Source organism: Entelurus aequoreus, linkage group LG19 (genome assembly GCF_033978785.1).
Source record: "Entelurus aequoreus isolate RoL-2023_Sb linkage group LG19, RoL_Eaeq_v1.1, whole genome shotgun sequence".
Lineage (NCBI taxonomy): Eukaryota > Metazoa > Chordata > Actinopteri > Syngnathiformes > Syngnathidae > Entelurus > Entelurus aequoreus.
In genome coordinates this window covers 10,846,465-10,909,618 of record NC_084749.1, presented here as the reverse complement: position 1 = coordinate 10,909,618, position 63,154 = coordinate 10,846,465, and the positions used below count along the sequence as shown (strand labels likewise).

The 63,154-nt window shown below is 38.4% G+C and overlaps 3 protein-coding genes across 3 annotated transcripts in view; 2 read left to right on the top strand and 1 right to left on the bottom strand.

The window, feature by feature from the left end:
- Positions 1-13,487: 13,487 nt before the first annotated feature.
- LOC133635457 (serine/threonine-protein kinase NIM1-like) lies at positions 13,488-28,639 on the bottom strand. The gene is made up of 4 exons (XM_062028674.1): positions 28,606-28,639; positions 24,808-25,122; positions 18,881-19,149; positions 13,488-16,270 (listed from the first exon to the last, which is right to left on the bottom strand). The coding sequence occupies exons 1-4, from the start codon at positions 28,637-28,639 to the stop codon at positions 15,524-15,526; spliced, it is 1,365 nt and encodes a 454-aa protein (XP_061884658.1). The 3' UTR covers positions 13,488-15,523.
- A 1,300-nt stretch (positions 28,640-29,939) lies between these two features.
- On the top strand, positions 29,940-36,589 carry LOC133635113 (DNA polymerase epsilon subunit 4-like). The gene is made up of 4 exons (XM_062027892.1): positions 29,940-30,320; positions 33,900-33,984; positions 34,234-34,275; positions 36,372-36,589. The coding sequence occupies exons 1-4, from the start codon at positions 30,066-30,068 to the stop codon at positions 36,383-36,385; spliced, it is 396 nt and encodes a 131-aa protein (XP_061883876.1). The 5' UTR covers positions 29,940-30,065; the 3' UTR covers positions 36,386-36,589.
- Positions 36,590-49,763: 13,174 nt separating this feature from the next.
- LOC133635114 (C-C motif chemokine 17-like) overlaps positions 49,764-63,154 on the top strand; it is an 18,893-nt gene continuing 5,502 nt past the window's right edge. Inside the window, exons 1-3 of the mRNA XM_062027893.1 lie at positions 49,764-49,916; positions 58,565-58,694; positions 61,187-61,334. Coding sequence (XP_061883877.1) covers positions 49,853-49,916; positions 58,565-58,694; positions 61,187-61,334 — 342 coding nt within the window. The 5' untranslated portion in view covers positions 49,764-49,852. The remainder of the gene's footprint in view (positions 49,917-58,564; positions 58,695-61,186; positions 61,335-63,154) is intronic.

The window sequence follows — 63,154 nt, the reverse complement described above, 5'->3', positions numbered from 1 at the left end:
TGACAGACATTTAGCGGACACAACATTAGGTACATGATCCAATACAAGACTTTGGTCCAGAGAAAAGATCATTCATGCAACTAGAAAAAAGCAATCCAGGTAGAAATTGCCGTGTTAATCTACGGTCCGTAATATCATCAAAAGGTTCAGAGAATCTGGAGAAATCACTGCACGTAACATTGAATGCATGTCACATTGGATCCCCCAGGCGGTACTGCATCAAAAAGCGACATCAGTGTGTAAAGGATATCACCACATGGGCTCAGGGACACTTCAGAAAACCACTGTCAGTACCTACAGTTGGGTCGCTACATCTGTAAGTGCAAGTTAAAACTCTACTAAGCAAAGCCAAAGCCATTTATCAACAACACCCAGAAACACTCATCTAAGATGGACTGATGCAAAGTGGAAAAGTATTATGTGGTCTGATGAGTGCACATTTCAAATTGTTTTTGGAAACTGTGGACGTCGTCGTGTCCTCCGGACCAAAGAGGAAAAGAACCATCTGAATTGTTCTAGGCGCAAAGTGTAAAAGCCAGCATGTGTGATGGTATGGGGGGTGTATTAGTGCCCAAGGCATGAGTAACTTACACATCTGTGAAGGCGCCATTAATGCTGAAAGGTACATACAGGTTTTGGAGCAACATATGTTGCCATTCAAGCTATCTTATCATGGACGCCCCCTGCTTATTTCAGCAAGACAATGCCAAGCCACGTGTTACAACAGCGTGGCTTCATAGTAAAAGAGTGCGGGGTACTAGACTGGCCTGCCTGTAGTCCCGACCTGTCTCCCATTGAAAATGTGTGGCGCAATATGAAGCCTACAATACCACAACAGAGACCCCCGGACCGTTGAACAACTTAAGCTGTACATCAAGCAAGAATGGGAAAGAATTCCACCTGAAAAGCTTCAAAAATGTGTCTCCTCAGTTCCCAAACGTTAAAAGTGTTGTTAAAAGGAAAGGCCATGTAACACAATGTGTTGCTGCCATTAAATTCTAAGTTCATGATTATTTGAAGAAAAAAAACTGAATTTCTCAGTGTAAACATTAAGTATCTTGTCTTTGCAGTCTATTCAATTGAATATAAGTTGAAAAGGATTTGCAAATCATTGTATTCTCTTTTTATTTACGAATTACACAACGTGACAACTTCACTGGTTTTGGCTTTTGTAGAAAAATATCAATAAAAACTTTAAGTAGGATATATGTTCCAAATCTGCTGTTTTTGTTCAGTTTTTTTTTTCTCCACTTTTGATCAACATGATAATTTAGTCATCAATAAATTACTATGTATTGTTATAGTGTATTTGTCAGGTTTACACACTGATGACATCTATTAAACAGACAAAGAAGCAAGGAATTAAACAGAGACACAATTACATTTGGCTCAATTGAGGAGAAACGTCTGGGCTGTACTCTTGTACAGTCTCTCACCACGCTCTGACGAAAGATTGTACGCCTCCTCTTTTCTTTGGACTTTCCCTGATTACATGGCAACAGCTGTTTCTAAAGGAAGGGGGGTCGTAAACAGCCATCGCCTTTGGGCACAAAACAGTTCAAAGAAAAGGTGCCTAGAGGGGAGTCAGGTCCTGCTTCCTCTCCGCTTTGTAGATCTCAGGTCAAGATAAAAATCTTCCTGTGGATTACAATACATCAAAGAAACCGACACCTTTATGTCGCTTCCCATCCTACACAGTGGAGTTTTACAAGCTTTTTGATTGGTAAGATCAAAGACAGCTTTTGTCTGCTTGCCGGGAACTCATTGAAACACAAAGTTTTGTGATAACTTAGATACAATTATTCTGACAGCATTATTGTGATTTGAACCACTTTTATTTTTGCTGTAAAATTCAGGCAACTAACTTGCCAGTTCTTTTTTCTTTTTACAGCAAAATTTCCAGTCACTGTTTTAACAGTGCATTAGTGTGAATAGAAAAACGGCGTTAGAATAATTGTTTCTAAATGATCACAAAAGCTTTGTATTACATTGAGTTCCTGGCAGGGGGACGGGTGCTGTCTTTGGGGCCTACCAGGAGGAAGGCTCGTAAAACTCCACTGAGACTTCAAAGCAGGACAAATGGCAGGATCTGCCCAATTTCCAGACAAACTCTTTTTGAAGTATTTTACAAACCCTTTTTGAACTATTTTATGGAACTCTTTTTGAACTATTTTACGACCTCTCCTTTTGAACTGTTCGGTAACCAAAGGCAACGCTGTTTACGACCCACTTCCCTCTGGAAGCAGCTGTGGTCAGGTGGGGGGAGAAAGTCAAATAAAGAAGGAGGAGTGCAATCTTTTGGCAGAGCGTGCTGAGATACTGAACAAGGGTACAGTGTGTCCAGACGTGTCTCCTCAATTGAGTCCAAATTGAATTCTGTCTCTGTTTAATTTCTTTGCCTCTTGTCTTGTTTAATAGATGTCATCAGTGTTTAAACCTGACAAACGGTACCACTGTTATTTTTACAGTAAAATCCCGGCAAAATAAAGACCAGTTTTGCTACATTTCCTTCTTAATTTAGTGTGATATTGCAGCGTCATCAGTGGAGTTCCGTCTGCGTGTGAAAGTCAAATAACACGGGAAAGAAACCAAAATAGTAAGTAATCAGTGATGACAGTCCTTGATGGTTCAATAACAGTACAAAAGGGTTGGAACATTCACTTCTGAAGTGAAAGTTGCACACATGGATGGTATTTCAAACAAGTTGCATCCTGCTGCAATTTAGCATCCATTGACTTGTGTTCTGTGTCATGTTGCACAAACACAAACACCGCATCCAACATCCTGGCTCGCTTACCATGGAGGAAAACTTTCACTAAGTGAAGACAGGAAATTGTCCATAAAAAGGCAAAACATTCTCCTTCACACAAACATTTTAAATGTTTTTCCCATTTATTGCAGCTGTGGTCGATTTTGAGCCCTAAGAAATGTTCTTAGTGTTCTTGTCAAGGTAACACAAACATGAAACATTCAGCACCGTGAATTGAATTGGGGTTTTTTCGATTGGATCCTGTGGACTTTGAAGAAAAATACAAATTAACTCAAATAAAATCAGAATACAATTTCTGTAAAAAAATTTTTTAAAAAAAATTATTTCATATTTATCAATATTATATGTGTTTGTAAATGGGGCTGTTATTAAATCTATTAATTCATCAATTATTAATTGGAAAAATTACCGTATTTTTCGGACCATAGGGCGCACCGGATTATAAAGCGCACTATTCAGGTCTATTTTCATGCATAAGGCGCACCGGATTATAGGGCGCATTAAAGGGGTCATATTATGATTTTTTTTCTAAATGTAAAACACTTCTTTGTGGTCTACATCAGTGGTCCCCAACCTTTTTGTAGCTGCGGACCGGTCAACGCTTGAAAGTTTGTCCCACGGACCGGGGGGGGGGGGGGGGGGGGGTGTGTGGCAGAGAGGGGTGAAATATTTTTTTTTTTTTAATTTATTTATTTTTTTCATAAAGAAATACAATCATGTGTGCTTACGGACTGTATCCCTGCAGACTGTATTGATATATATTGATGTATAATGTATATATTGTGTTTTTTATGTTGATTTAATTTTTAAAAAAAAATAAAATAAAATAAAAAAAAAATCCATTTCTTGTGCGGCCCAGTACCAATCGGTCGGTTGGGGACCACTGGTCTACATAACATGTAATGGTGGTTCTTTGGTCAAAATGTTTGCATAGATGATGTTTTACAGATTAGAATAATCATGTATATACATTATCACACAACTTTATGCTTAAGGGCCGTTGCTATGGTTATTATTTGTATTTTTGTATCTGTGCAAAGCTGGCAATCCAAAAGATCGCCAGCCGTCTCGTATCAGTGTCGTGTCCAGACTCGGCCTGCTGACTGCCAAGGCCAAACATCGAGTACCGGGACGCAGACAAAGCAGAGACGGGGCGATAGCACCAGCGTCAACACATTTGGAATTTTGTATAATAATATATTGTGTCTAACTTGAGTTGTCGAGATTACCCCCTTCCCTCAGCGACAGCTTCAGTGATGTAACAGGGACCTCCCAAATAAATAGAGGAAGCACGCGGGCTGGACTTTTAGAATGTAGTTTGGATCTGTAACTAGAATACAGCCCAAAACACGTGTCTCCTCATATGAGCCAAATTTAACTCTGTCTCTGCATGATTCCTTGCTTCTCGTCTGTTTAATAGATTTCATCAGTGTTTGAACCTGACAGTAAATAGGGCTGTTATTAAATCCATTAAATCATCAATTATTCATTGGAAAAATTACCGTATTTTCCGGACCATAGGGCGCACCGGATTATAGGGGTCATATTATGATTTTTTTTCTAAATGTAAAATACTTCCTTGTGGTCTACATAACATTTAATGGTGGTTTTTGGTCAAAATGTTGCATAGATGATGTTTTACAGATCATCTTTAAGTCGCTTTCTGACAGTCGCTTCCGGATGCGCCGTTTTGTGGGCGGTCTTATTTACGTGGCTCACCTTCGACAGCGTCTTCTCCCCGTCATCTTTGTTGTAGCGGTGTAGCGTGCAAGGACGGGAGTGGAAGAAGTGTCAAAAGATGGCGCTGACTGTTTTAATGACATTCAGACTTTACTTAGATCAATAACGGAGCAGCATCTCCTCATCCGTGGCTCACTAGGGCAACAACAACGCCGGAAACGTGTCCCGTGAAAAAACGTCCGACCGGAACTCTCTAATAACTAAAGTTCCTTGGGTGAATAATGTAAAAACTCACTACACCGGTATGTTTTAGCACTTTCATGGCGAGTTTACTGACAGATATAAGTAAGAACTTTACACTACTTTATATTAGAAAATGCCCATAACAAGAAGATAGAGAAAAAGAAGAAGCTTATTGTCAGAATAATTGTATCTACGTTATCACAAAACTTTGTGTTTCAATGAGTTCCCGGCGAGAGGACAAAAGCTGTCTTTAATCCTACCAAGCAGAAGGCTTGTAAAATTCCACTGTGTAGGATGTGAAGCAACATGAAAGTGTTGTTTCTTTCATGTATTGTAATCAACAGAAAGATATTGTATTGACCCGAGATCTACAAAGCGAAGAGGAAGCAGGACCTGATATTTAAACATATATTTAAACATTTTCCACACATTAAAAAAAAGATGTATGTGATTTCAAACTGCACTATACTACCTACTGTTTGGCTTGTTTTTTAATTGACAAAACATGATTGTACCAGTAGCATCAAAAACAATCTAATTTCCAATGATTTCATTATTATATATACTTTTAAAAAAATGTTTGAAAGTACATTGCTACACTGATTTGTATAATTTGTAATTAAATAAATGATTATTAACAATTTAACGTATTTATAAATATTACATACAAAAATGTATGTACGGTATATATTTGTGCATTGTGAGATTTGCCGGAATAAGTAAAAGGTAAATTACAAAAATATTTAAACATTTTTCCACACATTAAAAAAACACATGTAAATTCAAACTGCACTATAATATCTATTGGTTGGTTTATCATTGAATGGCAAAAACATAATTGTACCACTAGCATTCAACAAAATCAAAATCACGTTATCAATAAAGTGTTTAACAGGAATGGTTAATTTCTAATGATTTATTACACCGATATGTGATTAAATAAGTTAATCATTTATAATTTACCATTTCATAAAAATTACATACAATTTGTACGATATTATATGTGTGCATTGTGAGATTTGCCAGAATAATTAAGAGCTACATTGTGGGGAGAAAAAAATTGTGTAAACATATATTTACAATTTTTCCACACATTAAAAATGAATAGTAATCATTTTAATTAATTTAACATTAAACACACTATCAGTTTTTATTACAATAACCTTGTTTTTGTTGATTGATACTAAATGAGACAATTACTGCAGTGCCAATCAAAAGTAGATGTGAACTGAACGTGTCCGGATGACTTTTAGTCAACCGCACATGAGGAAATGATAAAAGGGACTTTGGACTCAGGATGAGGATTGAGCAAGATTCTTACATAAACAACAAGCCAGGACTCCTGCCCACACATGGCGCACACATTCCTGTGAGAGCAGGGTTCACTTGGCGGGGAAAAAACTACAAGGAGTGCAAAAAGCTCATTATGATCATCATCAATGCTAATCAGGTACAATCATTGCAAGGTGATGGGAAAGGCGGCCAAAGAGTCTTTCAAAGTGGACCCGCTAAGTCCATAAAGAATTTCACTGAGGTCAAAGTTACATATTTTTACACGCACGCACACACTAGTAAATACATGTAACTGCACACCATCTTCTTGTTTTACTGCATATAGCAGGAGTGTACAAAGTGCGGGCTGGGGGTTATTAGTGGTGCGCAGCTTGTTTTCTTTCAGCCCACATTGGAATGCCCTCCCGGTAACAGTTAGAGATGCTACCTCAGTAGAAGCATTTAAGTCCCATCTTAAAACTCATTTGTATAATCTAGCCTTTAAATAGACCCCCCTTTTTAGACCAGTTGATCTGCCGATTCTTTTCTTCTCTCCTCTTCTCCCCTGTCCCTTGCGAGGGGAGTTGCATAGGTCCGATGGCCATGGATGAAGTGCTGGCTGTCCAGAGTCGGGACCCCGGGTGGACCACTAGCCTGTGCATCGGTTGGGGACATCTCTGCGCTGCTGACCCGTCTCCGCTCGGGATGGTTTCCTGTTGGCCCCACTATGGACTGGACTCTCGCTGATGTGTTGGATCCACTGTGGACTGGACTTTCACAATATTATGTCAGACCCACTCGATATCCATTGCTTTCGGTCTTCCCTAGAGGGGGGGGGGGGGGGGGGGTTACCCACATATGCGGTCCTCTCCAAGGTTTCTCATAGTCATTCACCGACGTCCCACTGGGGTGAGTTTTTCCTTGCCCGTATGTGGGCTCTGTACAGAGGATGTCGTTGTGGCTTGTGCAGCCCTTTGAGACACTTGTGATTTAGGGCTATATAAATAAACATTGATTGATTGTAGGGATGTCCGATAATATCGGCCTGCCGATATTATCGGCCGATAAATGCGTTAAAATGTAATATCGGAAATTATCGGTATCGTTTTTTTTATTATCTGTATCGTTTTTTTTTTTTTTTTTTTTTTTTTAATTAAGTCAACATAAAAAACACAAGATACACTTACAATTAGTGCACCAACCCAAAAAACCTCCCTCCCCCCATTTCTTTCTGTTATCAATATTCTGGTTCCTACATTATATATCAATACAGTCTGCAAGGGATACAGTCTGTAAGCACACATGATTGTGCGTGCTGCTGGTCCAATAATAATACTAACCTTTAACAGTTAATTTTACTCATTTTCATTAATTACTAGTTTCTATGTAACTGTTTTTATATTGTTTTACTTTCTTTTTTATTCAAGAAAATGTTTTTAATTTAGTTATCTTATTTTATTATTATTTGTAAAAAGTACCTTATCTTCACCATACATGGTTGTCCAAATTAGGCATAATAATGTGTTAATTCCACGACTGCATGTATCGGTTGATATCGGTATCGGTAATTAAAGAGTTGGACAATATCGGAATATCGGCAAAAAGCCATTATCGGACATCCCTAATTGATTGATATAAATGTATAACATTTTTTAAAAAACAGCGATGTTTACCCTAATAACAAGAATATTTAGAGATGCTGCAAATAAATGGTAGTATCGTAAATTATCGGTATCGGTTTCAAAAAGTAACATTTATGACTAGGGATGTCCGATAATGGCTTTTTTGCCAATATCCGATATTCCGATATTGTCCAACTCTTAATTACTGATACTGATATCAACCGATACCGATATATACAGTCGTGGAATTAACACATTATTATGCCTAATTTGGACAACCAGGTATGGTGAAGATAAGGTCCTTTTTTTTTAAATTAATAAAATAAAATAAGATAAATAAATTAAAAACATTTTCTTGAATAAAAAAGAAAGTAAAACAATATAAAAACAGTTACATAGAAACTAGTAATGAATGAAAATGAGTAAAATTAACTGTTAAAGGTTAGTACTATTAGTGGACCAGCAGCACGCACAATCATGTGTGCTTACGGACTGTATCCCTTGCAGACTGTATTGATATATATTGATATATAATATAGGAACCAGAATATTAATAACAGAAAGAAACAACCCTTTTGTGTGAATGAGTGTAAATGGGAGAGGCAGGTTCTTTTGGATTGGTGCACTAATTGTAAGTGTATCTTGTGTTTTTTATGTTGATTTAATAAAAATTAAAATTAAAATTTGAAAAATAAAAAGGTATCGATAATAAAAAAAACGATACCGATAATTTCCGATATTACATTTTAAAGCATTTAAAATCGACAGGCCGATATTATCGGACATCTCTATTTATGACTTTTTAAAACGCCGCTGTGTACACGGACGTAGGGAGAAGTACAGAGCGCCAATAAACCTTAAAGGCACTGCCTTTGCGTGCCGGCCCAATCACGTAATAACTACGGCTTATCACACACACGAGTGAATGCAATGCATACTTGGTCAACAGCCATACAGGTCACACTGAGGGTGGCCGTATAAACAACTTTAACACTGTCACAAATATGCGCCACACTGTGAACCTACACCAAACGAGAATGACAAAACACATTTCGGGAGAACATCCGCACCGTAACACAACATAAACACAACACAACAAATACCCAGAACCCCTTGCAGCACTAACTCTTCCGGGACGCTACAATATACACCCCTACCTCCCCCCACCTCAACCCCGCCGCAACCAGCCCTGCCCACCTCAACCTCCTCATGCTCTTTCAGGGAGAGCATGTCCCAAATTCCAAGCTGCTGTTTTGAGGCATGTTAAAAAAAATAATGCACTTTGTGACTTCAATAATAAATATGTCAGTGCCATGTTGGCATTTTTTTCCATAACTTGAGTTGATTTATTTTGGAAAACCTTGTTACATTCTTTAATGCATCCAGCGGGGCATCACAACAAAATTAGGCATAATGTGTTAATTCCACGACTGTATATATCGGTATCGGTTGATATCAGAATCGGTAATTAAGAGTTGGACAATATCGGAATATCGGATATCGGCAAAAAAGCCATTATCGGACATTATTATTGTTTGGTGCCTATGAAAAATAACAAAATGGCCACAAAACATCCTTCGATTGTTCAGTCCGTAAAGTAAATCAAAAATGACAACATATTTATTTTAGAGAACAGATATTCATTCTTACAGTACCTATTAGACGCCACTAGGTGACAGTATCGGTCTGCTAACGCCTTCCTGCTTACACACCATTGTCAGTGAGGGAGTAGCTCTACTTTATTTAGCACCGGTGGTGCAATGTACACGTTGCTGCTTTTCCGGCCGAGTCCCCCGACACCTAGGAGATGTCCCAAGCCCGGATAAATGGAGGGTAGGTCAAAAAGGGCATCCGGCGTATAAAAAACGACGCCCGACAAATCATACCGACTTGACTCGCTGTGGGGACCCCTGACGGGAAAAACCAAAAGATGACCAAAACAGCCTAATACACTGCTTAAATGTTTTTTACGGGGGTGAGAGTTTGACCCTGGAACCGATCAAGTTCATTTTAGATGACTTCCTGTGTTAAGTTAAGTAGCGTCACAGATGAAAGTTTGTTGATATAGTGGACTTTACTGCAGTAAAAAACCTAATGACCATTCCAACAAAAGCCTCAGCACTATCAATAGCAATAAATTAATTTAACTATATCTTTAAAGGGGAACTGCACTTTTTTTTTTTTGAATTTCGCCTCACATTCACAATCCTTGTGCAAAACAGGAACACATATGTTTTTCTTTATTTTCTGCATTCTAAATCACAAAATACAGCAAGTAGGAGGTGGCTAACAATGCAGCTAAGGGGAGTACACGAAAAGATGCTTGTTTGCGGCACCTTTTTTTCAAACCTTTGTGAGAACTATGTCACGACGGGGTTTCCGCAGTATGCGGGGTCGTTCTCCCAGGAAGGCAAACGGACGACTCTGGACAGGACTTGCAGGTAGGAACATGATTACATTTTAAGAAACAATCAACAAGGTACAAAACAAAAAACGACCCAAAGGCAAGCGAGCCTATCGCACGCGGAAGCTAAGGCAAAAACTTAGGACATGAACCTCAAGAAACTGTGCCATGAAACAAACACAAAACTGTGGCATGAAACAACTAGCATTAACTATAGCATAGAACAAACCCGAAACTGTGGCATGAAACCAATAGCATTAACTATGACATAGAAAAAACCCGAAACTGTGGCATGAAACCAATAGCATCAACTATGGCATCGAACAAACCCGAAACTGTGGCATGAAACCAATAGCATCAACTATGGCATAGAACAAACCCGAAACTGTGGCATGAAACCAATAGCATTAACTATGGCATAGAACAAACCCGAAACTGTGGCATGAAACCAATAGCATTAACTATGGCATAGAACAAACCCGAAACTGTGGCATGAAACCAATAGCATTAACTATGGCATAGAACAAACCTGAAACTGTGGCATGAAACCAATAGCATTAACTATGGCATAGAACAAACCCGAAACTGTGGCATGAAACCAATAGCATTAACTATGGCATGGAACAAAACCCGAAACTGTGGCATGAAACCAATAGCATTAACTATGGCATAGAAAAAACCCGAAACTGTGGCATGAAACCAATAGCATTAACTATGGCATAGAACAAACCCGAAACTGTGGCATGAAACCAATAGCATTAACTATGGCATAGAACAAACCTGAAACTGTGGCATGAAACCAATAGCATTAACTATGGCATAGAACAAACCCGAAACTGTGGCATGAAACCAATAGCATTAACTATGGCATGGAACAAAACCCGAAACTGTGGCATGAAACCAATAGCATTAACTATGGCATAGAAAAAACCCGAAACTGTGGCATGAAACCAATAGCATTAACTATGGCATAGAACAAACCCGAAACTGTGGCATGAAACCAATAGCATTAACTATGGCATAGAACAAACCCGAAACTGTGGCATGAAACCAGTAATGACGCCCGGCCGACTGACTGTCAAAGGCAGGCTTAAATAGTCCTCTGATTAGAAGCCGGTACGCGTCCCTAACACCAGGGGCAGGTGAAAATCATAAGTAGCCATGGTAACTAAAACAAACTCAGGTGTCAAACAGGAACTAAAAGAGTCCAAAACTAACAGAACATAACAAAAACATGATCCGGACCACGGATCATGACAAATTCTCGTTAATTCTTCATCTAAACGGGAGCTCAGTGTTTTGCTAAAGAAAGATATGTTTAGCACACAGCTTCTAAAACTTGTAGATCATCCTTCATGAATTTAGGCTCAAAATTATAAAATTCGGAAACATCATTCGTCCCAAAGTAGTCGTCGTCGCTCATGTAGTCTGCCGTGATTAGTAGTGTTGTTGTTGAAAGGAAAAGTGAACGTCTTTGAAATGAATACGCCACCGTATACTTAAAATGAGCAAAATAGGTAAATATTACATGTTATTATGGATGTGACAGTTACCACATTACATATGTACTTACAGCATGTACAGTGCATCAGCAAAGTATTCACAGCGCTTCACTTTTTCCACATTTTCTTACATACAAAGGCGCCAAGTTGTGCGAAGCAAACAGGACCACCGCCGCAGAAAAGAAAAGGCAAGCCCGAAAAGCCCGTGGCATCAACCCCCCTGGAGACGTCCCACTTGTCCCATGTCCCTTTTGTACCCGGACCTTCCATGCCAGGATCGGCCTCGTTAGCCATCTGCGTACGCACAGACAGAGCCAGTCCCAGAAACCCTACGATGACTAGAGTGGTCCTCGTCGACCCGACGGACGAACAAAGATACTTACAGCATGTACAGCGCATCAGCAAAGTATTCACAGCGCTTCACTTTTTCCAATTTTTTTTAATATTACAGCCTTTTTTTCTTAAAATGCAATTAATACATTTTTGTTCTCAAAATTCTACAAACAATTCCCCGTAATGACAATGTAAAAAGTACAAAAATGTATAAATAAATAAAAAAATCCCATGTACATAGGTACTCACAGCCTTTGCTCAATACTTTGTTGATGCACCTTTGGCAGCAATTACAGCCTTAAGTCTTTTTGAAGCTTGGCACACCTATCTTTTGGCAGTTTTTTTTCCCCATTCCTCTTTGCAGCACCTCTCAAGCTCCATCAGATTGGATGGGAAATGTTGGTTTTTCGTCCGGGATGTCTCTGTACTTTGCTGCATTCATCTTTCCCTCTATCCTGACTAGTCTCCCAGTTTCTGCATGCTGAAAACCATCCCCACCACCATGCTTACACACCCTGGCTTCCACCTGTTCGACCTGCTACCATCGGGCAGGCACTACAGGTGCATCAGAGCCAGAACAAACCGGCTCAGAGACAGCTTCTTTCCCAGAGCTGTCACCATCTTGAACTCTAACTTATAATAAATAATTCACCTCTCTGCAATATCCTACCCTAATACCCTACTGTGCAATATTACCCTTCGAGTGCAATACATCCGACACTGATTGTTATCACTCCGGTACTCTTGTATTGTTTTGTATATTGTACAGGATTGCTTATTATTTTTATTGGATAGTAGTCTATTTATTTCAATTCTTAGTTTTATCTTTATTACTTCTTGTGTAATTTATTTTTATCCCATATTTGTTCCAACTACCATACCTTAAATTGGAGTCTTTAATCTCGTTATATGCAAATATAATGACAATAAAGTCAATTCTATTCTATTCTATGCTTCACTGTAGGCATTGGCCTGGTGATGAGCGGTGCCTGCTTTCCTCCAAAGTTTTGCTATTGTTTATTTAAGAGTTAGAATGCATTTAAAAAAAAAGGTGTTCTTGGCTTACATACAGGTTGTGAATATTAGACAAAATTCCCCCAAAAAAGTTTAGGGGATGATACATGGACTGGACTCTCACTATTATGTTAGATCCACTATGGACTGGACTCTCACTATTATGTTGGATCCACTATGGACTGGACTCTCACACTATTATGTTAGATCCACTATGGACTGGACTCTCACTATTATGTTAGATCCACTATGGACTGGACTCTTACACTATTATGTTAGATCCACTATGGACTGGACTCTCACTATTATGTTAGATCCACTATGGCCTGGACTCTCACAATATTATGTTAGATCCACTATGGACTGGACTCTCACACTATTATGTTAGATCCACTATGGACTGGACTCTCACTATTATGTTAGATCCACTATGGACTGGACTCTTATTATATTATGCTAGATCCACTATGGACTGGACTCTCACTATTATGCTAGATCCGCTATGGACTGGACTCTCACTATTATGCTAGATCCACTATGGACTGGACTCTCACTATTATGTTAGATCCACTATGGACTGGACTCTCACTATTATGCTAGATCCACTATGGACTGGACTCTCACTATTATGTTAGATCCACTATGGACTGGACTCTCACTATTATATTAGAGCCACTATGGACTGGACTCTCACTATTATGTTAGATCCACTATGGACTGGACTCTCACACTATTATGTTAGATCCACTATGGACTGGACTCTCACTATTATGTTAGATCCACTATGGCCTGGACTCTCACAATATTATGTTAGATCCACTCTGGACTGGACTCTCACTATTATGTTAGATCCACTTTGGCCTGGACTCTCACAATATTATGTTAGATCCACTATGGACTGGACTCTCACACTATTATGTTAGATCCACTATGGACTGGACTCTCACTATTATGTTAGATCCACTTTGGCCTGGACTCTCACAATATTATGTTAGATCCACTATGGACTGGATTCTCACTATTATGTTAGATCCACTATGGACTGGACTCTCACTATTATGTTAGATCCACTATGGACTGGATTCTCACTATTATGTTAGATCCACAATGGACTGGACTCTCACACTATTATGTTAGATCCATTATGGACTGGACTCTCACTATTATGTTAGATCCACTATGGACTGGACTCTCACACTATTATGTTAGATCCATTATGGACTGGACTCTCACTATTATGTTAGACCCACTATGGATTGGACTCTCACACTATTATGTTAGATTCATTGTGGACTGGACTAACACTATTATGTTAGATCCACTATGGACTGGACTATCACTATTATGCTAGATCCACTATGGACTGGACTCTCACTATTATGTTAGATCCACTATGGACTGGACTCTCACTATTATGTTAGATCCACTATGGTCTGGACTCTCACAATATTATGTTAGATCCTCTATGGACTGGACTCTCCCTATTATGTTAGCTCCACTATGGACTGGACTCTCACAATATTATGCTAGATCCACTATGGACTGGACTCTCACTATTATGTTAGATCCACTATAGACTGGACTCTCACAATATTATGCTAGATCCACTATGGACTGGACTCTCACTATTATGTTAGATCCACTATGGACTGGACTCTCACACTATTATGTTAGATCCACTATAGACTGGACTCTCACTATTATGTTAGATCCACTATGGACTGGACTCTCACACTATTATGCTAGATCCACTATGGACTGGACTCTCACTATTATTTTAGATCCACTATGGACTGGACTCTCACTATTATGTTAGATCCACTATGGACTGGACTCTCACACTATTATGTTAGATCCACTATGGACTGGACTCTCACACTATTATGTTAGATCCACTATGGACTGGACTCTCATACTATTATGTTAGATCCACTATGGACTGGACTCTTTCCCCACATCTGCGGTCCTCTACAAAGGTTTCTCATTGTCGCATTGGGTTGAGTTTTTCCTTGCCCTGATGTGGAATCTGAACCGAGGATGTCGTTGTGGCTTGTGCAGCCCTTTGAGACACTTGTGATTTAGGGCTATATAAGTAAACATTGATTGATTGATACATACAAAATTAATGAACACTTTACTGAGAGTAATTGAGAATGTAAAGGCATGCATATTCTCCTGACTGAGAAGCAGCGTCCTCTGCAGTGGACATTTTGTCAGTGCTGCACTTAAAAAAAAAGAAAAGCGCCCTGCAGGAGACCCTGGCTCTTTAAGACGTTATATTAGATTGTGCGCCTTGTCTAAGTACAGTATCACAGTGCATCGTTGTCTGTACATTTTTTGCGTGGTCCTGCTTGGACTCCGTCGACACTTTTCATGTCATTTCCAAGCCAGACGTGTTTTTCCAGTCTCAGCTTTCATTGCTGTCGGAGCGAGCATGTTCTCAGGACCCCCTGCTGGGATTACCTGTGGCCTCGTCGGCTTAGCCGTGCAGATTTATACGCCGCGTCTGCGAGGGATTTCAGCGCGGTGACTGATGAATCCTGAGCATTGCTGGCACGGAGCGAGTCACGGCTCATTACTTCAGGAGAAACGTCTTTAAAGTGTGAGATGAAGGACGCCCCTCCCCTTCCTGGCCCGTCTTCTCCACCCGAGTGTTGCATAACTTCGACGGTCTTCCACGGTGTCAGAGTATAAGACAGACGGCGGAAGGGTCGTGTTTGTCCACAGACGCTGCGCACCACTTACTCTTACAGTCGTCTGGGCGCAGCGCCTCGTAGCCGACGGCCTCCGCCAACCTCCTCTTCTGCACCCGGTGCAGGAGGATGCGGTAGGTGCCGGTCAGAGGGCTCATGGAGTCCGAACAGGGGTTGTTCTGCAGGTGAAGCGCCGCAATTCCCAGATCGGACAATAGCGTTTTCACCTCCTCCTCTTCCTCGCTTAGAGTCGGCGCGGCCTGAGCAAAGTGGGCCGGCGACAGAGGCAGGGAGCCAAAAGGACGAGGGCCCTCGGTCCCCCTGAGCCAAGCGCTGTCTGCTATTTGGGTAAGCGAGGAGCGGTCCACTGGTACCGGACGCAGCATACCTTTGATGAGCATCTGGCACTGGTCAGGCACGTACGGCGGGATGCTGTAGGCCCCTTGAAGGATGCAACGCTTCAGCCGCCCCAAATTGTCCCCGAAAAAAGGCAAAGTGGCGGTCACGGTGAAGTAGAGAAGAATACCTAGAGCCCAGATGTCCGAGCAGCATCCCATGTAGCCTTTGTCTCGGAAAAGTTCGGGCGCGGCGTACGGCGGGGAGCCGCAGAAATTGCTGAGCAACTCGTGGGGTGCGCTCTCTGTGCTGAAGCCGAAGTCACCCACCTTGATGCAGTAGCTGGTGGTGTAGAAGATGTTCTCCGCTTTCAGGTCTCTGTGGACGATGTTGTTGTCGTGCTGCAACAGAAACAAAAACTAATCAACAGTGTTCACCAAGCATTCATTTGCGGCGGCCCGCCACTAAAACATTTGGACCGACACAAATAGATTTGGCGCTAAGGATGGCTACCGTTCACATTTGAACCCATACGGTACAGAGTAGGGGTGTGGGAAAAAATCGATTCGAATTCGAATCGCGATTCTCACGTTGTGCGATTCAGAATCGATTCTCATTTTGAAAAAATCGATTTTTATTTTTTTTTGTATTTTTTAAAAAATTAATCAATCCAACAAAACAATACACAGCAATACCATAACAATGCAGTCCAGTTCCAAAACCAAAACCTGACCCAGCAACACTCAGAACTGCAATAAACAGAACAATTGAGAGGAGACACAAACACAACACAGAACAAACCAAAAGTAGTGAAACAAAAATGAATATTATCAACAACAGTATCAATATTAGTTACAATTTCAACATAGCAGTGATTAAAAATCCCTCATTGACATTATCATTAGACATTTATTAAAAAAAAAAAAAAGAACAATAGTGTCACAGTGGCTTACACTTGCATCGCATCTCATAAACTTGACAACACACTGTGTCCAATATTTTCACAAAGATAAAATAAGTCATATTTTTGGTTCATTTAATACTTAAAACAAATTTACATTATTGCAATCAGTTGATAAAACATTGTCCTTTACAATTATAAAAGCTTTTTACAAAAATCTACTACTCTGCTTGCATGTCAGCCGACTGGGGTAGATCCTGCTGAAATCTATGTATTGAATGAATAGAGAATCCATTTGAATCGGGAAAAAAATCGTTTTTGAATCGAGAATCTTGTTAAATTGAAAAAAAAAAAAAATCGATTTGGAATCGAATCGTGACCCCAAGAATCGATATTGAATCGAATCGTGGGACACCCAAAGATTCACAGCCCTATTACACACCATAGGAGGATACAAAAATGCATAACTAACTGCTAAGCTTGAGCTCTAGAACGTAAACTGGGAGGCAGATCAATAGAAATGTTGACAGTAACGATACAAAGTAAAGTATCAGTATATGATCGATACTACATCAGATCAGTATTTTATAGTACTGTATAAAAAAAATGTTTTTGTTATTGTTTACAAACTCGGGAAATAAGAGACAACAGTAGTATTTGCTTTTGTTTAGATATTTTGCACTGTGGACTGTATTATAAATGTTGCATGTAGTAATAAAAGGAAGTAAGGAAATAATTTAAACATGAATTGATATTGTCGGATTGTAACAAAAAATTTTATCATTTTATGATGAATTCAAATCTTAAACATGCATTGGCCAATTCTGCCCCAGGAACTGCCTGCTATTACATCAGTACCCTAATTAGTAGTATCGTCCTAAACTAATGTAAAGTCTCCAAACAACAGAATAAAAAATGCTTATTACATTTTAATTGAACTATAAATGGATTTGTGTTACAGCAGAAAGTAACCAGATAATAACAGTAAATCAGCAAGTACATTTTGAGAGAATAATACAACTGGAAATGTAGTAATATGTTAACGGATACATCTGCACATAAATTAGGAGCTATCAATTTTTATTAGAGATGTCCGATAATGGCTTTTTTGCCGATATTCCGATATTGTCCAACTCTTAATTACCGATTCCTATATCAACCGATACCGATATATACAGTCGTGGAATGAACACATTATTATGCCTAATTTTGTTGTGATGCCCCGCTGGATGCATTAAACAATGTAACAAGGTTTTCCAAAATAAATCAACTCAAGTTATGGAAGAAAATGCCAAGATGGCATTGCCATATTTATTATTGAAGTCACAAAGTGCATTATTTTTTTTAACATGCCTCAAAACAGCAGCTTGGAATTTGGGACATGCTCTCCCTGAGAGAGCATGAGGAGGTTGAGGTGGGCGGGGAGGTGGGGGGCGGGTATGGGGGTAGGGGGTAGCGGGGGGTGTATATTGTAGCATCCCGGAAGAGTTAGTGCTGCAAGGGGTTCTGGGTATTTGTTCTGTTGTGTTTATGTTGTGTTACGGTGCGGATGTTCTCCCGAAATGTGTTTGTCATTCTTGTTTGGTGTGGGATCACAGTGTGGCACCTATTTGTAACAGTGTTAAAGTTGTTTATACGGCGACCCTCAGTGTGACCTGTATGGCTGTTGACCAAATATGGCTTGCATTCACTTGTGTGTGTGAAAAGCCGTAGATATTATGTGACTGGGCCGGCACGCAAAGGAAGTGCCTTTAAGGTTTATTGGCGCTCTGTACTTCTCCCTACGTCCGTGTACACAGCGGCGTTTTAAAAAGCCATAAGTTTTACTTTTTGAAACCGATACCGATAATTTCAGATATTACATTTTAAAGCATTTATCGGACGATATTATCGGACATCCCTAATTTTTATTACCATTTATATGCCAAAAATATATTTTTTTATTGCAATATGCTACAACATATATACTGCGGTATAAATTTTAGGCCATATCGCGCATCACTAATATCAATAAAATACGTAGGTTACTATGATACATCTTTGAGGCATGGTATTTTCCAGCACACCACAAGTAAAGAGATGTGTAATAAAAGGTGCAACTGATGCTCACCATGTGTTTCACCGCAGAGACCACTTGACCAAAGATCAGTTTGGCCTCCAAGTCGCCTAGCTTGCCCCTGGTGGTGATACGAGAGAACAGGTCGCCGCCGCTGCCGTACTCCATCGCCAGGTACATCTTCCTGCTGGTCTCCATCACCTCGTACAGACGCACCACGTTGGGGTGGCACAGCTTTTCCATGCAGCGGATCTCGGAGGAGGTGATCGGCTGGCCTCCCTTATCCAGACGCTGCTTGTCCACGACCTTCACTGCCACTCTTTCTGGCGGAAAACACGGGGGAGGAGATTTTGACAAGAGGGTCGAAGCATCTGTCAGGTGCGGTCCGTCAGATAAAGCAGAGGTGTCCAAAGTGCGGCCCAGAGGTCTTTTGCTGTCCGCAGATAATTTTTTAATGGCCCGTGGCACGTTCTAAAATTACTTATACAAAAAAAAAACACTCAAAAGTGGAATTGAATAGCCTTCAGGTGAAATGTAACAAGAATAAATTGCAATGTTGACTTTAATAACACAGAGCTGCCATGCAAGCAGTTTTATTTATTTTTTACTAAAAAAATAATAATGAATCAAAATAACTGTGGTTTTGAATTATTGACCAAATGAAGGCTTCAATTGCTCCACATCAAATATTCCACTTTGAGATATGTTTGGGGTAGAATATTGCATATTTTGTGTATTTGCAATATAAAAAAAACAAAGTTCTCTATGACAAAAAGGGCATTAAACAAAACAAAACATGAGAAAAATTATTATAAAAACATATAATCCCCGAAAGGGATAAGCGGTAGAAAATGGATGGATGGATAATTGACATAGATCTAAAGTTGATTTAGACTTCTAGAGATACGTGGGTTGAAAGTTAAAAAAAATTATAACTTTTTTCCTTTTTTAACACTTTTATGAAAGGGGCTCTTTTTATTCCCAAGAATTATAGTGAGACTTATTTTAACTATCGTTGCTCAAAAAATAATAATGAATCAAAATCCCTGTTGTTAGGAATTATTGACCTATTGAAGGCTTCAATTGCTCCACATCAAATTTTCCACTATAAGATTTTTTTGGGGGGGAAATATCGCATGTTTTGTGTATTTGCCATATAAAAAACAAAGTTTTCAATGACAAAAAGGGCATGAAACAAAAAAAAAAGTGAGAAAATAATAAAAAACAATCTACAGATGGATGTAAAGTTGATTTAGACTTCTAGAGATATGTGGGTTGAAAGTAAAAAAAAAAGGATTACTTTTTCCTTTTTTAAACACTTTTATGAAAGGGGCTCTTTTTATTCCCAAGAATTATAGTGAGTGATGTTTTAACTATCATTGCTCAAAAAATAATAATGAATCAAAATCCCTGTTGTTATGAATTATTGACCTATTGAAGGCTTCAATTGCTCCACATCAAATATTCCACTACGAGATATTTTGGGGGGAAAATATTGCATATTTTGTGTATTTGTCATATAAAAAAACAACGATTTCTATGACAAAAAGGGCATTAAACAAAAAAAAAGTGAGAAAAATAATTTAGAAAAAAACATAATGGACAGATAGATCTAAAGTTGATTTAGACTTCTAGAAATATGTGGGTTGAAAGTAAAAAAAAACTGATTACTTTTTTCTTTTTTTAACACTTTTATGAAAGGGGCTCTTTTTATTCCCAAGAATTATAGTGAGACTTGTTTTAACTATCATTGCTCAAAAAATAATAATGAATCAAAATCAATGTTAGGAATTATTGACCTATTGAAGGCTTCAATTGCTCCACATCAAATATTCTACTATGAGATATTTCGGGGGGAAAATATTGCATATTTTGTGTATTTGTCATGTAAAAAAACCAAAGTTTTTGATGACAAAAAGGGCATTAAACAAAAAAAAGTGAGACAAATAATAAAATAAACAATCGACAGATAGATCTAAAGTTGATTTAGACTTCTAGAGATACGTGCGTTGAAAGTAAAAATGTTTTTTTAACTTTTTTCTTTTTTTTAACACTTTTATGAAAGGGGCTCTTTTTATTCCCAAGAATTATAGTGAGTGATGTTTTAACTATCATTGCTCAAAAAATAATAATGAATCAAAATCCCTGTTGTTATGAATTATTGACCTATTGAAGGCTTCAATTGCTCCACATCAAATATTCCACTACGAGATATTTTGGGGGGAAAATATTGCATATTTTGTGTATTTGCCATATAAAAAAACAACGATTTCTATGACAAAAAGGGCATTAAACAAAAAAAAAAAGTGAGAAAAATAATTTAGAAAAAAACATAATGGACAGACAGATCTAAAGTTGATTTAGACTTCTAGAAATATGTGGGTTGAAAGTATAAAAAAAACTGATTACTTTTTTCTTTTTTTAACACTTTTATGAAAGGGGCTCTTTTTATTCCCAAGAATTATAGTGAGACTTGTTTTAACTATCATTGCTCAAAAAATAATAATTAATCAAAATCACTGTTAGGAATTATTTACCTATTGAAGGCTTCAATTGCTCCACATCAAATATTCTACTTTAAAATATTTATGGGAGGAAAATATTGCATATTTTGTGTATTTGTCATGTAAAAAAAACAAAGTTTTTATGACAAAAAGGGCATTAAACAAAAAAAAATGTAAGAAAAATAATAAAATAAACATAATCGACAGATAGATCTAAAGTTGATTTAGACTTCTACAAATACGTGCGTTGAAAGTAAAAATGTTTTTTTTACTTTTTTCTTTTTTTTAACACTTTTATGAAAGGGGCTCTTTTTATTCCCAAGAATTATAGTGAGTGATGTTTTAACTATCATTGCTCAAAAAATAATAATGAATCAAAATCCCTGTTGTTATGAATTATTTACCTATTGAAGGCTTCAATTGCTCCACATCAAATATTCCACTACGAGATATTTTGGGGGGAAAATATTGCATATTTTGTGTATTTGCCATATAAAAAAACAACGATTTCTATGACAAAAAGGGCATTAAACAAAAAAAAAAGTGAGAAAAATAATTTAGAAAAAAACATAATGGACAGACAGATCTAAAGTTGATTTAGACTTCTAGAAATATGTGGGTTGAAAGTATAAAAAAAACTGATTACTTTTTTCTTTTTTTAACACTTTTATGAAAGGGGCTCTTTTTATTCCCAAGAATTATAGTGAGACTTGTTTTAACTATCATTGCTCAAAAAATAATAATTAATCAAAATCACTGTTAGGAATTATTTACCTATTGAAGGCTTCAATTGCTCCACATCAAATATTCTACTTTAAAATATTTATGGGAGGAAAATATTGCATATTTTGTGTATTTGTCATGTAAAAAAAACAAAGTTTTTATGACAAAAAGGGCATTAAACAAAAAAAAATGTAAGAAAAATAATAAAATAAACATAATCGACAGATAGATCTAAAGTTGATTTAGACTTCTACAAATATGTGGGTTGAAAGTAAAAATGTTTTTTTTTAACTTTTTTCTTTTTTTTAACACTTTTATGAAAGGGGCTCTTATGATCCCCAGGAATTATAGTGAGATTTTTTTAAACTCTCATTGTTCAAAAAATAATAATGAATCAAAATCACTGTCATTATGAATTATTGACCTATTGAAGGCTTCAATTGCTCCACATCAAATTTTCCACTACGAGATATTTTGGGGGGGGGGGGGGGGGGGGGGGGGATATTGCATATTTTGTGTATCTGCCATATAAAAAAAAACAACGTTTTCTATGACAAAAAGGGCATGAGTAAAATAATAAAAACATATAATCGACGGATAGATCTGAAGTTGATCTAGACTTCTATAGATATGTGGGTTGAAAGTTAAAAAAAATGTATTACTTTTTTTTTTTTTTAACACTTTTATGAAAGGGGCTCTTATGATCCCCAGGTTGTTTTTTTTTAACTCACATTGTTCAAAAAATAATAATGAACCAAAGTCAATGTTATTAATTATTGACCTATTTAAGGCTCCAATTACTTCACATAAAATATTTCACTTTGAACATTTTTGAGGGGAAAATATTGCATATTTTCTGTTATTGCTATAGAAATATTTGAAAAAAAAACTTTATATCGACAGATAAATATGAAGTTGATCTTGAGATTTAAGCGTGCAAAAATATACGTATTATATGACATGCTTGTATATTATATGACTGTGAGTCCAAACTTGAGGGGAGCCCTAAAGGTTAAAATAATCTATATATTGTGTTGGTTTTGAAAATGAAAAATATCAAAATGGCCCTCGCATGCTTGGATGCAGGGCCGGCCCGTGGCATAGGCCGTATAGGCAAATGCTAAGGGCGCCGTCCATCAGGGGGCGCCACGCCAGTGCCACAAATGTTGGAGAAAAAAAAATATATATTATTATTTCTAAATACAAAAAATAATCCCACGTTAATTAAAATGCAACGTAAAGCCTATTTAATAGAAATATTATTTGTTACAACATTACCCCCCCCCCACCCCCCCACCCCGCACGGTGCACCCCCTCCCTTCCCGTATCATGACTCTTACCACATCAAAAAATCAACACAAGATGTCAAAACGGCCAAAACTGTCAGGTGCCCAGGGAAGAAAACATAGAAAAGAAGAGGAGGAGAAACGAGAAAAAGACAGAGGTAGCAGGTAGGTAACGTTAGCCTACATGAAATTATTTGTCTGTTACAGAATGTGATAGTAACCTGGCTTTTTAGCGTTAAGCTAATGTTACATGATTCGGCAATTGCTAATCAATAAATAGCTAGTTCTGTTTTAACGTCGGGTTAACATTGTGGAGGGGGCTAAATTGTTATGGAAAATAATAATGTAACGTTAGGTAATTACAGTACTCCCACCTTACATTCCTTAGGGACATTTGTATTAGATCTTTTAAGCAGGTGTTTTTTGTTTACATTGTTATTGCCTTCTGGTTAGCTAATGTTTGCCCTGCAGGTAATAGTCACTTTTCCACCTCTTTATATATTAGGCATACCGTATTTCCTTGAATTGGCGCCGGGAATATAGTATTCGCCTGCCTAGAATTACAGCCGGGTCAAACTCGTTTCGCAAAATAATTAGCGCATGCTTGGCACTTCCGCCGGGTCAAATATGAGTCATTAAATGACTCCCGCCTCCAGGTGGTAGAGGGCGCTAGTGATCCTTCTTGCGACTACCAGTACTGCAGGAGACAGGTACTGCAGAAGAAGACAACAAGCAGCAAGCATGCAGCAATTGTTTGCTTGCACTTTTAACATGGAGGATTACATATCTAAAATAAAACCGTTTTCTAAACTGGACTTTCAATCGAAGCAGGAGGTAATAATTAAAGGAATATCTCCAGAGACTTTTAAAATTGAAGAAAGATGAGAAAGACTGCCTTTGATCAGAAGCAGCTGCACATGGACCCATCTACAAGTAAAGGTAAGATCATAATAACGTTTTTTTTATTAAATGTGTTTTTAATGATAAGGTATGCGCCGGAGTGAGAAGAGGTTTTAAAATAATTAGAGCATGCTTGCTCATTCCGCATGGTTTTGGTAACCGCAGGAGTGAGAAGAGGTTTTAAATTAATTAGCGCCCCTGCGGCTATTCAAGGAAATACGGTAGTTGTAAGCCTAGTTGTTAAAGTGCACATCATCAATGTTCATTAAGCAATATCACATGAGAGGGAATGCTGTTTTTTTATTTGAGCACTGCTGTGATTCGGTTAAAGATAATCATAACATAACATTCTCCTATAATATGTTAATTTGCTTTCTTTAAGTAAAAAAAAAGGTCAAAGACAAAGCTATTCGGTTTCTTGTGAGTATATACACTTCACTGCCGATGTGGGGGAGGGTGCCACCTAAAATCTTGCCTAGGGCGCCAGATTGGTTGCTTGGATTTTTCAGTCTGCAGCCCTCAGTTGAAAAAGTTTGGACACCCCTGGGCTAAAGCGTGAAGGTGATACCTTTGGTCAAAGCATGGATGCCCAGTCTGACTGAGGAGAAGTTCCCCTGCCCGATCTCCCCGCGCAGCTCGTAGAATCCAACCCTGCGCCCGAGAATGAGCTCGTTGACCATCCTCTCGTTGTGTGCCAGGTCGTAGACTACCCTGTCGAAGGGCGTCTGCCGCACCCTCTCGGCCTCGCTCACCTGCGGGATGGCTCTTCTCGCAGCGGCAGCAAAAGCGGACATCGGCGGCTTGGGGGTCTTTTCCGCCTTCTGTGACTCATCTTTGGCTTTGTTATTGACTTTCTGCTTGGGCCACAGCTTTGTCTTGATGGCTTTTGGGAAGAGAAGACACAAAGGGAACACAACTTTGACATAATTGTAGCCTTTTTCAGACAACTGAACTTGGAAGTCAATGAAAAAGCTCTAGATGACAAAATTAAAGAGCAGTGGACTGCGAGTAAGTCGACGTCACTAGGACTGGCTGACGTAACCGAAACTACACATTGCTTGCTTACTTTGTCCAGAGATATGAAGAAAATGGCTGATAAAGCATTTTAGTTAGTTGACATAGTTTACCGGGTCTTATTGTTGGGTCGCGAACGTCGCAAAAAAATATAATTTTCTCAGCAGTGGCCGTATGGGCCTCAGTGGTAATACACTTTTCCACCACTTGTTGCAGTAAACACAATATCAAACATAAGAAGTCTAGAACTAAAGTCATAGAGAAGTTTCTTAAGCGCAATAATTATGACTAAAGTGGTGAAACTATTTTTATTTTCACTTAAATTTTATTGACAGTTTAAGAAATGTATTACTATTTAGTTTATTCATTTTGGCAGTAAAATAATTGCAGGTAAATGCATTTTTTTGGTGATTTATGCAGTTTATTTGGTTAGTACTTAGTTTTTATAAGCAGCCTGACCTAAACCGAAGGTTTATTATGTGTTATATAAATCATCTTTATGATCAACACAAGGTTTCATATCATTTGACAAGGTTGTTAACCTATTAAACTGTACGTAGTTTAGATATAATTAATGAATATGGTTAGAATCAAGATTAGGATCACTAATTCAGTGTTAATATTGCAGATATTGTTATTGTGGAGCAGCCTATTGAGCAACACTGTTCATAAACTAATATTTCCGAATTAAGAAGTTGTCTTCATAGTCTTTATTGTAAGTTAGCACATGCTTAAAAATATCTCAAAAGCTAAATTTAAAAGCAGATGGCTAAATTAGGGCTACTGAATAATGCGATTAGTCGACTAATCGTTTGGATAGTTGATGATTAGTCGAGTAATTGTTAGAATAGTAGATTATTAGTCGACCAATCGTTGAGATAGTTGATAATTAGTCGACCAATTGTTGAGTTAGTTGAGGCATAGTCGACCAATAGCTGAGATAATTGATGATTAGTCGACCAATCGTTTAGATCGCCAATTATTACTCGACCAATCAGTTAGATTGCCAATGATTAGTGGATCAATCGTTGAAATCACCAATGATTAGTTGACCCTTTGTTAAAATAGTAAATGATTAGTCGACCAATCGCTGAGACAGTCGAGGATTAGTCGACTAATCGTTGTGATAGTCGAGGATTAGTCGACCAATCATTGTGATAGTCGAAGATTAGTCGACCAGTCGTTGAGATAGTCGAGGATTAGTCGACCAATCATTGTGATAGTCGAAGATTAGTCCACCAATCGTTGAGATAGTTGAAGATTAGTCCACCAATCATTGAGATAGTCAAGGATTAGTCGACCAATCTTTGTGATAGTCAAGGATTAGTCGTCCAATCGTTGAGATGGTCAATGATTAGTCGACCAATCGTTGAGTTGGTCGATGACTAGTCGACCAACCCCTGAGATGGTCCATGATTAGTCGACCAATCCCTGAGATAACCGATGATTAGTCAACCAATCGCTGAGATAGTCGATGATTAGTCAACCAATCGCTGAGATAGTCGACCAATCGCTGAGATAGTCGATGATTAGTCAACCAAATCGCTGAGATAGTCGATGATTAGTCGACCAATTGCTGAGGTAGTCGATGATTAGTCGACCAATTGCTGAGGTAGTCGATTAGTCGACCAATAGCTGAGATAGTCGATGATTTGTCGACCAATTGCTGAGATAGTCGATGATTAGTCGACCAATTGCTGAGATAGTCGATGATTAGTCGACCAATCGCTGAGATTGCCAAGGATTAGTCGACCAATTGTTAAGATAGTCAATAACAATTCAATGATCAAAATAGTTGTTACTGCAGCCTTAATTGTCAACATAAGCAGAACCAACTTAAGTGGGTTCTATTGTATTAAGATAACCCATCACATTTACACATCATTTTACACTATAATAACATCTCCATAGAAACCTAGTAATTATCATCGTTTTCATGCATTAACAAATGTTTCGGGAAAAAAAGCAGAGACCTTTTATAATCAAAGTATTTTATTTTATTTTTTTAACTTTATCAAAATTAATTACTGTAATTATGTAGTCCTCAACCCCACTACCAGTGTCGTCACATGTTATTGTCTTGTACAAAGGTGCCATCATTTCAACATCTGGGTATATTTATTTTCATCAAAACATTTGAGAAAGAACCCAATCTCTGTAAAGAAGCAAAAATGCATTGTTTTCTTCTTATTACAGTACATTTTTGTTAAAAAAAATATATCCACAAGGACAACAAGCTTTGGTATGACACTAAGCTTGAGCAGCATGTAACAAGGACCTTTCTAATACTCGGTGGTTGTGGGATAGATTTAGTCAGAGGCAGCTTTAGTCCTCAAAATGGAAAGGATTAACCTTTTTTTTTGGTACAGTACGGTATTACTATGTGGCGTCTAATTGGGGAAAGCTATTGATGCTAGCGGTTTAAAGTCAGGTCATAATAGAAGACCGCCATAACAAAGCTAAAGACTAACTTCCACATTTTGTCTACATATTTTTAAGTTGCTACATATTGTATGTTAGTACAAATGTGTGACACATGTACAAAAAATGATGTACTTGGAATAAACACAAAGCCTACGTTTCTAAGAAATGTGTTCCGGAAAGTAAATGTGGGGAAAATCCAAAGTGAAAACAAATATTGACATTTTTCTGCACAGTGTTCATAGCTGCAGTAAATACTATTGATTCAGTTTAAGCAATTACTTTTGCCAATAAAAACAGAAAAAAAACCATTAGGGATGTCCAATGTTACCATTAATGCAAATTACTAGTGCTTTTAAATCAGAATATAAGATCTTTATCGTCACAAATACAACATATATACAGCAAAATATAGAGACAACATTTGTGATGTTATTTAAATGTTATTGCAATGTTGCAGTTATTAGTTGTATTGAAATTAATATATTTACTGTGGATCAGGAAAACTACTGCAGTATACAAAAAAGACAATACATTGCAAAACGTGTAAAAATACAATATATTAAAAAATAAAAAATTACTTCAAAGAGGGAAAATAAACCATATTTTACATAATAAAATGTGCTTTTGAACATATAAGCTTGTTTTTACAAACGTACTTAAGGAGCGCCATCCCGAGGATCTGTCAAGTATTGCACCAAAACAAAATTCAAGGCAGTGGAAATATTTTTGAGGAAAGTCATCAGAAACACTGATTTTTGACTGTAGTTTATTGATAATGTATCTCAAAAATACATCACATTGCTTTATTTTTTGTCTTTAATTAGTTTCACCAATTAAAAAGCTAAAAAACTGTGAAAACCATGACACTATGCTCCCTAAAAAGCAGAGACAAACAGTATTACCACAAAATAAAAAGTAATACATGTACCTGCATGCTGTGAGTCCTTCATACTGCCCCTCATCCTGTAACACCTGGCTGTGACTGAACATGTGAGCAGATCTTCATTAGACAATCCTATTAAAGGCAGAGTATTAGTGGACTTGCTCATTGGCTCCCACACAAGCTCAAAGCATGGAAATGCTGCATACACAATATAATGTGTACAGAGAACACTAATCATGTATTTTACTAAATGTATTGCTTATGGTTAATAACAGATGTGGGAGGAGGTTTTTTTTCAACTGATTATAAAAGGTTTTAAGGCAAAACTGCTATTTTGTAGTTGTAGTTAGTATTTAAGTCTACTAGATGTCAATTGATGCTGCAGTGTTATTCAGTGTGTGAACTTATGTAGCTGAATTGTTTGCTTTAGAACTTGTGAAGTGTTTCTTTTTTTTACATCAAATTATGCTGACAATATTATTAAACGTTCATTTTATTTAATTGTATTAAATTTACCAGAAGTGTATAGAGGTTAATGTGTGTTTTATAACAAACGCCTTTTTGACACCGAATATATTAAACTGATTGTTTGCGTTTAAATTTTGGGGACTGTTTTTTTTTTTTTTTACATCAAATCATCCTGTCAATTTCATTAAATGTTCATTTTTTCCATTTACCGAAAGTGGGTCTTGAGTTTTGAGGCAACAAATATTTCTGCACTGAATTTGTACACAGTATTTTTTTTTACACTAAACTTTAAAACACTGTATTGGAAAAAAATAATTTTAAAACACACAAATTTACTCATTAATTTAATCAAATTATGCTGACAATTTAATTTAATAAAATGTGCTAGCAAAATGCGTGTGTTTAAAAATAAAATTTTAAAATTCAGTTTGTTAAATTACAGCGTTTTAAAATTCAGTTGAACAAAATCCAGCGCAAATATATCCGTTGCTTTAAAACACAAAACCCACTTACGGTAAATAATATTTAAATAAATTGACAATTTTGTGAAATTGTCAGCATAATTTGATGTCAAAAAATAATTTCACGAAATTCAAACGCATTATAATAAAACAGAGAACACAATTAACATCACATTCAGATTTGTATTTTTTTTTCACTTTAAATCAAATTAAAATAATGAAACAAAGATGTATGAAATTTGTATCAAAAAGAAAAAAAAACATATTCAGCAAGTATGAAACTATTTTTATTTTTCAGCACTGGAAGCGACAAAACTTGCTTTGATGGACATGTGATCCCAGCCAATAGTAAAGTCCTGGTTTCCGACTAAGCCAATCAGCGACGACAATTTAGTTGGCGGGAGAGGAAAAGGCGGGGCATTAGTGAGGATTTCTAACCAATCAGCGCACTGTAAGCTCAAAGAAACCGGAAGCACATGCTCCTGTGTTCATCTTCTGTATTCATCCCTGATATGTCACGACACAAGCAGACTTTGGTTTGTTTATTTGTAGACTTTTAGCCACAGAGAGGACAAGATGGCAGCGGTAGTGGCTTCACTTGTAACCCACACGGAGCTGGAGCCTGACCGCGGTGGGAGCGAAGAGGAGAGCCGAGGGGCCGCCGAGGCTCCGGAGGAGGGCGGCCAGCAGCAGGCGACGGTTCCCGCGGCTACCGGGACTCACAACCGGTTGTCCAAACTCCCGCTGGCCCGCATCAAGGCCTTGATGAAGTCGGACCCAGATGTGTCCCTCGCCAGCCAGGAGTCGGTCTTCATTATTGCCAAAGCCACGGTAAACAAAGTCAGTCTTGCTGTGTCCCTTGTGGCGCGTAGGAGTCCGTTTAGTCTCGCGATATTTAGTTGCAGCGTGACTTGCCATGCGGAAGTGACTTCTCAAAACCGTAACAAGACGTACGTTAAAGATTTTATTTGTACAATAATTACACTCATTGTACGATTAATAATTAAAAAATGACTATGATTTGACCTGTTCAATACTTGGCTCTTAGCAAACGTAAACACGATGTCTCTCGTGCCTTTTTACAACCATGTGGGGGCGCTGTTCTACCGGTGGCCTCTTTTTTAAACAGTGTTACTGTATTTAAAGGTAAAATTGTATTATAAGATGTTCTGCTACTAATACACGATCTTTGTTAATGGTTTACCGTGTCAATTAGTCTCGAGCAACGTCATATTGAGCATGTACGATTAATAATGCATATGTTCCTTCTTGACTGCACTTAAATGTAGAATATATTTACATTATTCATATATTATATATATTATATATTATATGTATTATTATTATTGTCTTTTGTGAGCGAACTGTGGTGCTGAATTTCCCCCAGGTATCAATAAAGTACTTTCTATTCTATTCTATTCTAATACCATAAACAAATATAATTCTTCTAAGGCAGTGTTTTTCAACCTTTTTTGAGCCAAGGCACATTTTTTGCGTTGAAAAAATGCGGAGGCACACCACCAGCAGAAATCACTAAACAACGAAACTCAGTTGGCAGTAAAAAGTTGTGGTCGCAATTGTTGGATATGACTTTAAACCATAACCAAGCATGCATCACTATAGCTCTTATCTCAAAGTAGGTGTACTGTCACCACCTGTCACATCACACCCTGACTTATTTGGAGTGTTTTGCTGTTTTCCTGTGTGTAGTGTTTTAGTTCTTTTCTTACGCTCCTTTTTTTGTTGGTATTTTCCTATAGCAGTTTCATGTCTTCCTTTGAGCGATATTTCCCGTATCTACTTTGTTTTAGCAATCAAGAATATATCAGTTGTTTGTATCATTCTTTGTGGGGACATTTGTTGATTGTCATGTACGGATGTACTTTGTGGACGCCGTATTTGCTCCACAGTAAGTCTTTTCTGTCGTCCAGCATTCTGTTTTCGTTTACTCTGTAGCCAGTTGAGTTTTAGTTTCGTTCTGCATAGCCTTCCCTAAGCTTCAATGTCTTTTCTTAGGGGCACTCAACTTTTGTTTATTTTTGGTTTAGGCATTAGACACCTTTTTACCTGCACACTGCCTCCTGCTGTTTCCGACATCTACAAAGCAATTAGCTACCGGCTGCCACCTACTGATATGGAAGAGTATTACACGGTTACTCTGCTGAGCTTTAGACAGCACCGACACTCAACAACAACATATCTTTTGCAGACTATAATTATTGGCTTGCAAAAAATATTTTTAACCCAAATAGGTGAATTTAGATAATCTCCCACAGTACACCAGACTGTATCTCACAGCACACTAGTGTGCTGCGGCACTGTGGTTGAAAAACACTGCTCTAAGCTTCTGGTGTGATTTTTTTTTTTTTTTTGGCAACACTGCTTTTTGTATTATCATGATATGCTAACACATTCAGTTTATCTCCCAGTTTACACTAAAAAAATTTAACTTTAAGTACACTTTCATTGTTTTATGGAGGTAAACATAGTTTGTAACAACTCAAATGAAAATGTGATGTTCAATCACTGTTTTAAAAATAATTATGCTTTCAGTGCACATGGACTTATCCACAGGTACATACAGTTTTAAAAAAAACAACTCAAATTTGCAGGTATATCAAGTGCGTAATACAATAACATACAACACATATATTAAATTCCAGTGGTGGGCCGTGCGTTTCTCACCTAGGCCTTCAATGATGTCCTACTTAGTCCGACTTCACCTCTCAAAATACCGTAATTTATGTCACCACATGGACACATCTGGAGATACTATACAGAAATCCACTTGCACACTACTGCGCATTGAATCCTCTCAACAGTGTACAAAACGGTCTATTTTTTGGCACATTTAACATGCAATAAACCCACTTCAGCAAATAAAACATATCTTATGTGGTACTGTCAAAATTAAAATAATCTAATTGTATGGCAACACTAAATGGTCCCTAGTGTGTGAATGTGAGTGTGAATGTTGTCTGTCTATCTGTGTTGGCCCTGCGATGAGATGGCGACTTGTCCAGGGTGTACCCCGCCTACCGCCCGATTGTAGCTGAGATAGGCTCCAGCACCCCCCGTGACCCCGAAAGGGATAAGCGGTAGAAAATGGATGGATGTATAAAACAACTGAAACATGAAAAAATTAAGAAGTAAAATATTGGAACTCACAATTTGTAGCACCCATTCGACGACTTATAAGCCAGTGGTACCACTCGTAGTCTGTTGATTCGTGTGAATGTCGCGGGCAAACCATTTCACCGCAGAGCTAGCTTGAGGGTAGCCGTATAAACAACTTTAACACTGTCACAAATATGCGCCACACTGTGAACCCACACCAAACGAGAATGACAAACAAATATCAGGAGAACATCCGCACCGTAACACAACATAAACACAACAGAACATATATCCAGAACCCCTTGCAGCACTAAGTCTTCCGGGACAGTACATTATACACTCCCCGCTACCTCCTACCCCCCAACCTCAACCTCCTCATGCTCTCTCAGGGAGAGCATGTCCCAAATTCCAAGCTGCTGTTTTGAGGCATGTTAAAAAAAATAATGCACTTTGTGACTTGAATAATAAATATGGCAGTGCCATGTTGGCATTTTTTTCCATAACTTGAGTTGATTTATTTTGGAAAACCTTGTTACATTGTTTAATGCATCACAACAAAATTAGGCATAATGTGTTAATTCCACGACTGTATATATCGGTATCGGATGATATCTGAATCGGTAATTAAGAGTTGGACAATATCAGATCTCGGCAAAAAAGCCATTATCGGACATCTCTATCTTATATTTTTATGGCTTGTATGGCTCCGGTGCCACTTCCTGTTTTCGCAACTTGTGATTGGATAAGTGAGTATGCAATCACAGCGTAAGGCCAGCTAAAAGGCCTTGCTGACAACAACTCATGATCTGATTGGCTATGGCAATTGTCTATGAACCGTATGTGTCCGTTCACTTGTATCCCAGTTTGTATCCCCGATACAAACAGACCCTTGCATTGTTGATTCTGAAGGCCCCGGGCAGATTTCGTACAGCATGGCAACATAAGCTAGCTGAATTCTGATTGGATAAAAACTCCAACCCTAAAAACAACAGCACTGGAAAGAGTATAACATGAGATGCAGAGAATATGAATATTTTTTTATATTTAGGGAATGTAAATTAAAAATTACTTTTATCTTTAATTATGATCATGATTTCTGGTTAAGTTAGGCCAGCAGAGAAGGCCTTGCTGGCCCTGACGGCACACTACTGTTAAATGCAGTATAGACTGATACCTAAAACAAATGTTTTCTGCATGACTTTTTGGTATACCGTTTTGAGCAAGTGTATATTTGTGTAAAATTAACTCACCACAGATTCAACAGTGGTCTTAACAATCCTGTTTGTCCTGCAGGAGTTGTTTGTGGAGATGATCGCCAAAGATGCTTTGGTGTATGCACAGCAAGGGAAGAGGAAAACGCTGCAAAGAAAAGACTTGGGTAAATTCACAGCAACACAACATGTGCAAGTTTGTAATAATAATCTATTCAGTCAATAAGTTCAGGATCAGTATTGTACATAACACTTAACATACAATAATTCTTCCTCTGGTAAAGTAAACCAACCAAAACATTTCATTATAGTCTTTCTAAAGGCAGAATGATTGCCTAGTAAAGTTTTCAATAAGTGTACATTATAAGTATTGAAAATTATATTTAAAAATCAGTTTTTTTCTTGTGTCTCTGTAGACAACGCAATAGAGGCTGTGGACGAATTTGCATTTCTGGAAGGTGAGCGATTTTCTTTTTAAACATTTCACTATTGACTGGTTGAATTGTTTCAGATAATACATTTGCAGTGAAGCGTATACAGTATTTACTTTCTTTGTTCTTTATTTATACAGGTCACTAGGTATAATAATAGTACAGTGGAACCTCGATTTATGGACTTAATTGTTTCTTGAACAGGGTTTGTATATATAAATGTGCGCACAGTGAAGCAAATTTCTCCATAAGAAACATTGTAAATATGAATAATGGGTTCCATCCTTGACAAAAATTCCTATTTGTTTACACTTTTAACACAATATAAAGTGCTATAAAGCACTGTATATCAAACATAACAAGGTGATGAATTAAGTATATCTTAACAAGCCAAAACAACAATGACAAGCTAAACTGTCCTGTTTGCGATGCTCTGCCAACAAACGCAAACGCACAGAAGTCCCTTTGGTGCCCTCACAAACAATAAGAAATCACAAAAAAGCCTTAACTATATTGCTACAATAATAAACATTTAAGAAAAGTAAAATCCACTTTCTATTGTCATCGGCTAATAAGCAGCTGATGAGGAGAGAATAAAGCAGACAGGAGGAAAAGGGTCTGTGTGTGCCACTGAACGAAAGGAATGTGTCTTCTCCTCTGCAATATAAGTTTGCTTTGGCATTTTTTTACAGAAAAGTCCGTTCTCATCACAATTTCAAACTTGCTTCAATCTCTTTAATACAAGCAAGCACAAAATGAATAAATGAAGTGTTCCTACTGAGACATGGTTCACACACAGAGGCATACTTGGCTCTATCTTATTTGGGAGTTATCCTATCTGGGGATAGCTGGTCTGAGATTTTAAGTATGCAAGCTAAGACATCGTACTTACTATACAAAAGGTTCTACTAGCTAAGATGTATGACGGAATATCTGAATCGTGTGATCGGTCCCAACAGTCTCCACATAACTTTATACATATGTTTTGGCTGTGCCCATTCCTGTGCAGTTATTGGACACCATTTTTAATACTTTGTCTTTGGTAAATGGCAAAAGGGTTAAACCGAATCCTCTAAGTCAGTGGTCCCCGCGGTTCGTGGACCGATTGGTACAGGGCCACACAAGAATTAAATAAAAAATATTGTTTTATTAAATCAACATAAAAAACACAATATATACATTATATATCAATATAGATCAATACAGTCTGCAGGGATACAGTCCGTAAGCACACATGATTGTATTTCTTTATGACAAAAATATATATATAATAATACCATCTCACCCCCCGGTCCGTGGGACAAATTTTCAAGCGTTGACCGGTCCGCAGCTACAAAAAGGTTGGGGACCACTGCTCTAAGTGGACTATTCGGGGTAGCCCCTGTGTCATCTTCTCTTAGAAAATCCCAAAATAATCTGGTGGCATCCACTACTTTGTTAGCTTGAAGACTTATTGTGCTGAACTGGAAGGCTGCAGCGCCTCCATACCCCACCCGCTGGATCAGAAATACTCTTTCTTTAAATTGGAGAAAAGTAGGCTGACAGTCAATGGTTGTTCTGTAAAATCTCAAGAAGTATGTGATTCTTTCTTAAAATGTGTAAAGAAGACTGATCTCCAGTTTGGCCCCGATTGAGACGTGGATTGATGAGCCTTTTGTTTGCTGCAACATGTTAGGGCCATTCGGAAGTGGAGTTATCTGTGGCTTCATATCAATATTTGCATGATATATAGTTCGGAAATCGAAAAGTTCTCAAAAAGAGGGTTCATAAATCAAGGTTCCATAATACATTTATTTTCTGAGCGCCTTTCAAGGCACTTTAAAGCATTTGAAATGTTGTTTTTACAATTAATATTGAAATGATAAGAGTTCTGTAGATTGTGTGGGATTAAATATTAATTCCTTAGTCTTAAAGCAAAATGGAGCGCATTACTGATCCGCAACCAGCAGAGGCACTGTTAATTCGGTTTCAACCAGTTGTTATCTGGAAATGATCGAAACAGTATCTCAGAATATTCAGAGAAATGTTCTTTGAGTCATTTAGTCAAATTTGCTTCAGATAACATTGTTTTTTTTAATTGTAAGTATCTGATCTCTAATTATTTTCCATTGTATTGTCCTTAGGTACGTTAGATTAAACCGAACATCAAGACATGAAAACACCACATGAAAACACCATCTTTTTATTTTATTTCATGGACTATAAAGTGAAAACATCTCTACAACTTTTTTAAAACGTCACCATCAGTTTGGATAGTTTCATTTGGTGCCTAAAAGCTGTGTACATTGAATGTAAATACAGTATTTGTGAAATCTTGCTATTCGTGAAATAAATGTACATTTCAGACCACTTGTTTTTTTTAATGAATTTTGAATAGCATTTATGTTGACGTACACATACACACCATCAGTGTTCCATTCAGACTCAAACAAGAGGTTGAGAAGGCTATCTTGAACTACGTGTCTTGTTAATCAAGGCAGGTGGTCATGTTTGCGCCAAAGTGCTCGCTGTCCAAGGTGCTGATTGTGGGACCGACGGCAGTGCATAAGATCACTACCATGTCAGAGTGTCACATTACGTGACATGTTTACACAATTATATTTTTAGGTTATTTTTACAACCAAATGTGACCCCAAATACTGTAAGCAAATGTCCAATCAGTAAGGATGCACTCCCTCTTTTAAAGCAGTGCTATGACTTCCATTATAAAACACTGTACTACAGTAACTTTACATACTTATCTCAAGTCGATCGTTTTAGTTAAATTGTGCAAAGTGGCAGTTATTAACAACTGGCAGGAGGAATGCTTGTATAATAGGACACACACTGCAATTTTTTTACACACAGACAGCAATACAAGCCTTTGTTGAAATCTTGAATGTTTTTGCACCACAGAGCGTATTTTGTGTGTCACTGGAGAAAACCTTCCCAAGTTTCGAGTTAGCGTTTGGAATGTTATACAATCTCCGTAGAGCCGCTGTGTGTGTTGTTCTTGCTGACCGCATTCGTTAAACAGTGCTTTCGCTCGCATTCGAGACACGGCCAAACCCACCACCCCCCCGTGTGAGTTGTTGGGACTACAAATTTTCCAAATAAATGCTTGAGTGTATTCAAGATGGTTTTTCGGGGTTTAGAGTTTCAGGCGGGAATGAAACACGGCGGTGAGAATCACACGTTTGCTTCCAGGAGCGCACCAGTCGACTCCCTGAAGAGGAATGTCTTACACGCACACAAAGAGATCACATAATCCCGTGTTGAAGGATTGGACATTGTTTTATTGCCACAGTCAATAAAGACATTCTATTAAGGCAGTGTAAGGTAAAAAGAAAACCAAATGTTCTCCTTGAATGAAGAATGTATGACCGGTTGGCCTAATGGTCACTTTTAAATCTTATAATCTTGCAACCTTTCTATGCAAATGAGTATTAAAAGAAATAAACACATTATTCTTGTAATTTTATCTTGTTCTCCAAATGTTAAGTTCGGAATATAATAAAACACTCTGTGAGACAAGAACACCTGTCGTTCCCTTTTTTTATGCATTCTAAATAGAGATGTCCGATAATATCGGACTGCCGATATTATCGGACGATAAATGCTTTAAAATGTATTATCGGTATCGGTTTCAAAAAGTAAAATTTATGACTTTTTAAAACGCCGCTGTACGGAGTGTTACACGGACGTAGGGAGAAGTACAGAGCAGTTGCGTCTCCCAGTCATACTTGCCAACCCTCCCGATTTTCCCGGGAGACTCCCGAATTTCAGTGCCCCTCCCGAAAATCTCCCGGGGCAACCATTCTCCCGAATTTCTCCCGATTTCCACCCAGACAACAATATTGGGGGCGTGCCTTAAAGGCACTGCCTTTCCGTGCCGGCCCAATCACATAATATCTACCGCTTTTCACACACACAAGTGAATGCAAGACATACTTGGTCAACAGCCATACAGGTCACACTGAGGGTGACCGTATAAACAACTTTAACACTGTTACAAATATGCGCCACACTGTGAACACACACCAAACAAGAATGACAAACACATTTCGGGAGAACATCCACACCGTAACACAACATAAACACAACAGAACAAATACCCAGAACCCCTTGCAGCACTAACTCTTCCGGGATGCTACAATATACAACCTTCGCTACCCATGACCCCTCCCCCACCTCAACCCCACCCACCTCATGCTCTCTCAGGGAGAGCATGTCCCAAATTCCAAGCTGCTGTTTTGAGGCATGTTAAAAAAAATAATGCACTTTGTGACTTCAATAATAAATATGGCAGTGCTATGTTGGCATTTTTTTCCATAACTTGAGTTGATTTATTTTGGAAAACCTTGTTACATTGTTTAATGCATCCAGCGGGGCATCACAACAAAATTAGGCATAATAATGTGTTAATTCCACGACTGTATGTATCGGTTGATATCGGAATCGGTAATTAAGAGTTGGACAATATCGGATATCGGCAAAAAACCATTATCGGACATCTCTAATTCTAAATCCTAAATAAATGCTAACACAAGGTGCCTAACAATGCAGGTAATGAGAGTCATCTACTTTGCCTATAAAGACCTCTAAAAATATCCCAAAACCACCAACAATATTCAAATTGAATGCCATGACCTGCCTTTTAACCAAGTATTAGCCACACTGTTATTAAAAGACCTAACACCCAGGAAGTGTTTTTAGTAACAGAGAGTTAACTAGCTAATGCAGCTATTGACCCACTGAGCTGCTGCATCACCTCTGAGTTGGTAAAAGTCTGCGCTTGTTCTAAATTATGCTTTGTATTTGTATAGTAAAAGATTTTGATCGCGACATAAAGTCGCGATCAAAAGTTGACATACACTTGTAAAGAACATAATGTCATGGCTGTCTTGAGTTTCCAATAATTTCTACAACTCTTATTTTTTTTGTGATAGAGTGATTGGAGCACATACTTGTTGGTCACAAAAACATTCATGAAGTTTGCTTCTTTTATGAATTTATTATGGGTCTACTGAAAATGTGACCCAATGTGCTGGGTCAAAAGTATACATACAGCAATGTTAATATTTGCTTACATGTCCCTTGGCAAGTTTCACTGCAATAAGGCGCTTTTGGTAGCCATCCACAAGCTTCTGCTTGAATTTTTGACCACTCCTCTTGACAAAATTGGTGCAGTTCAGCTAAATTTGTTGGTTTTCTGACATGGACTTGTTTCTTCAGCATTGTCCACACATTTAAGTCAGGACTTTGGAAAGGCCATTCTAAAACCTTCATTCTAGCCTGATTTAGCCATTCCTTTACCACTTTTGACGTGTGTTTGGGGTCATTGTCCTGTTGGAACACCCAACTGCGCCTTCAATCCCAGGAACACCATACCTACCGTCAAGCATGGTGGTGGTAGTATTATGCTCTGGGCCTGTTTTTCTGCCAAAGGAACTGGTGCTTTAAATGGGACAATGAAAAAGGAGGATTACCTCCAAGCTAAAATCATCAGCCCGGAGGTTGGGTCTTGGGCGCAGTTGGGTGTTCCAACAGGACAAAGACCCCAAACACACGTCAAAAGTGGTAAAGGAATGGCTAAATCAGGCTAGAATTAAGGTTTTAGAATGGCCTTCCCAAAGTCCTGATTTAAACGTGTGGACAATGCTGAAGAAACAAGTCCATGTCAGAAAACCAACAACTTTAGCTGAACTGCACGAATTGTGTCAAGTGTAGTGGTCAAAAATTCCACCAGAAACTTGTGGATGGCTACCAAAAGCGCCTTATTGCAGTGGAACTTGCCAAGGAACATGTAAGCAAATATTAACATTGCTGTATGTGTACTTTTGACCCAGCAGATTTGCTCACATTTTCAGTAGACTCATAATAAATTCATAAAAGAACCAAACTTCATGAATGTTTTTTGTGACCAACAAGTATGTGCTCCAATCACTCTATCACAAATAAATAAGAGTTGTAGAAAGTATTGGAAACTCAAGACAGCCATGACATTATGTTCTTTACAAGTGTATGTAAACTTTTGATCGCGACTGTATATACTTAAATAATTTATTTCAAAAGAGTTGGAGGTTTTTTTAGAGCGTGTTTTAGGTGTTGTTAGCTGCCTTTTGATATCCTATGTTGCATAATATGATATAACAGGTCAAGTTTGACTTAAGTATTGTATAAGTTTAACAATGAAATGCTTTGGCACATTAAAACCAAGTTTACACACACTGAAATATTTTTCCCCCTAAAAGGACCTGTGCCTGCAACCTGGCATATAAAAACTAATACCATTACTGGAGGGTTGGACGGCATAAGATAACGTTCATCGTGACGTTAACTCGGATATAAAAAGCTTCTTTTGTGTGCTAAGTAAACAGTATTCTTTTATGATAAGCTGAACTAAATGTAGAACGTCTATAAACCCGGAATTGAACCTTGTGGTGTGCCGCTCCCAAAAGGAGCAGCTCGAGTTAGACACTATCCAGGACAAGTAAAACCACTCTGTGTGCTTCAGGCTACAGAAATCAAGGTTTTACTCTGACATTGTTCAACATCTTTGTGTTGAACAATGCAAGTTTAAAAGCATTAATGTGATTAATCCTCATGACAACAATAGACTGGTGTTGACTGTTTGTTGAAAGACAAACTAACCTGAAACCTTATTTAATATTTTTTTGGAATTCAACCAAAATATTTGGGGAAAAACACAGTTTTTAAGTTAGTATCTCGTTTTAACTTTACAGTGTTTGCTTTATGGGCTTTTTTCAGATTGATCACCATCAGTGTTTCCCACACATTCATTTATTTGTGGCGGCCCGCCACGAAAGAATTACGTCCGCCACAAATAATAAAAATAAGTGCCCAATAATATATCATTGTTGTAATCCCCCATTCATTCCCATATATTCCCATTAATTCCCATGGACGGTGTCCAACTTTGAATAATAAAAAAATTGTCAATATTTCCAAACTACCCAAGCTTAACTTCCCCGTGGTAAATTTCCAGAGACTTTCCACCCCTTTGCAACCCTATAAATTAATAATAGTTTTGACAAAATAATACAAGCGGAAATAATGTAATGTTACGTCATAACTCAGTAGATAAATTCAAGTTTATTTGTAACTAGATATACAACTGTTCTGATATAGTTTACATACTTATTAACTAGGGGTGTACGGTATGTGTATTTGTATTGAACCGTTTCGGTACGGGGGTTCCGGTTCGGTTCGGAGTTGTACCGAACGAGTTTCCACACGGACATATTAAGTAGCGTAACGCACGTTGTGTAAACAATGCACACTGAGGCACAACACACGGCATGCTAGCAGCTAACGGGCTACGATAGACTGACCATACGTCCTCTTTTCACCGGACATGTCCTCTTTTGCGGAGCCGTCAGGGCAGAGTTTCTTAAATACCTCAAATATCCGGCATTTTGAGTTAGGGTTGCGTGTATTTTTAATGTACGTTCAGGGTTAAGAACCGATTGATTGATACTTTTATTAGTAGGTTGCACAGTGAAGTACATATTCCGTACAATTTACCAGTAAATGGTAACACCCGAATAAGTTTTTCAACTTGTTTAAGTCGGGGTCCACTTAAATTGATTCATGATACAGATATATACTATCAGATACATACTATCAAGGGGTTAAAAACAAAACAAATTGTGCGTGCAGCAGCATTGGTGAGGGAGGGGCAGAGACAGAGAGAGCGAGAGAGTTATGATAAACGCGCATGCGTCGCCAAGCTCTGCTTTTTATCCATAGATTTATCAGATTTAATTTTTTATTATCTATAGCAGGGGTGTCAAAAGTGTGACCCGCAGGCCATTTGCGGCCCACAGCAAATGTTTTAAAGGCCCACGGCACATTCTAAATATACTATTAAAATAAACAAAAACATAACAAAAGTGAAATCAAAAAGCTTAAAGGTTAAATGTAATTTAGAAAAAGTTGCAATGTTGACTAATAAAACAAAGCTGTTTTTTTTTTCTTTCAAACTGTCATTGCCCAAAACATAATATTGAATCAAAATCAATGTTATTATGAATTATTGACCTATCCAAGGTTCCCATTACTTCACATCAAATATTCCACTAAGAAAAATATTTTTGGTGGAAGATTTCGCAAATTTTGTAAATAAATAACCCAAACATTTATATTTTGTTGTTTTCTTACTGTACCGAAAATGAATCGAACCGTGACCTCTAAACCGAGGTACGTACCGAACCGAAATTTTTGTGTACCGTACACCCCTATTATTAATAGATCGTGATATATACGATTATTGCAATATGTTATGGTTATGGGTTATACTTGTATAGCGCTTTTCTACCTTCAAGGTACTCAAAGCGCGTTGACAGTATTTCCACATTCACCCATTCACACACACATTCAATTGTGGTATAGATTTCAGGCCGTATCACCCATCCCTGATCCACGGGCAAACAGACATTACGCGTAATGTGTTGCCGTACGATAACCGAGACCAACCAACACAAAGTCACAAGCTGACATTTTGTATATGTTCCAAAAAAATATTTATATTCAAAATATATATTTTTTAGTTTTATACTGAGGCACAAATGTTAGCTCGTGCAGCTACGTCTCAACTACTACAGAACAATAACATACAGTTGCCAAAAATAACAACGGTGCTTCTCAGCTGATCCAAGTTATCCCCAGAATGTTGTAATGTGGACTTTATTTGCGCTCAGATTCCAAATAACTTGACTCTGATTCATGCAGCACTATATTTGCTTCAAAGATTAGATCAACTATTTGCCCTTGTGCATTTTATCCCTCGCCAATCCCTTCCAGGTACAGCAAGATCTCTCTTAGGCTACACGAGAGCTGTGATTTGAGCCCTCCGACATCTCCGGGAGGCCACTCTATCCCCACCACAGCCCCCCCCCTCCCTCTGAGAGAAGCACATTAGCGTTTCACTCCAACTTTTATTTGTGATTGCCCGCATTTTTGAGAGTCTGCACACCTTGACAGGAGATATTTTAATCGCCACAGAGCTATGCAGAAAATGTCTCTGGCTCACAAGCAGACCTGTGTTCGTGTGGAAGGTATGTTTTTGCAGCTGAGATTCCAACCTGATTTCTTGGGTCAAATTCTTGAACCCCGTCCCCAACGCGTGCCCACATACACACACTCACACACACATGCACGGACATACTTGTACTCCATTCTCAACCCTTCACTGATCCGAGTGCATAGTTTTACTTCCAGGGCTCAAATAAAAATGCCCCTGAAGGAACATCTTGTTGCCTTGTTCTCTGAATAGTTCCTCAGGTTGGCCATGGAGCAAACATCCACTTTAAATTGTGAATGACAAGCACACATTTGGCTGCCAATAACCATCTACAGTTGTGTTCTGGTTAATAAAAAAATTAAGTATGCGTCCCTACAGGGAGTACAATGGAACATTTAAGGTCAACCTCCCATTCTTTTGTACAATAAAACCATTTTCCTATAAAGGAATTAATATACAAATAAATCATCCTGTTTTAAATCATCTTTAGCAGGGGATCAATCAATGATTTTAAGTACAACTTTAACATTTCCGTCTGTTATCCAGTACTGTAAAAAATAGGTTACCAACAGGACCAGCTGCACGTTGAGAAGAGCAATACTGTGGAACTTTGAGGTACAAACTACTTTATTTGCAAATTTTTCAGTTTACAAACTTTCAGATCGTGCCAAATATGCCTCTTTGTGCAAACCATGGCCCCGTTTATACTGCACACCAAAGTGACAAAAAGAAAGTTTTTTTTGCCAGTCTAAACGCTCCAAAGGGCTTCAAATCTGGGGCCGTATTTATCAAGCTTCTTAGAATTACTCCTAAGAAGTCTGCTAAGAGTTGACTTAAGAGTAAAGAAATTATTCGCTGAAAGCTGCACTTAAAAGATAGTTATCAAGCGTCTTACTCACACTTTCAGAGGAGTGTAGGACTGAATCTTAAGTGTCACACTCAGAGCTGAATTGCGACATTACTATGTGCCGTAAACGGAATTTTAGGTGACGTCATTTCTGTGTCCGTAGAAATGACCAATCACGGAAGGGAATCCCTTGTCTAAGAATAAAGAAATATCTTAGAAATATTTAAGTGGACAATGGGAGTGTATATTTTGACAATAAACTACAAAATAATACAAAACAAACAATATTGGCAATGAATCAAAAATAAATGTCTCCTTTTTGTTGCACCTTTCCTGCTTCCTGCTCCCAGACCGTAGTCGAAGAGCGCAGGGGAGACACTTCTCCAGGGCCGATGTATGCTCGGGGCAACACCCTTCACTTTACCCGGCAGTGGGTCTCCACAGCGGACGACTTTAGGGTGAATGATGAGTCCGGCGATTAGTTGCAAATCTTGCTTTATTGATTGCTTCCACACAGCCAATCTAACACAAAACCAACTAGTCCCCGCCCGAACTCACGCTACTGCTCCCTCTCTTCTCTCGCCCACACACTCACTGACGTCACTCACCTCACATGCTGTCACCTATTAAAGGGCCACACATACGCTACTCTCATAACATTTTCTTTCCAATTCATTAATTAGGCAACTTATTCGAAACTGGTGTGGGTGGCTCTATATATACTAGCCCACTGCAGACACATGCAGAAATCAACATGGAATCGAAAATTATTAAATCTGTGACAAAAATAATACCCGCTCTGTCTAAACGATACCGTTTGATCAGCTGCTCGTCATCAAACAAAGCCAGGACATCCTTCCGCTCCCTGAACGTTCGCGCACGTCTCTCTCGCCTCAGTGCCATCCCCCGCTGGCAACTCCTAACCACATAGGACACCTCTGAAGGTCTCTTAAATATCGTGGAGAGTAGGAGTGATTCTTAGACTTAAGAAAGTTGATAAATAGCTTTTACTCTTAAGTTTGAGAGTAGGACTAAATTTCGCAAATTCTCAGGACTTAAGTGTAAAATGGCACTCTAAGACGCTTGATAAATACGGCCCCAGATCTTTTCGCATCAGATTCAGGCCACATTAGGAGGCAGCCCAAATGCAATTGGAATCTGATCTTTTCAAATCTTATGATTATGGTTTAATTTATTTTGAACATGTAAACAGATACAATGTGATACATCATATAATAATTACTAGAGATGTCCGATAATGGCTTTTTTGCCGATGTCCGATATTCCGATATTGTCCAACTCTTAATTACCGATTCCGATATCAACCGATACCGATATATACAGTCGTGGAATTAACACATTATTATGCCTAATTTTGTTGTGATGCCCCGCTGGATGCATTAAACAATGTAACAACGTTTTCCAAAATAAATCAACTCAAGTTATGGAAAAAAATGCCAACATGGCACTGCCATATTTATTATTGAAGTCACAAAGTGCTTTTTTTTTTTTAACATGCCTCAAAACAGCAGCTTGGAATTTGGGACATGCTCTCCCTGAGAGAGCATGAGTAGGTTGAGGTGGGTGGGGGGGTATATATTGTAGCGTCCCGGAAGAGTTAGTGCTGCAAGGGGTTCTGGGTATTTGTTGTGTTGTGTTTATGTTGTGTTACGGTGCGGATGTTCTCCCGAAATGTGTTTGTCATTCTTGTTTGGTGTGGGTTCACAGTGTGGCGCATATTTGTAACAGTGTTAAAGTTGTTTATACGGGTGCCCTCAGTGTGACCTGTATGGCTGTTGACCAAGTATGCTTTGCATTCACTTGTGTGTGTGAAAAGCCGTAGATATTATGTGATTGGACCGGCACGCAAAGGCAGTGCCCTTAAGGTTTATTGGCGCTCTGTACTTCTCCCTAGGTCCGTGTACCACTCCGTACAGCGGCGTTTTAAAAAGTCATAAATTTAACTTTTTTGAAACCGATACCAATAATTTCCGGACCGATACCAATAATTTCCGATATTACATTTTAATGCATTTATCGGCCGATAATATCGGCAGCCCGATATTATTGGACATCTCTACTAAAAACATTACAGTTGATACATGTGATCGGTATTGGTATCGGCCAATCTCACTCATGGATGACTGGTATCGGTATCTGCAGCATAAAACCCTGATCGGCACATTCCTAGTATAAACACATGCTCCTGTTTTTTTTTTTGCAAAAGTGTTGTTGATGCTGCTGTGTTTTTGTGATGTTTTGTTGTATGGAAATACAGTTTTTATAAAAGGAAAAACAAAGTTTCCAAACAAGTGAATCACCCGAGTTGCTAAATATCTGATAATTACACGGTCAGACCAGTGCATGAGTCAAGCTGTAAAAAGACATAGAACAAAAGCAAGGAATGCCACTGGACTCGCCACCAGACTTTGTTTTCATTTGTCCTTGCCAAAATATATTACTGTATTGAATCATGACATCCTTAAATAGCACCACAGTGGGTTTGAAATGCATCTTGAGCACACAAAATATTCATTTTACAAGATGCTAAAAACGGTCAAAAACCAAGGACTGAATCTTGTGGTACGTCACATAAGAATCACAATCAGCGAGCCTGAACGGTTCAGAGTTCAAAACAATTTCCCCCGATGGGAAATCATGTCAAAATAAATTATGCAATCCACAAATAATATATTTAACACTTATATGAGTACAAAAATAAGTTCACAGCCGAATGAGGAGGGGGGGTGGTTGAAGTTGTGTTTAGTTATGAAAATCCATTGATCAGCCTCCACAGAGGAGGCACCAGCTCAGGGGTCACATGGAGGAAAATCTATTCCGACATGGGCCGGACGGGCAAAATCATGGCATAATAACTTTAAAATACAACTATGACAACTTCAGATTGTTTTCTTTGTTTTACTTTGGGCCAAAATAGTAAAAGTACATTCTGAATTAATAAAAACTCTTCAAGGTATCAACTACCTAATTTGTCATTTCCACATATTAATCCTGTGCTAACTCCACAAACCATAAAAACTGAGGTAGCAACTATTCAAGAAAGTTGAGTTACTCCCTGCCTCCTAGGCATCACTGTGTATCGATAGACACATAAAAGCTGTGCAATGTGTGAACAATTTCAACAAACCTAAAATAACTTAAAAGACTGACTGTCAGAATAATTGTATCTAAGTTATCACAAAACTTTGTGTTTCAATGAGTTCCCGGGGAGCAGACAAAAGATGTCTTTGATCCTACCAAGCAAAAGGCTTGTACAACTCCACTGTGTAGGATGGGCAGCGACATGAAGGTGTCGGTTTCTTTGATGTATTGTAAACCACAGGAAGATTTTGTCTTGACCCGAGATCTACAAAGCAAAGAGGAAGCAGCACCTTTTATTTGAACTGTTTTGTGACCAAAGGCAGCGGCTGTTTACGACCCCCTTCCTTTAGAAACAGCTGTTGCCATGTAATCAGGGAAAGTCCAAATAAAAGAGGAGGCGTACCATCTTTCGTCAGAGCGTGGTGGGAGACTGTACAAGAGTACAGCCCAGACGTTTCTCCTCAATTGAGCTAAATTGAATTATGTCTCTGTTTAATTCCTTGCTTTACTGTCTGTTTAATAGATGTCATCAGTGTTTGAACCTGACAGAAATTCTTTTATAGTCCGAAAAATACGGTAAATTTACCCAAAGTGCTTTGCGCAACTCCGCTCTGTAGTCAATGAGCTCTTAATTTTTGGCTATCCTCTTGTTGTGGGGCAGACTGGCTTGTACATGCACATGCATCCTCTGCTGTTGCCATTTCTAATACAAAGTAGCCTGAAGTTCAAACTTAATCCGTCAAAAGACTCGCTAAGGAAGCGCTAAAAACTACGACAAAGATGGCGGGGAGAAGATAAGTGGAGGCACGTGAATAAGACATCCTGAAGAGATGGTCAGAAAGTGGCTTGAAGATGGTCTGTAAAAAATAATCTATGCAACTTTTTGACCAAAGAACCACCATTACATGTTATGTAGACCACAAGGAAGTGTTTTACACGTAGAAAGAAAAAAATCATAATTTCTGGTTCAATGGTTATCATTAGAGATGTCCGATAATAGCTTTTTTGCCGATATTCCGATATTGTCCAACTCTTAATTACCGATTCCGATATCAACCGATACCGATATATACAGTCGTGGAATTAACACATTATAATGCCTAATTTTGTTGTGATGCCCCACTGGATGCATTAAACAATGTAACAAGGTTTTCCAAAATAAATCAACTCAAGTTATGGAAAAAAATGCCAACATGGCACTGCCATATTTATTATTGAAGTCACAAAGTGCATTATTCTTTGTAACATGCCTCAAAACAGCAGCTTGGAATTTGGGACATGCTCTCCCTGAGAGAGCATGAGGAGGTTGAGGGGGGTGTTAGGGGATAGCGGGGGGTGTATATTGTAGCGTCCCGGAAGAGTTAGTGCTGCAAGGGGTTCTGGGTATATGTTCTGTTGTGTTTATATTGTGTTACGGTGCGGATGTTCTCCCGAAATGTGTTTGTCATTCTTGTTTGGTGTGGGTTCACAGTGTGGCGCATATTTGTAACAGTGTTAAAGTTGTTTATACGGCCGCCCTCAGTGTGACCTGTATGGCTGTTGACCAAGTATGCTTTGCATTCAATTGTGTGTGTGAAAAGCTGTAGATATTATGCGATTGGGCCGGCACGCAAAGGCAGTGCCTTTAAGGTTAATTGGCGCTCTGTACTCCTCCCTACGTCCGTGTACACAGCGGCGTTTTAAAAAGTCATACATTTTACTTTTTGAAACCGATACCGATAAACTTGAAACCGATACCGATAATTTCCGATTTTACATTTTAAAGCATTTATCGGACGATAATATCAGCAGTCCGACATTATCGGACATCTCTAGTTATCATCACTCTTTATTGTCTGTGGTAGCGTCATTAAAAAAAGCAAACCACTTTAGACTACAAGGGGTGGTATAGCTCGGTTGGTAGAGCAACTTGAGAGTTCCTGGTTCGATCCCCGCTTCCGCCATCGTAGTCACTGCCGTTGTGTCCTTGGGCAAGACACTTTACCCACCTGCTCCCAGTGCCACCCACACTGGTTTAAATGTAACTTAGATATTGGGTTTCACTATGTAAAAGCGCTTTGAGACACTAGAGAAAAGCGCTATATAAATATAATTCACTTCACAAACATCACACAATTGATCGAAATTCAAAGTTTTGTTTGACTTTTTGAGGCATATTTTTCCAGAACATTAGTGGTCAAACTCTAAATGGAACCACTTTCCGAGATTGCACTGTACTTAAAATAAAAGCTTGTGCTACCTAAATGCCAAATACCTGTCTTTATAAAAATAAAAAAAAGTCTCATTCCTCAGGAGGAAAATGCACTTTGGAGCAGAGAAGTGAAAGAATGTGGAAAGATTTTTAATCTTCTGATAAGACACACACACACACACACACACATGAGAAGGCGGGTGAGGAGTGAGGGAGTAGAGTGTGAGCAAGCATGACAATATGGCAAGATGAAATTGGACAAACAGACGGAGGGAGGGAAAGATGGTGAGACAAAAAAAAAAAAAAAAGAGGTGGTGGAAGGGAGTGCGAGATGGGCAGGGAGGTATAAAACGAGGGAGGGAGTCGTATAAGAGAGGCAGCAGCCATCGAGGGAGAGGTGACCGAGTAGATCATCCTCCTCTCCTCTGCCAGCCTCATCATGTTCATGCTGCAGATGTTGACTGTTATTTCTCTGACTGTTCTCCTCCTGGCATCGGTGCAAGGTAAGTGCTCACTCTATGTGTGTGTTGCATGCACCCTGCAATGTGGACAGTGTGGCCACAAGAGCAATGACGAAGCTGGAAATAGGGGAGCACGAGCAGCAGCACAGTGGGAGGGATGTAAACAAGAGGGGCTCACGTGAGGGAGGACGGACGGACAGACGGGCGTCTGAAAAAAACGCCACGACCATCGACACCAGGCGAGAGTGTGATGGTGTCGCCTCGTCTCCGTTGCTCGCGGCATGTGTGACTCGCGCCTGAGCTCCGAATTCCCAATACGTGGCGTAGCGAGGCAGCACTGCCCTATTTTGTGGCTCACTGTTGTTGGGAGTCACACTTGGATTGTTTTGATGGAAGCCTCACACACACGCAACACATGCACACGTTGAAAGGCAGCAGCAGATCACAGTGGGATACCATTGTACTTCTACAGTGTCTACCTGTGCAAGGAAGTGTGTGATTCGCACCCTCACATGCACATACTATAACACTTGCTACCTTCAAAAGTAGCTGGCAATACTTCACCTTGCTGGAATTACAGTATTGATCATTTACAGTATAATCACAGCTGCTGGGTTAAACTTTCATATGACATTTTTACTTCAGTAGCTTAGTTAAACTTGCAGCTTTTCTCATATAATGCAGTGTTTCCCACACATTCATTTATTTGTGGCGGCCCGCCACGAAAGAATTACGTCCGCCACAAATAAAAAAAAATAAAAAATGTATTTATTTATTTATTTTTTGTCCAGTCCAGCTTCTCAGGCAAATCATATAGTTGATGTAGATGCCCATATAGGCTGTTCAGATTTACTTTACAAAAGAGAAGTGTAGGATACTTCTCTTGTTGCCTTATTTGTATTTGACCACTACTGTTTTCTGTTTATTTGTTACTGACTGTGGCAGGACACCTCTGCCTCTGTTTCACTTTATGTTGCTGGTAAATAATATGGTTGTAGTAGTAGGCTAAAGTTAAATTATTTAGTATGCACTAATTAAAGGGGCAGAGTTTTAAGAGACATTTTAGCTTTTATATTTTATAAGATATATTTTTTGTAAGAACCACAATTAATAAATATATTTCAGTGAATAACTTATTGTTCAAATCTGTATATAAATATGTACATAAAGTGTTGTAATTATATTGTAAAATCGAAGGATGGACGTTTAAAACAAAACAGTTATTATTAATTAGTAAGTATACATTTTTTGAGCCTTTTTAAAAAAAATCATATCATTGTAGTGAATTATGCAAATTACTCGATGATGTCATGGTGACCACGCCCATAGCCACGCCCCCACCATCACAGGTATCTTGGCAGTTTATGGGAAACACTGTAATGGTTGTTGGTTTCATAACTTAACGCCCTGAAAGTCTAACATCAGTGTTTCCCATTTGGGTAGGTACCATTCACATTTGATTCGATACGGTACCAATTCCTGGTAGGTGGGAATCGATACTGGTACCCTACAGCAGTGTTTTTCTACCACTGTGCCACGCACGTGAGATACAGTCTGGTGTGCCGTGGGAGATTATGTAATTTCACCTATTTGGGTTAAAAATATTTTTTGCAAGCCAGTAATTATAGTCTGCAAAAGATGTGTTGTTGTTGAGTGACGGTGCTGTGTAGAGCTCGGCAGAGTAACCATGTTATACTTTTCCATATCAGTAGGTGGCAGCCGGTAGCTAATTGCTTTGTAGATGTCGGAAACAGCGGGAGGCAGCGTGCAGGTAAAAAGGTATTTAATGCTTAAACCAAAAATAAACAAAAGGTGAGTGCCCCTAAGAAAAGGCATTGAAGCTTAGAGGCCTACTGAAAGCCACTACTACCGACCACGCAGTCTGATAGTTTATATATCAATGATGAAATCTTAACATTGCAACACATGCCAATACGGCCGGGTTAACTTATAAAGTGCAATTTTAAATTTCCCGGGGAACTTCCGGTTGAAAACGTCTATGTATGATGACGTTTGCGCGTGACGTCGATGGTTGAAGCGGAAGTATTCGGACACATTGTATCACAATACAAACAGCTCTGTTTTCATCGCAAAATTCCACAGTATTTTGGACATCTGTGTTGGTGAATCTTTTGCAATTTGTTTAATGAACAATGAAGACTGCAAAGAAGAAAGTTGTAGGTTGGATCGGTGTATTAGCGGCTGGCTGCAGCAACACAATCAGGAGGACTTTGAGTTGGATAGCAGACGCGCTATCCGACGCTAGCCGCCGACCGCATCGATGATCGGGTGAAGTCCTTCATCGTGCCGTCGATCGCTGGAACGCAGGTGAGCAGGGGTGTTGATGAGCAGATGAGGGCTGGCGTGGGTGGAGCGCTAATGTTTTTATCATAGCTCTGACGAGGTCCCGTAGCTAAGTTAGCTTCAATGGCGTTGTTAGCAACAGCATTGCTAGGCTTCGACAGGCGGCACAGCATTAACCGTGTGGTTACAGGTCCAGTGTTTGGTTCGGTGTCTCCTGATAGTAGTATTGTTGATCTTCTGTCTATCCTTCCAGTCAGGGGTTTATTTCTTTTGTTTCTATCTGCATTTAAGCACGATGCTATCACGTTAGCTCCGTAGCTAAAGTGCTTCACCGATGTATTGTCGTGGAGATAAAAGTCACTGTGAATGTCCATTTCGCGTTCTCGACTCTCATTTTCAAGAGGATATAGTATCCGAGGTGGTTTAAAATACAAATCCATGATCCACAATAGAAAAAGGAGAAAGTGTGGAATCCAATGAGCCCTTTTACCTAAGTTACGGTCAGAGCGAAAAAAGATACGTCCTGCACTGCACTCTAGTCCTTCACTCTCACGTTCCTCATCCACAAATCTTTCATCCTCGTTCAAATTAATGGGGTAATCGTGGTTTTCTCTGTCCGAATCGCTCTCGCTGCTGGTGTAAACAATGGGGAAATGTGAGGAGCCCTTCAACCTGCGACGTCACGCTACTTCCGGTACAGGCAAGGTTTTTTTTTATCAGCGACCAAAAGTTGCAAACTTTATCGTGGATGTTCTCTACTAAATCCTTTCAGCAAAAATATGGCAATATCGCGAAATGGTCAAGTATGACACATAGAATGGATCTGCTATCCCCGTTTAAATAAAAAAAAAATTCATTTCAGTAGGCCTTTAAGGAAGGCTATGCAGAACGAAACTAAAACTGAACTGGCTACAAAGTAAACAAAAACAGAATGCTGGACGACAGCCTAGACTTACTGTGGAGCAAAGACGGCGTCCACAATGTACATCCGAACATGACATGACAATCAGCAATGTCCCCACAAAGAAGGATAAAAACAACTGAAATATTCTTGATTGCTAAAACAAAGTAGATGTGGGAAATATCGCTCAAAGGAAGACATGAAACTGCTACGGGAAAATACAAAAAAAAAGAGAAAAAGCCACCAAAATAGGAGCGCAAGACAAGAACTAAAATACTTCACACAGGAAAACAGCAAAAAAACTCCACACAGGAAAACAGCAAAAAACTCCAAATAAGTCAGGGTGTGTGATGTGACAGGTGGTGACAGTACACCTACTTTGAGACAAGAGCTATAGTCATGCATGCTTGGTTATGGTTTAAAGTCATAACCAACAATTGCAACGACTTTTTTTGTCAACTGAGTTTGTTTTTTAATGATTTCTGCTGGTGGTGTGCCTCCGGATTTTTTCAACGCAAAAAATGTGCCCCTTGGCTCAAAAAAGGTTGAAAAACACTGCTCTTTTTCGGTACTTTTGTGTGTGTTTATATGGTAATCAATGTTAATTTGTCTAATAACACAATCGTACTTGTTTTTAATCAACATTTAATACACTTTTATTATTTACTATTATTACTATTTACTATTATACCATTTATTATTATTTGTATTTATTTATTTATTACACTGTTTTTATGTAACATTTAAAGGGGTCCGATCATGATTTGTTTTTACATTTAAAACACTTCCTTGTGGTCTGCATAAAATGTAATGGTGGTTCTTTTGACAGAAATGTGCATGGATTGTGTTTTACAGGCCGTTTTCACGGGCCATCTGTGGTCTTTGACTCCTTTGTCATTGGCCCTGGGCACATTACAAAAAAAAAACATGCACGAAAAATAGAAAAAAAACACAAGAAGCACAATGAGAAAAAAACAAAATGTTGACATCAGCTGGCTTGAAAAGGTTGGTGACCACTGGAATGCAGCGTTGGACTACAAGCCATTCGGGTCAAAATCTACCATAAATGGATATTCCACTGACGTCACACCAGGGCCAAACTCCGAATGGCTGGTGTGGAGGAAGTATGAAGGAAGGCAAGATAACCCTAACCCTGGTTTTATGAACATCTTTGTAGTGACGCCACGGTTTGATTTCAAATTTTCGGGACTTATACATATCCCAAATACACAACAGCAGGTACCAATAAATTAAGTTACTAATAAGTTAACAAGCCATTAAGGTTAATGTGCCAGTCTTGTCTTTTGTTGAGCCACACAAAATGTTTATACCGTAAATATAAGTAAGCTGTTTAATTATAGCGTGCATCTTAGTTGTAATTTTAGTTACAACATTTGGAGTTGTTGAAATCACCATGTAAAATTGCTAATGCTAAGCTGTAGCATATTTATGGTATATCCAATGGAAATTTGCATTTAGCTAATACATAATAAAAAAAAACATGGAGCCTTAGTTTTAAACACTTTCTATCAGGCATGCTTGCTCCGTTGGCATGGACAATTGCAACATTATCCAGAGGCAGTACACTTCGAGTTTGCCTGCCAAATGCTTGAGCCGGTGCCAACTCAAAAGTCTGCAACCGAACGTGAGGTCATGTGCAACAAAGGTATCAAAATATGGTACCGTTTGATTTTACGTGAATCTGTGCACAGTAGTACTGACTGAATTGGGCCGTTACGTATAAAAGTACCACATTTGGTACCCATCCCTGGTTTCCCTTAACACTTATCTGTTTGTGGCAGCCCACCACAAATGAATATCTGTTGGACCTCACTTATAGACACATTATAATTGGACTTGTCGTTACAACATCGTAACACCGCTTGTTAAAACACCTTAACGCCTGCCTGGTATGCCAGAGAATAAGAAGACTCGTGTAGCAACATTGTCGCTACATTTAGCAAATATTCCGACCCCTTTAGATACTCTTTTTTTTTTTATAAAGTATCTAGCATCGAATCTAGCAGCTTTTTCTGCTCTTATTGGACACTTTGCGATGTATTGCTCTTCTCAACGAGCAGCGGGTCTTGCTGTGAACCCCCAAACTCCCCATCTATATATGCAGATGCTCCTCAAGAGAATGAGGTAAATGCAGAGACTAATTTCACTGTACATTGTACAGTATTTTTCCAAAAATGGGTCTTGAAAAAGAGGGGTTGTCTTATATTTAGAGGAGTCTCATAATCGGGTCATGCCACTTCTCAGATAGAAGCTTCCATTTTCAATGATAATATAATTAAATAATAATAATAATAATAATAATAATAATTAGAGATGTCCGATAATATCAGACTGCCAATATTATCGGCCGATAAATGCTTTAAAATGAAATATCGAAAATTATCCGTATCGGTTTCAAAATTATCCGTATCGGTTTCAAAAAGTAAAATGTATGACTTTTTAAAACGCCGCTGTGTACACGGACGTAGGAAGAAGTACAGACCGCCATTAAACCTTAAAGGCACTGCCTTTGCGTGCCGGTCCAGTCACATAATATCTACGGCTTTACACACACACAAGCGAATGCAAGGCATACTTGGTCAACAGCCATACAGGTCACACTGAGGGTCATAATATCTACGGCTTTACACACACACAAGCGAATGCAAAGCATACTTGGTCAACAGCCATACAGGTCACACTGAGGGTGGCCGTATAAACAACTGTTACAAATATGCGCCACACTGTGAACCCACACCAAACAAGAATGACAAACACATTTCAGGAGAACATCCGCACCGTAACACAACATAAACACAACAGAACAAATACCCAGAACCTCTTGCAGCACCAACTCTTCCGGGACGCTACAATATACACCCCCCGCTACCCCCAACCCCGCCCAGCTCAACCTCCTCATGCTCTCTCAGGGAGAGCATGTCCCAAATTCCAAGCTGCTGTTTTGAGGCATGTTGAAAAAAATAATGCACTTTGTGACATCAATAATAAATATGGCAGTGCCATGTTGGCATTTTTTTCCATAACTTGAGTTGATTTGTTTTGGAAAACCTTGTTACATTGTTTAATGCATCCAGCGGGGCATCACAACAAAATTAGGCATAATAATGTGTTAATTCCACGACTGTATATATCGGTATCGGTTGATATCGGAATTGGTAATTAAGAGTTGGACAATATCGGAATATTGGATATCGGCAAAAAAGCCATTATCGGACATCTCTAATAATAATAATAATAACCAAAATAAAAATATAATTAAAGGGCCAATTTTAGTGTTGCCAATCAACCTATCCCCAGGTGCATGTTTTTGGAGGTGGGAGGAAGCCGGAGTACCCGGAGGGAACCCACCCAAATCATAGAGAAGTTTCTTTAACACAAAAATGATAACTAAAGTGATGAAGCTATATTTTCATTGTAACTTAATTTTTTTTTGACAGTTTAGTTGATAAACATATTCACTATTAATTTTCTTGATTTCACCACAACAAGAAAAAAAAGTATGTTTTTTATGAGTCCCTATATAATGGTTTATCAGGTTAGTATTTATTTTTCTAACTAGCCTGATGTGTTAAATAATCGTTGTGATTGACACATGGTTTCATATATATTAATTATACATCCATCATATTAATATTATATGTATATATATATATATATATATATATATATATATATATATATATATATACAGTATATATAAAGTATAGGCCAGGGGTGTCAAACTCATTTTAGCTCCGGGGCCGCATGGAGGAAAATCTGTGCACACGCGGACTATAAAAATCATAGCATTAAAACTAAAATATAAAGACAACTTCAGATTGTTTTCTTTGTCTTACTTTGGCAAAAATAGAATTAACACATTCTGAAAATATTACAATAAAAATATAGAAAAAAAAGTTTAGATCCATGAAGGAAAGAAGAAAGTGAATGAATGTTTAGAACTGAATACATTTACATATGCATAAAAATGTGTTTTCTTTTGTATTATTTTTCTTAATGAATTAAGTAACGTTTATGACAACCTTTTTCCAAAATACAATATAGAATGTGAGATATAACAGGATAATGCATACATTTATCATTTGTTTTCAAAACGGTTACATAAAAGTGGGAACCCCAAAATGTACTGTGGAACCCCATTTTTATGACTTGATGGGGTCCCTGGGATCCCATTTTGAAAATTCCTAATGCCAACACTGATGGAATATTGGTGCGTGCAAAACAGCAGCAGGCGGCTGTGGCCTGCGGGCCGCTTCTAATACTAGTCAAATATAGAGATGTCCGATAATATCGGACTGCCGATATTAATCGGCCGATAAATGCTTTAAAATGTAATATCGGAAATTATCGGTGTTGGTTTCAAAAAGTAAAATGTATGGCTTTTCAAAACGCAGCTGTGTACACGGACGTAGGGAGAAGTACAGAGCGCCAATAAACCTTAAAGGCACTGCCTTTGCATGCCGACCCAGTCACATAATATCTACGGCTTTTCACACACACAAGGGAATGCAAGGCATACTTGGTCAACAGCCATACAGGTCACACTGAGGGTGACCGTATAAACAACTTTAACACTGTTACAAATATGCGCCACACTGTGAACCCACACCAAACAAGAATGACAAACACATTTCGGGAGAACGTCCGCACCGTAACACAACATAAACACAACAGAACAAATACCCAGAACCCCTTGCAGCACTAACTCTTCCGGGACGCTACAATATACACCCCCCGCTACCCCCTAACACCCCCCCCAACCTCAACCTCCTCATGCTCTCTCAGGGAGAGCATGTCCCAAATCCCAAGCTGCTGTTTTGAGGCATGTTAAAAAAAAAGAATGCACTTTGTGACTTCAATAATAAATATGGCAGTGCCATGTTGGCATTTTTTTCCATAACTTGAGTTGATTTGTTTTGGAAAACCTTGTTACATTGTTTAATGCATCCAGCGGGGCATCACAACAAAATTAGGCATAATAATGTGTTAATTCCACGACTGTATATATCGGTATCGGTTGATATCGGAATCCGTAATTAAGAGTTGGACAATATCGGAATATCGGCAAAAAAGCCATTATCGGACATCTCAAGTCAAATATCATCCCGGGGGCCATAGATTATTCATTCGTGGGCTGGATCTGGCCCGCGGGCCTTGACTTTGATACATAGGGTATAGGCTATGTATATTGCTACTTTACATGCAGTCGGCTTTCGGCCCCTTGGCAAAATTTTTTAGCCCAATGCGGGCCCCAGGTCAAAAAGTTTGGACACCCTTGATTTAGAGTAAAATACATATTCTGTATAGTTTTATAGAATGTTGCCTTGTACTCTCTGCAGTTGAGTAGAATAACAGTCCACTGTATGAGGAAATATTCTCATAATTTTTTGGTGGAAAAATGACTTTTGCATTGTCGCTCACCTCTCTTTCCCTGACGCCGCCATTTCCCGCTTGTGGTTTCCAGGTAAAGGTGTGCAGATGCAGCGGGATGTGCAGTGCTGCATGTTGTACTCCCACGGCAAGGTGCGCACCAAGGACGTGCTGCGGTTTGAGGTGCAGACAGAAGGACCAGACTGCAGCATACAAGCCATCATGCAAGTATTCCAACTATCCACACTTGGAGCTGAACAGACACAAGCAGACGTGGAAAATATAACTCTGGTGGCACAGAGCCGCGGGGCCGACAGCCATTGTCATGTTTCCAGGTCATGTTGTTCCGGCGGCGGCCTTGGAGGCGTAATCCCCGGGGGGAGACAGAAAGGAAATACGCAGGAATGACACCATTTGATGTGTAAATACCTAAAGAGCCAGCTAGTGTAAAACCAGTGGGTAACAATAGTTTACTTTTATGTTACATTTTAGGAAACGTTAAATGTAATGGAGAGAGTTTTTCAGCTGCTTATATAGAATTATTAGAGTTGTAAGAATCCTCATCATTTATAATAATGCCACACTTAAGAGTAGAGATGGGATTCATGGCTCTTTAAAGAGAGTTTTATCTTGAGGAGCTGTTCCTTTCAAAAAGCCGTTCAGAAGAATGGCTAGTCATAGTTTTTTTAAGCAAACAATCACTATTATCAGTTGTAAGATGACATGTGGATCAGAATAATTACAATTTACACACATTACACTATTGGTGGGAATCATTCTGAAATATTGGCTATACCGTAATTAAATGTTTTGTTGTGTTTTCATTGTAAACACAAAGGTGGTGGCACATTTTAATGCTTTGATACCACTATTTTAAATTTTTCCTCACCCAAAAAACGCTGTAGCACAAGAGCATTAAAAAAATAGACAAATGTTAAGTATGAATTAAATGCATGACGGGATACCAAAAGTATAAATAAAAACAAAAATTAAATTAGGAGATTAAAAAAATGGGAATACAAAATTATACCACCCTACCTGTGGGGCGGTATAGCTCGGTTGGTAGAGTGGCCGTGCCAGCAACTTGAGGGTTGCAGGTTCAATTCCCGCTTCCGCCATCCTAGTCACTGCCGTTGTGTCCTTGGGCAAGACACTTTACCCACCTGCTCCCAGTGCCACCCACACTGGTTTAAATGTAACTTAGATATTGGGTTTCACAATGTAAAGCGCTTTGAGTCACTTGAGAAAAAGCGCTATATAAATGTAATTCACTTCACTTCACTACCTGGTGTGTCTACTATGGCATAACTATCTATCTATATCAGAACAATGAACTAGAAAAGTAATCCAAATAAAAATAAATAAATGTTTTTTATTAGTGAATGAAAAAATGAAAACTAAATAATTAGAAAAATAATAATAACAATAATAACATATATATATATATATATATGTATGTGTATATACAGTATATACATATATATGTGTATATATATATATACACATATATATATACATACACACACATATATTTATATATATTTATATATATATATATATACACACACACATATATATATATATCAATATATATATACACATATATATATATTTTTATATATATGTGTGTATATATATATATATGTGTATGTATATATATGTATGTGTATATATATTTACACACATATATATATATATATGTGTATATATATGTATATATACATACATATATACATATATATATATACATACACATATATATACATATATATATACATATATATATATATACATATATATATACATATATATATATATATATATATATATATATATATATGTATATATATATATATATATATATATATATATGTATATATATATATATATATATATATATATATATATATACATACACATATAAATGTATGCGTCCCTACAAGCCTGTTTCGCAGGTTTATACACATATATATATATACATACACATATATATATATATATATATATACATACACATATAAATGTATACGTCCCTATATATATATATATATATATATATATATATATATATATATACCTAAAAAAATATATATTATGGCCGCCAAATTACAATTTATTTAATCTCACATTTTGGAATTTGGATTAATCATGATTAATCGCAGGTGATTATTCACTTGTATAATTAAAATCTGCTTCAGAAAAGACCCCAATATTTGCACAAAAATGCGATTATGTTGTCAGAATGTCATCCAGGAACGTTTTTTAACGTTTTACCTGAATGCATGTCATTTATTTGCACAAAAATTGGTAAATGTTTCATCTTCAGGCTGTATTTTGGAGTGAAATTTGCCAGCGAGCACACTAGTCTCCTCAACTCATTTTTGTACTAACGTTTGCATTGATCTCATCTAATCGCTGACCGTGTAGCAGTTACGGTAAAAGAGCTTATATATGCTCATTAGACTCATAAAACTGCTCCCAAACGAACGGCTCACAACTAGGAATCGGTTCTCATCGTTCACTTAAAAGAGTTGTCCGAAAGACTTGATTAGTTCGTGAACATCACATCTCTACTTCAGAGGCTTCTATTTCACCTGCAAGCAGGATTGCAGAATGCTATCTTTGGCACGGACATACAAAAAATAACCTACTTGCCTTAAAGCAGACGTGTCGGGCTGTGCTGTACAGCAGGAATAATTGCTCTTTGTCCCGCCAGCCTTTACACCAAAAAGGCGGTGAAGTGTGCCGACCCCAGGGACCGTAAGGTGAAGAGGTTGCTGAGAAAGCTCTTGCAGAGACAGAGAACCAAGGCCCATCGAACAATGTGGCTTCTTCCTCACGACAACCTGCCTGTCATGACAGAGGTACGCACAAAACACAAATAAAATCAATTACATAAATATCAACACGATATGACAGGAAATAAACAGTGGAATACAGTTTGTTAGCTTATCCAAACTGTTTCTACCAAGGGCCGCACATTGAAAAGTCATGTATGTGGGGGCCATTTACACTGGGGGCTGGCAAATTTAATGGTTTGCAAATCCTTTTCAACTTATATTCAATTGAATAGACTGCAAAGACAAGATATTTAACAGAGAAACTTTTTTTTTTTTCTTGCAAATAATCATGAACTTAGAAATTAATGGCAGCAACACGTTGCAAAAAAAGTGTCACAGGGGCATTTTTACCACTGTGTTACATGGCCTTTCCTTTTAACAACACTTAGTAAATGTTCGGGAACTGAGGAGACACATTTTTGAAGCTTTTCAGGTGGATTTCTTTCCCATTCTTGCTTGATGTACAGCTTAAGCTATTCAACAGTCCTGGGTCTTCGCTGTCATATTTTAGGCTTCATAATGCGCCACACATTTTCAATGGGAGACAGGTATAGACTACAGGCAGGCCAGTCTAGTACCCGCACTCTTTTACTATGAAGCCACGCTGTCGTAACGCATCGCTTGGCATTGTCTTGCTGAAATAAGCAGGGGCGTCCATGATAAGATTGCTTGGATGGCAACATATGTTGCTCCAAAACCTGTATGTACCTTTCAGCATTAATGGTGCCTTCACAGATGTGTAAGTTACTCATGCCTTGGGCAATAATACACACCCATACCATCACAGGCGCTGGCTTTTGAACTTTGCGCCTAGAATAATCCGGATGGTTCTTTTCCTCTTTGGTCCGGAGGACACAACATACACAGACCCCAGAACACTTTTCCACTTTGCATCAATCCGTCTTAAATGAGCTCGGGCCCAGCGAAGCCGGCAGCATTTCTGGGTGTTGTTGATAAATGGCTTTGGCTTTGCAAAGTAGAGTTTTAACTTGCACTTACAGATGTACCGACCAACTGTAGTTACTGACAGTGTGAAGTGAAGTGAATTACATTTATATAGCGCTTTTTCTCAAGTGACTCAAAGCGCTTTACATAGTGAAACCCAATATCTAAGTTACATTCAAACCAGTGTGGGTGGCACTGGGAGCAGGTGGGTAAAGTGTCTTGCCCAAGGACACAACGGCAGTGACTAGGATGGCGGAAGCGGGGATCGAACCTGCAACCCTCAAGTTGCTGGCACGGCCGCTCTACCAACCGAGCTATACCGCCCCAATGTGGGCGGTATAGCGACAGTGGTTTTCTACAGTCTTCCTGAGCCCATGTGGTGATATCCTTTACACACTGATGTCGGTTTTTGATGCAGTACCGCCTGAGGGATCGAAAGTCTCGGGCTTAGCTTTTTGTGCAGTGATCTCTCCAGATTCTCTGAACCTTTTGATGATATTACGGACCGTAGATGGTGAAATCCCTAAATTCCTTGCAATAGCTGGTTGAGAAATGTTGTTCTTAAACGATTTGCTAAGGCATTTGTTGACAAAGTGGTGACCCTCGCCCCATCCTTGTTTGTGGATGACTGAGCATTTCATGGAAGCTGCTTTTATACCCCATCATGGCACCCACCTGTTCCCAATTAGCCTTTTCACCTGCGGGATGTTCCAAATAAGTGTTTGATGAGCATTCCTCAACTTTCTCAGTCTTCTTTGCCACTCGTGCCAGCTTTTTTGAAACATGTTGCAGGCACCAAATTCCAAATAAGCTAATATCTGCAAAAAATAAAGTTTTCCAGTTCGAAAGTTCAATCAATCAATCAATCAATCAATGTTTATTTATATAGCCCTAAATCA

Excerpts from the sequence above, each read along its gene's own strand:
- LOC133635457 (XM_062028674.1), bottom strand. The coding sequence starts at position 28,639 with ATGAGGGGCAGTATGAAGGACTCACAGCATGCAG. Across the intron at positions 19,150-24,807 it reads CATCCATGCTTTGACCAAAG|AAAGAGTGGCAGTGAAGGTC; the intron begins GTATCACCTTCA and ends GTTTTCCGCCAG. Across the intron at positions 16,271-18,880 it reads TCTCTGCGGTGAAACACATG|CACGACAACAACATCGTCCA; the intron begins GTGAGCATCAGT and ends TTTCTGTTGCAG.
- LOC133635113 (XM_062027892.1), top strand. The coding sequence starts at position 30,066 with ATGGCAGCGGTAGTGGCTTCACTTGTAACCCACACGGAGCTGGAGCCT. Across the intron at positions 30,321-33,899 it reads TCATTATTGCCAAAGCCACG|GAGTTGTTTGTGGAGATGAT; the intron begins GTAAACAAAGTC and ends TTTGTCCTGCAG. Across the intron at positions 33,985-34,233 it reads GCTGCAAAGAAAAGACTTGG|ACAACGCAATAGAGGCTGTG; the intron begins GTAAATTCACAG and ends GTGTCTCTGTAG.